Source organism: Spermophilus citellus (assembly GCF_964194105.1).
Source record: "Spermophilus citellus genome assembly, chromosome: 2".
Lineage (NCBI taxonomy): Eukaryota > Metazoa > Chordata > Mammalia > Rodentia > Sciuridae > Spermophilus > Spermophilus citellus.
Window position 1 is genome coordinate 161827185 of NC_138183.1, and position 72089 is coordinate 161899273.

Sequence of the window (72089 nt, forward strand, 5' to 3'; positions counted from 1 at the left end):
TCCCAGCCACTGCGTCCAACACTCCAGACACTGAGACCAAAGCTAAATCTCCTGCAAGCCAAGTCCTCTTTGTAGAGTTTTGTGGAAGAGGGAACCACTAATTTTTTTTCTTTTTCTTTTTATTGATTTAAAAAAAATAAATGACAGCGGAATGCATTACGATTCTTATTACACATATACAGCACAATATTTCATATCTCTGGTTGTATACAAGGTATGTTGACACCAATTCATGTCTTCATGCATGTACTTTGGATAATAATGTCCATCATATTACACCATCATTTCTAACCCCATGCTCTCTCCCTTTCCCTCCCACCCCTCTGCCCTGTCTAGAGTTTGTCTATTTCTCCCATGTTCTCCCTCCCTACCCCACTATGAATCAGCCTTCTTATGTCAGAGAAAACATTCGGCATTTGTTTTTTGGGGATTAGCTAACTTCACTTAACATTATCTTTAATGTCCATTTACCTGCAAATGCCATGATTTTATTCTCTTTCATTGCTGGATAATATTCCATTGTCTTTATATACTACATGTTTTTTTATCCATTCATCTACTGAAGGGCATATAGGTTGGCTCCACAGTTTTGCTATTGTGAATTGTGCTGCCATAAACATTGCTATGGCTGTGTCCCTACAGTATGTTGATTTTAAGTCCTTTGGGTATAGACCAAGGAGTGGGATAGCTGAGTCAAATGGTGGGGAAACCACTAATTTTAAGCTGCAACTTTATATTGTAATATTTCTTAGAAACAAGGAAAGTAGGAGACTGGGGTTTCTTTATTCTATAGGAATAAGTAGCACATCCTGGAAGTGGACAGGGGGCAGGAAGGCAGGGGGGTAGCAGAGGTGATATACATAGAAGGAAACATGACATCCAGAAGTGAGGGGAGAAGAAGAGAAGAGTAAGGAGAAAAAAAGAATGTTTTTGTGAGACATCTCATCACCCCAAACTGAGCTGAGTATTCATTATCTAAAAGGCTTGAAACAAGAAGTATTTCAGATTTGAGGATATTTACATAGGCTTCACCTGTTGGGCATCCCTAATCAGAAAATAGATCTGAAATGTCTCAAATTCAAAACTTAGCATTATGTTGACATTCAGAAAGTTTCAGATTTTGGAGCCTTTTGGATTTGGGGTTTTTGGATTAGGGATGCTCAACCTATATACTTCAATACAATTCTGATGCTACCCATCCATTAGCATCAAACACCATAGGTTTAATGACTCAGTCTTCCACAAGACTGCCCTTATAGCTTCGAGTAAGGTCCCCGGACCACCTACAGTTCTAACCAACTGACTAAAAGTTAAGGGGTTCCAATGACCACCCTCAGGTTTAATGAGTCACTAGAACAACTCAAAACTCAAAAAAGCACTGTACAAATGCTCCTTAACTTACAATGGCACTGTGCCCTACAAAGCCCATTATAAGATGAAAATGCATTTAATACACCTCACCTACTGAACCTCATAGCTAGCAACACAGTGCACTGTAGAGTATCAGTTTCCTCTCATGATCCTGTGGCTGACTGGGGGCTGAGGCTCGCTGCTATTGCCCCATCAGGAGGGAGTATTATAGGGTATATTGCTGACTCAGAAAAATATCAAAATTTAAAGAACAGTTTCCACTGCATGCATATTATGTTTTCATACCATCTTAAAGTTAAAAAACGTGTAAGTTAAACCATCATAAGTTGAAAACCATCTGTACCTAACAATCACAGTTTTATTATAAAGGTAACATATAGGATGGAGCCTGGGTTGGAGCACAGAGCTCCACACACTCTCCTTGGGGAATGAGGACTTCTTACAATTCCAGTACATTAATATCTTTACCAGGAAGTTCCTCTGAGCTTTGACATCCCAATTTGCAGGTTGGAGGAAGGCTCTCATTACATAGGCATGACTGATTAAATCATTGGCCATATGACTGAACTCAATCTCTAGCATCTCTCCTCTTTCTGGAGTGTAGGCTATTCAAAGTCCCAACCCTCTGTAATCATGGACTTGGTGTTTATGCTGACTATCTCCCATTCTGAAGCTATCTAGGGGTCTACCACTTGTATTTATAACAAAGATATTTCTATCACATAGGAAATTCTAAGGGTTTTTGAAGCTCTGTGCTGAGAATCAGAAACAGAGATAAGATATATTCTTTATATGCCATACACCCCTGAGGGCCTGGAAACTGAGGACCTCCTAAGCCACTGAGATCCATGTAAGGGTATTGTAGGACAGGCCCCAAACGGCTATAGTTAGGCTTCCAGCAGGCTGTTTTTAGTATGTAGCCAAGGTCATGAACACAACACCCAGATTCAGTGTAGGTACTCAAAGTCATAAACATTTGCTTGTGAGCGTGCATCCACTTATGTAACTTGTTGGCAATGTGCCTTCTTTGGCCTGCATATAGAAAGGGCCCATACAAATGGCACAATGGAGCTAAATGGAACTGGTTGGAGCTAAATTAAGCTAAAGCTGGAGGCTATAGGCCAACTTTGAATAAACAATATCTACTATCCCAACTGCATCTTGCATCATCTTCTACCTGCTAGCATCCCAAATCTGTTTCTGGGTCTAAGCCTTCCACAGGTACGAAGTTGCAATATTACTCCCAATTTGTAAGGTTTGGGACAAATACCTGAGCCTTTTAGTAAAGATATGCTTTAACCAAATCCCATTTCATGTAGATCAGATCTTGTAGTAGAGGAATCCTTTAAATAGGCAGAGAGTAAGATTCCTTCCGTGGATTCCAAGGATCTATCCCCACTCTAAGAGTTATTATTCACTACTAGTGTACAGCAAGAAGCACCAAGCTTCAGATGACAATGAACATGAAAACTATAACTCTTTCACAACTCACCCATCCACTCTACTTCAGCATCTCCAAAGAGTAAGGAGAACTGTTGCCACTACTTGCATTCCTTGTACCAGTAGCACTGTAGTCATGAAACAGAAAAGGAAGGCACCTGCCACCTAGGTGAGAAAAAAATAAATCTTCCAAGGAAAAATAGTTTGTCCTCTGCTCCATGATTTTATCATTCACCACTGGGGCAATGGGCCAAGTGACTCCCTTATTTGGAACTCTTTGGGCTGGCATGGAGACTTACAAAGGGAAGAATATTACAACAAGGTTCTATTCTTGTTGTCACAATGAAGGTTTTTCTGTTCCTTCAGCTAATAAAACTTATGGGAGACTTTGGATTTAGAGACCTGCGATAGGCCCCACCCAACACACCAAACCCATATAGACAACAGCAGTAACTTGAGTTTCAGCTGGTTTTAGAGGCCCTGCAGCCAACTAACTGAGTTGTAAACAATCAGCTAGGTAAACTATACCCAACTGGCTGACTAGGCGGTTGCCAATTAAGTTGTTGTCTAGGCATCATTTCTGTTTTCCTATAAATGCCATTGGACCACAGTGTTGATTGAAATTTTTGGAATCTGCTTTGGTTCTGGGAACTGCTTGATTCTCCAATGGTCTTTGTTTTGCTCAAATAAACTCCATGAAATGTATTAGTTTAAGGAATTTTCCTTTTAACAGTTTTGGCCTGGTCATCGGGATCCAAATCAAAGTTCCAGTGACCTCCAGCAGCATCAGGTAAGGTTCCCATTGAGCCTGTCATGTTCACTGTTTTCTTGTAGCATCTGGGAATTGTAGGTTACTTCTCTCTGGTTCTAAAGCTCTTTAGATTTGTGTTTGGGGCAAACCTTTTGGGTTTATTGTTTTGTTTGTTTGTTGCAGTGCTGGGGATTAAACCCAGGGGCTCACACATACTAAAAAAAAAAAACAAAAAACAAAAAAAAAAAAAAACACTGAGCTATACCACAGCCTATTGGAGCAAATTTTTTGATCCAGGGTGGATTTGCAAGTGCTGACAGATACAGGAAAGTCTCACCTATATAAATAGTCAGACAAACTGAACTGGGCTCAGTAGGAACAGGCTACAAAGAAACCTCAGAGTAAATGGAGAAAGAAAGATGGATTCTTAAAGGAATAGATGAGTTTGGATGTGGTGAAATCTTTTTGCCTGAGATAAAAATTAATATTCAGAGGATTTATGACAGCTGAATCATTTTGGAAGATTTTTCTTAAAGTAAATGGAGCAGAAGTCAGCCTTGCATTTTTCCTGTTTTTCAAGTGCCTTCAATTTAAAATAATCACTATACAAATGTGGCATGTTTTGATATTTTCCGAACTCCTTCAATGAGTAGTTTGGTTTAACAAGCCAATCAAGCATAGCTGTCAGCTGGACACAGCAGCCTGTAATCCCATTATTTAGCAAGACCTTGTCTCAAAATAAAAGTTTAATAAAAGGTCTGGGACAGTGGTAAAGTAAAGTGCCCCTGGGTTCATTTTCCATTATTAAAGACTATTTTTTTTTTAAAGAACTAGTAGGCAAAATAGCAACCCTCCTAAGAACAAAGTGCCTGATTGAGTGATGTCCTACAGCCCTCTCCTACTAACTCTCCAGTGGATTTTCTCTCCAGCTTCACATCAATATATCACATTGGTGCCTTAAAATTGCCTGTGATGAGGATATTTTAGCATCTGAAATTGTCAAACCCTACAAATTAGGGATTGCATTCTTTTGTTTTTTTGGGAGCAGTTTACTAGGATATCACTGCTAACATTACACAGTTACTCTGTTAAAAATTTGTCCTGCAGAAAAGAGAGAAGCTTATATTGTTCAGAATATTGAGAAAGGAATAAGGGAAATTCTAACAGACTTGGTGTGGACTGTGATCTTGATTTTTATAGATCATTCATTGCTACTATTATTGTGGGTTGCTAAGCCCCCTTTAAGAAAGCAAAAGGGAAATCTTTAATGAAAGTTGTGGGGATAAGGAGGATAGATTTCTATATAAAAAATTAGTGAAAGGTGCTTCTCCCATTCCCCAACCTTCAACCTGCTAAACCTCAACAGGAAGTTGATGCCTGACTAGAGGTTCCTCTGACTTCCTTGGAACACCACACAACTTGTGTCACTGTGTGACATTGTAGTTTATCTACTAAATGAGATATATTCCATAATTATAAAAATGCTCATATTCAGGGGCAGTCTTGTCCATTGTTGGAGTTTGTTCCAGTGCCATGGTGGGAGCAGAAAGAAATGGCATCTAATTATCCTCTCCCTCTACATTACAAATATTTCTCTTCTGTCATACAAATTCATTTTGTTTCCTATTTTTGTCTTTACATGTCTGATACAGAGAAATCCTTGCCTTCAAAATTAGAAAGCAGGAATATTGATGTTATTAGTATACCATAAGTAGTATCATATTTTTTTTTTAAAGAGAGAGTGAGAGAGGAGAGAGAGTGAGAGAGAGAATTTTTAATATTTATTTTTTTTTAGTTCTCGGCGGACACAACATCTTTGTTGGTATGTGGTGCTGAGGATCGAACCCGGGCCGCACGCATGCCAGGCGAGCCCGCTACGGCTTGAGCCACATCCCCAGCCCAGTAGTATCATATTTATGAAAAGAAAAATAAGAGGAAGAGAATGAATGGATAGAGGAACGGAAGGAAGGATTTCTGTGAAACTACACAGAAGTTCCTGATCTCTGTTTCCTGGTGAACACATAAATGAATAAACAGAATAGCTGAAGGTTTTGTGTCTTAAATGATCTGTCTACTTTAAAGAAAGATACTATTTCTTTTGAAGAATTTTTACATGTATTAGAGCAGTAAAAAAAAAAAGATCTGAACCTTTTACATAGAAATTACTGATTCTGCAATGTTAGAACACATAGTATTCAACAGTAACTATTGTTTCTGATGTGTATGTGAAATAATGCAATAAATACTTCATTAAAATATGTAAGGCTTATTTTAAAGTACTACATAAACAAGGTGATAAACCTTAAACATATATAATATTTCATTCTCTAAACTGAAAAACTTGTTCTGAATGTTTTACTTTTGTACTAAATTTATTTTTGTAATTTTAAAGAACAATTTTTTTAATTTTGTAGTTTTTAAAGTTTAATCTTCAAATTGTAAAACATCTAAATTTGTCATGCTAACTACTTTCAAGTGTACTGATCAGAGGTATTAAGTACATTCATGTTATTGTAGTTTTAACAGTTTTTAAATTTTAAACCCAGTTTCTACTAGATTAAAAATTATAGGGGCTCAGGATGTGGCTCAAGTGGTAGTGCGCTAACCTGGCGTGTGTGAGGCAGTGGGTTAGATCCTCAGCACCACATAAAAATAAAATAAAGATATTGTGTCCACCTAAAAAAAAAAAATCTAAAAAATAAATATTTAAAACAATTATAAGTACATGTAATGTTTCCATAACCATATTTTTACATTATTCATGGTTACTCTGTATGACTGTAGCAAAGTAACTACATAAAAGGGAACTAAAGCTCATTTGGCTTATTATGATTATGATAATGTTTTTAAAGAATTCTGGAAGCTCAGTGAGCTACTGAGTTAGCTTTCAGGTGATTTCTTCTGTACAAATGTTTTTATAGGAAAATTTTTCTCCCTAAATGGTCATTTTCTTTACACGTTTTATTAACATGCATAAGCATAGGTGAGAAATAGCAGAACTGGGTAGTCCTGAACAAGATTATTTTACATTACAATAATTCATCACTAATAACACTGCCAAAGTATCAACTCGTAGGTATTTAAGCAAATCAAACTTGCATAACATATGCAGTATTTGTATAACTTAAAGTTATTTGAAAACTCATCTTTTAAAAAAGTCATATTTTCAATTTAAAACTATTTTAGGCTTTGCCAGTTACAGATCTTAAATCTAGAAATAGTAATGGACTGCAGTCATGCGTTACTTTTTTTTTTTTTTTTTTTTTTTTTTGGTGATACTGAGGATTGAACTCAGGGCTGTGTGCATACAAGATAAGCTCTCTACTAACTGAGGTATTCCCTCAGCTGGTGTGTGACTTATTCTTAACCCCACATAAAAACCTGTCAAATCACTAGGATTAATTTTCTTACTTACAAAGAAATTAATTAAATAGATGTTTCCACTGTATTTCTTCAACATCTTTAAAATTCTTCGTTGGAGTGACCAGGCTTTGTAGTATATGGACACCAACTTCATAGACACTTACTTTTGATTTCCCTTCCCAAATCCCTTGCCTCAAAACCCCTAACAATCTAGGTGAGAGCTCCTAACTGGCCTGGGACTCGGAAAGGCAGCGGGTGGAGGAATGACCAGGGATGGGGGTTGGGCCTAGGAGCGGGACTAAAGAGGTAGGCGGGGCCAGACAGAACGGAACTGGATTTGCATCATTTCCTGCTGCTTGGTTGCCACGGAAGCAGAGAATCCGCACTGGGGCTATTGGCCCGTGAGGGGCATGGTGTCCCCTCCTCTCCGTGATTACCACTCCTCTTCCCCTCTCCAAGGTAATTGGATTGCGACTCTCCAGTTTCAGGGCCCTAAAAGGCCCGCCCCCTTGGAGTCTCTGTGATATCATCCCCTTAAGGAGGTTTCTTTCCTTCAACTCCTTCGCGGGAACCTCTTCCAAGACGCGTCTTTTTCCTGCCCTCGGTGAAGTTGAGTCGTCTGGTTGAAAAACCCTCCCTGCCTGCCTTGCGCATCCACAGAGCCGCGCTCCAGGCGCCGACTGCAGAAGAAATATTAACATTTGCTAAACACTTTTTCTGGACTTTTTTTTTTTTTTAATTTAACCCATGAAATACCTTTAGGCCATTTCACAGAAATATTTAGAGATGGAAAAGGAGAAAGGCGTTTTAAAGGAGTAGGTTAGTATAAAGGACCACAGGTAAAAAGGAAAAGTGAAATTTTAGAACTGATGAAGAGCATGAAACATTTGTTTAGTCAAGAGAACAAAATAGGAAGTATAGATTCTGATCCCAGCAAATTTTAAGATTGTTTTACAGCTTTTAAAATAAAGGGCAACTCCAAACATCCTCTGGGCTTTTACTCACGAAGTCTAAAAATAGATCTATTGGCTTCATGATATATTATAATAAAAGTTGTTGACTTGGGATAGTATCTCCTAAGTTGGTAAAGTACTTGGAAAATCTTTAAATACCTCATTTACAATCTTCAGTGATTTTTAAATAAAAAAAAATAGGTCACTATTTGAGTAATGGGTTAATACTACTTTTTTTTTTAAGAGAGAGAATTTTTTAATATTTATTTTTCAGTTTCAGTGGACACAACATCTTTATTTTATTTTATGTGGCGTTGAAGATGAACCCAGTGCCCCGCGCATGCCAGGTGAGCGCGTTGCCGCTTCAGCCACATCCCCAGCCCCACTACTTTTTAACATCTTAAAATTTGTGAAGTATTTTCATACTTGTTACTTTACTTGGAGCCTCACAATAACTGTATGAAATTTCTTTTTTAATGGCTCTTATTTTTTACTTAAGGGCAGCAACTTTCTGTTCTGGACTGTGTCCTCTTACACCTACTCAAAAGAATTTTACCTTAAATTTGTCACTCTTGAACCTTTTATTTCTCCCCCTCTACTGGATCACACATAACAGCATCTTAACTTGTTTTAATATCACCCATATTAAAAAAAAAAAAACAACTCGATTCCATTCCCACCCTTTCCAGCTACCAGCCCATTTATACTTACTGTCTCAACTTTCCCATTTTCTCAACCAACTTCAGTCTTTTTTCCCCTGCTACTTCACTGAAACCATACTAAAAATGATCTCAGGTGACTTTATGTGATCAAATTACTTGTTTATTTTCAATTTACTTGACCCCCCCAGCAACATTTGATGCAAATGAGCATTTTCTTTCTTGAAATATGTGGAACTTCATCCTTCCTCAGTGATGTGACAATTTCTGAGTAATTTTGAATACTGTTATAATGTTGACATATACAACACATTTTTAATCTGCCTTACTAACATTTTTCCACTACCACCACCACTACCACCCCCTTTTTTTAATGCTGGGATTGAATTCAGGGGGCACTGAGCTACATCCCCAGGTCCTCCTTTTTAAAAAAAAAAAAAATTTTTTTTGAAACAGAGTTCTGTAAGTTGCCCAGGCTGACCTTGACATTGCAATCATCCTGTCTCAGCCTCCTGGATAGCTTGAATCACAGGTGTGTACCACTGCACCTGGCTCTCCATATTTAAGTCTAAGCAACCAAGAAAACTACAAATCAAGTACTCATTTGAGACATTTAACAATTTCTATGATATAAATATTCTCCTCCTGGCCCAATTTCAGTATACCACATGGCCTCAGGAATTGAAAAGAGATGGGCAGTATTGCATCATTAAATAGCATTTCTCCCATGTAGATCCAGTACTGGTTCTCAACTGTGGCAATGTCTGGAGACATCTTTGGTTGTCACAACTGTACTACTGGTATATCTGGTGAACTGATACCATACACTGAACAGTCCCAACAAAAGGCAAATTCAGCCCCAAAATATCAATAGTGACACATTAAGAAACCCTGAAGCAGGCATAAATAACCTCAAGGAAAATATTCACAGTAGTAGTAAACTGTAGCAAAATAATTAGTAAGTGGTGAGTTTTTATAGGTTTAATTTATGATTATCATTATTTATGGCTGAGCAATTAATTTGGTTCTTTCCATTTTCTTTTACACCCCTTCAGAGACATTTTTTCTTTCTTTTTCTGATACTGGGAATTGAACCCAGGGGTGCTTTACAACTGAGTTACATCCCAGTTCTTTTATTTGTTTCGAAAGATGGAGGTCTTGTTCAATTGATGAGGCTTACGATCCTCCTGTCTCAGCCTCCTGAGTTGCTGGGAATACAGGCATGTGTTGCTATCATGCCTGGCCAGAATGAAACTTTAAAAATATAAATTAGATTATGTTTTTAGAGTATTGCTTTTGTAAAAGAAAATTACTAGGAAAGGGAAAAAATACCCACAAAGATATGCAAATTTATAAGCCAACTGATCATGTGTTTATATACCACTTTATTGTCAAATTGCTATGAAAGTTTGTAACTACTCTCAATTTCTTTTTTGTTTTTATTAATGTGTTATAGTTGTATGTAATAATGGGATTCATTTTGATATAATTATAAATGCATTTAACATAATTGTTCTATTTCAATCTCCAGTGCTACTTCTTTTCTCTCCCTCCCCCTGATATGCTTCCTCAATTCTACTGGTCTTCCTTCTCTTTTTTTAATTGATATATTATACACAAAAGTGGAATTCATACATTACATAGCATAGTCAATTTCATTCCTCCTCAGGGAATTTTCACCTAGAGATTGAGATAGTAAACATGTTCAGTAAATAATGACATTAATTCTTCCAAAAGGACTTATTAACTTACTGTTTTGGCAAACTCTAAATACTCTGTAGCCTATATTACTGAAGACAGAAGTATGTGCAGAAAGCCTGGATGAAATTATTTAGAACAAAGTGCCCCACATGTAACACAGTAAATTAAAAGGAATTTTTTAAACCCAATGTTAAATTTACCTACAAAATTGGATATGTATTTGGGAAAATGCTCAAGTTTTTTTTCTAAATTAGCACTAATGCTAATAGATGATATCAAATATATGCACATGTGTTGCTTTATGCATCAAAACCAATCACTATGCATTAATGACACAGAAAAATCACATAGTTTAGTTCTTGGAGAGACTATTAGAAGACCCACTGTAATCCTAATGCCCTACTTATGTTTAGATTTTTACTTTTGTAAAATCTAGAATTAAGCAATCCTTTAGAAAATTTTTGGGTATAAATTGGACAAGATTTTTTAACAGAAATTTAGTCAAAATTTTTATTTTTTTAATGAAGTTATATATCTAAACTATATGCACATTGTGGGAAAAGACCAAACAATAAAAAAGTATGCAGAATATAATGTGTTTTATTCCTGAACCCAGATTTAATAATCTGCTGGATCCTCCCCTAATATATCAATCTCAGCAGTTTATTTTAATCCCTTCCACAGAAAGTCAGTGCAAATATGTATGTGCATACCTTTTGTCAAAGCAGTCTGCAAAGCTAACAAAAATAGTTGCATGTGTACACAAGTATACGTATATAGATAATTCATTTTGGAAATGTAACAGAAAAAAACCTGAATGTCCAATAATGGAGGAAAGAATAACATATCCACACCCAGGAATACTATGCAACTACAAAAGAATGAACAAAATCTATACGCATTAACATGGAAAAATTTCCAACACAGATTAAGTTAAAAAAATATGTATAGGGGCTGGGGATGTGGCTCAAGCGGTAACGCGCTCGCCTGGCATGCGTGCGGCCCGGGTTCGATTCTCAGCACCACATACAAAGATGTTGTGTCCGCCAATAACTAAAAAATAAATATTAAAAAAAAACACCAGTCTTTTAAAAAAAATATGTATAGTTTAGGGGCTGGGGCTGTAGCTCAGTGGTAGAGTACCTGCCTAGCATGCATGAGACACAGGGTTTCATCCTCAGCACCACATAAAAATAAACAAAATAAAGGCATTCTGTCCATCTATAACTACAAAAATAATTTTTTAACATGTATAGTTTGATCACATTAATACAAACAAAACTATATGTTTGTGTTCATGTACATATGGCTATATAAGATGTATATAAAAAATATGAATACATACTTGTATATACAGTGTTTTTGAACATACATGTATTTTTTTATTGGTTGTTCACAACATTACAAAGCTCTTGACATATCATATTTCATACATTAGATTGAAGTGGGTTATGAACCCCCAATTTTACCCCAAATGCAGATTGCAGAATCACGTCGGTTACACATCCACAATTTTACATAATGCCCTATTAGTAATTGTTGTATTCTGCTACCTTTCCTATCCCCTACTATCCCCCCTCCCCTCCCCTCACATCTTCTCTCTCTACCCCATCTGCTGTAATTCATTTCTCTCCTTGTTTATTTTCCCATTCCCCTCACAACCTCTTATATGTAATTTTGTATAGCAATGAGGGTCTCCCTTCATTTCCATGCAATTTCCCTTTTCTCTCCCTTTCCCTCCCATCTCATGTCTGTGTTTAATGTTACTCTTTTCTTCCTGCTCTTCCTCCCTGCTCTGTTCATTGTTGCTCTCATTATATCAAAGAAGACATTTGGTATTTGTTTTTTAGGGAATGGCTAGCTTCACTAAGCATAATCTGCTCTAGTGCCATCCATTTCCCTGCATATTCTATGATTTTGTCATTTTTTATTGCTGCATAGTACTCCATTGTGTATAGATGCCACATTTTTTTTTATCCATTCATCTATTGAAGGTCATCTGGGTTGGTTCCACAGTCTAGCTATTGTGAATTGTGTTGCTATGAACATCGATGTGGCAGTATCCCTGTAGCATGCTCTTTTAAGGTCTTCAGGGAATAGTCTGAGAAGGGCAATAGCAGGGTCAAATGGTGGTTCCATTCCCATCTTTCCCAGGAATCTCCAAACTGCTTTCCAAATTGGCCGCACCAATTTGCAGTCCCACCAGCAATGTACAAGTGTACCCTTTTCTCCACATCCTCGCCAGCACTTGTTGTTGTTTGACTTCATAGTGGCTGCCAATCTTACTGGAGTGAGATGGCATCTTAGGGTGGTTTTGATTTGCATTTCTCTGACTGCTAGAGATGGTGAGCATTTTTTCATGTACTTGTTGATTGATTGTATATCCTCCTCTGAGAAGTGTCTGTTCAGGTCCTTGGCCCATTTGTTGATTGGGTTATTTGTTATCTTATTGTCTAATTTTTTGAGTTCTTTGTATACTCTGGATATTAGGGCTCTATCTGAAGTGTGAGGAGTAAAAATTTGTTCCCAGGATGTAGGCTCCCTATTTACCTCTCTTATTGTTTCTCTTGCTGAGAACAAACTTTTAAGTTTAATTAAGTCCCATTTGTTGATTCTTGTTATTAACTCTTGTGCTATGGGTGTCCTATTAAGGAATTTGGAGCCTGACCCCACAATATGTAGATCGGAGCCAACTTTTTCTTCTATCAGATGCCTTGTCTCTGGTTTGATATCAAGCTCCTTGATCCATTTTGAGTTAACTTTTGTGCATGGCGAGAGAAAGGGATTCAGTTTCATTTTGTTGCATATGGATTTCCAGTTTTCCCAACACCATTTGTTGAAGATGCTATCCTTCCTCCATTGCATGCTTTTAGCCCCTTTATTAAATATAAGATAGTTGTAACTTTGTGGATTAGTCTCTGTGTTCTCTATTCTATACCATTGGTCCACCCGCCTGTTTTGGTACCAGTACCATGCTGTTTTTGTCACTATTGCTCTGTAATATAGTTTGAAATCTGGTATCGCTATACCGCCTGATTCATACTTCTGTTTAGAATTGCTTTTGCTATTCTGGGTCTTTTATTTTTCTATATGAATTTCATGATTGCTTTATCTATTTCTACAAGAAATGCCGTTGGGATTTTGATTGGCATTGCATTAAACCTATAGAGAACTTTTGGTAATATCGCCATTTTGATGATGTTAGTTCTGCCTATCCATGAACAGGGTATATTTTTCCATCTTCTAAGATCTTCTTCTACTTCTCTCTTTAGGGTTCTGTAGTTTTCATTGTATAAATCTTTCACCTCTTTTGTTAGGTTGATTCCCAAGTATTTTTTTTTTTTTTTTTTAGGATATTGTGAATGGAGTGTTTTTCCTCATTTCCGTTTCAGAAGTTTTGTCGCTGATATACAGAAATGCCTTTGATTTATGCGTGTTGATTTTATATCCTGCCACTTTGCTGAATTCATTTATTAGTTCTAGTAGTTTCTTTGTAGACCCTTTTGGGTCTTCTAGGTATAGAATCATGTCATCTGCAAATAGTGATAATTTAAGTTCTTCTTTTCCTATTTTTAAGCCTTTAATTTCTTTCGTCTGTCTAATTGCTCTGGCCAGTGTTTCGAGAACTATGTTGAATAGAAGTGGTGATAGAGGACATCCCTGTCTTGTTCCATATTTTAGAGGGAATGCCTTTAACTTTTGTCCATTCAGAATGATGCTAGCCTGAGGCTTAGCATAGATAGCTTTTACAATGTCAAGGTAAGTTCCTGTTATCCCTAGTTTTTCTAATGTTTTGAACATAAAGGGATGCTGTATTTTGTCGAATGCTTTCTCTGAGTCTATCGAGATGATCATATGGTTCTTATCTTTAAGTCTATTGATGTGGTGAATAACATTTATTGATTTCCGTATATTGAACCATCCTTGCATCCCAGGGATGAATCCTACTTGATCATGGTGCACAATTTTTTTGATGTGTTTTTGTATTCGATTCACCAGAATTTTATTGAGGATTTTTGCATCTAGGTTCATTAGAGATATTGGTCTGTAGTTTTCTTTCTTTGAGGTGTCTTTGTCTGGTTTCGGAATCAGGGTGATGTTGGCCTCATAGGATGAATTTGGAAGAGCTCCCTCATTTTCTATTTCCTGAAATAACTTGAAAAGTATTGGTATTAATTCTTCTTTAAAGGTTTTGTAAAACTCCGCTGTATACCCATCCGGTCCTGGGCTTTTCTTGGTTGGTAGTCTTTTGATGGCTTCTTCAATTTCATCCATTGATATTGGTCTGTTCAAATTGTGTGTATCCTCCTGACTCAGGTGGGCAAATCATATGACTTAAGAAATTTATCGATGTCTTCACTATCTTCTATTTTATTGGAATATAGGTTTTCAAAATAATTTCTAATTGTCTTCTGTATTTCTGTAGCATCTGTTGTGATATTGCCTTTTTCATCCCGTATGTTAGTAATTTGAGTTCTCTCTCTTCTTCTCTTCGTTAGCATGGCTAAAGGTCTGTCGATCTTATTTATTTTTTCGAAGAACCAACTTTTAGTTTTGTTAATTTTTTCAATAGTTTCTTTTGTTTCAATTCCATTGATTTCCGCTCTGATTTTAATTATTTCTTGCCTTCTGCTACATTTGCTGTTGTTTTGCTCTTCCTTTTCTAGGGCTTTGAGATGAAGTGTGAGCTCATTTATTTGTTGTTTTTTTCTTTTTTTGAGGAATGACCACCAGGCGATGAATTTTCCTCTTAAAACTGCTTTCATTGTGTCCCATAGATTCCGATATGTTGTGTCTGTATTTTCATTTATCTCTAAGAATTTTTTGATTTCCTCCTTTATGTCTTCTGTAACCCATTGATCATTCAGTAACATATTGTTCATTTTCCATGTAATGTAGGATTTTTCCTTCCTTCTTTTATCATTGATTTCCAGTTTCATTCCATTATGATCAGATAAAATGCAAGGTATTATCTCCACCCCTTTATATTTACTGAGGGTTGCCCTATGGCATAATATATGGTCTATTTTTGAGAAGGATCCATGTGCTGCTGAGAAAAAAGTATATCCATTTGATGATGGTTGATATATTCTATATATGTCAGTTAAGTCTAGGTTATTGATTGTGATATTGAGTTCTATAGTTTCTTTATTCAACTTTTGTTTGAAGGATCTGTCCAATGGTGAGAGAGGTGTGTTGAAGTCACCCATAATTATTGTGTTGTGGTCTATTTGATTCTTGAACTTGAGGAGAATTTGTTCTATGAATGTCGTAGCACCATTATTTGGTGCATAAATATTGATAATTGTTATGTCTTGTTGGTGAATGGTTCCTTTTAACAGTATATAATGTCTTTCTTTATCCCTTTTGATTAACTTAGTCTTGAAGTCAATTTTATTCGATATGAGTATGGCCACCCCTGCTTGCTTACGAGGACCATGTGTATGGTATATTTTTTCCCATCCTTTCACCTTCAGCCTGTGTATGTCTTTTCCAATCAGATGTGTCTCCTGGAGGCAGCATATTGTTGGATTTGTTTTTTTAATCCATGATACCAGCCTATGTCACTTTATTGGAGAGTTTAAGCCATTAACATTCAGAGTTACTATTGATATATGGTTTGTACTTCCATCCATGTTTGATTATTTATCCTTTTTTAAAAAAAATTAGTTTGTTTCTCCATGATTATCTTTCCCCTCGCCCTCTGTCTTTACTGAGGCACTTCCTACTGATGGTTTTGTTTATTGTTTTTCATTTCTTCCTCGTGTAGTGTTTTGCTCAAAATGCTTTGCAATGCTGGTTTTCTGGCTGCAAATTCTTTTAACTTTTGTTTATCATGAAATATTTTTATTTTGTTGTCATACCTGAAGCTTAATTTTGCTGGATACAGAATTCTTGGTTGGCACCCATTGTCTTTCAGTGTTTGAAATACATTGTTCCATGACCTTCTTGCTTTCAGTGTCTGTGATGAAAAATCCATTGTTAACCTTATTGGTTTACCCCTGAAAGTAATCTGTCTCCTTTCTCTTGTAGCTTTTAATATTTTCTCTTTGTTCTGTATATTGGATATCTTCATAACAATGTGTCTTGGCATTGGTCTACTGTGATTTTGTGTGCTCGGTGTCCTGTATGCATCTTCTATTTGTATATCTGTTTCCTTTTTTATGTCTGAAAAGTTTTCTGTAATTATTTCATTCAGCAGGTTACTCATTCCCTTGGTTTGAATCTCTGTACCTTCTTCTATCCCGATGACTCGTAAGTTTGGTTTTTTTATGTTATCCCATAACTCTTGGATGTTTTTCTCGTGATTTTTTACCAGCGTTTCTGAGTTGGCTAGACTCTTTTCAAGATGATATATTTTGTCTTCATTATCTGACGTTCTGGCTTCTACTTGCTCCACTCTCTTAGTGATACTCTCAATTGAGTTTTTAATTTGGTTTATCATTTCCTTCATTTCTAGAATTATTGTTTGATTATTTTTTATAATCTCTATCTCCTGATAAAGATGCTTAATTTCTTCTTTTATCTGTTTATGTAATTCATTCTCAATGTGTTCTTTCGCTGCTTGAATTTGCTGTCTTGTATCCTCTTTAAGGTTCCATTCCATCTGTCTAAGGTGTTCCTTGAGTTCTTTATATGACCATTTTTCTGATGACTCTAGGTCCTCCTGAATATTTAGGCTGTCCTGCATTGTTTGTACTCCTTTTCTTCCTTGCTTTTTAAAGCTGCTCATGTTACTTCTTGTTCTGTTTGACTGATGAGTTACTGTTTACTCCTATAAAATTATTAGATGCTGTAGCTGCAGGTTTCAATGAAGTTATCTCCTCCGCCACAGTCTGATGACGTCAGTTCTCTGCCATGGTGGTATCTCTTGCAAATGGCGACAGTTCGTTTCCCTCCATAGGATGAGAAGAGCTGACCAGCTGTTTCAGCAGGATGGATTAGTGCTGAGTCACAGCTGTTTGTCTGCGGGAAGCAGGCGAACGGGAGCTTGAATTCAGCAGATCTGGGCTACCAGTATCTTGAATGCTACTGTTATTATTCTGTGGTCTTTTGTGTATAAATAAACTGTATTCTGTATTCTTTCATTTTTCCATTGAAAAAGAACCTGGACAAGAAAACTAAGGTGTAATAATGAGGTGAATTCCATGTGTTAAAACTCATTATAATTATCTCTTTGTCTCACATTTTAAATTTGAAATTTTGGGTTTTTTATGATAAATCTAAGATGGCAAAGCTGTCTTCTGTATTGTCTCTTTTAATGATATAGCGACAATATTTTTAAAAATTATGGGGCTGGGTTGTGGCTCAGTGGCAGAGTACTTGCCTTGCACATGTGAGGCACTGGGTTTGATCCAGAGAACCACATAAAAACGAATAAACAAAGATTAAAAAAAATTTTTAAAAATTATTAAAACTACCAGGTGTGGTGGCGCACAGCTGTAATCACAGCAGCTCAGGAGGCTGACAGGAGAATTGTGAGTTCAAAGCCAGCCTCAACAATGGCAAGGTGCTAAAGCAACTCAGTGAGTCCCTGTCTCTAAATAAAATACAAAATAAGGCTGGGATGTGGCTCAGTGGTTGAGTGCCCCTGAGTTCAATCCCTGGTACAAAAAAAAAAAATTACATTGATTTTTTTCCCCCTGAAGTGTTATATAATACATAGATAAATTATATTTCTCTACCTGATGGCTAGAAAGGATATTTTTCAGAAAAGTATTCTTTGATCAAAATTAACAAATCTTTTACCACCCCCCATAGTATTTTTTACTCTCATTTGTTCTAATAGTTATGTGTAAATTTAAAAAAGTAAGTGTGCTTGAAATATTTAGTTACATTGGTGAGGTTTGGGGTTGTGTTTTTATATGGAGGATTGAATCCCCAGGGGAACTTAACCACTGAGCAACACCCCAACCCTTTTAAATTTTTTATTTTGAAATACGGCCTCACTAAGTTGCTGAGGCCCTCCTTAAATCGCTGAGCTGGCTTTGAAGCTTTGAACTCGCAATTTTCCTGTCTCAGTCTCTCAAGTTGCTGGGATTACAGGCACGTGCCACCACACCTGGCTCTAGTTACATTAGTTTTATAAACAAAATAATGCACATGAATATTTATTATTTTGGAAAATAATTTGTATTGTCATAATGGATGTGATTTATTGTGTGGTTTTGGTAGGCCAGAAATCGTACTAAATGCTTCACCTGTATTATCTGATTTAACCTTCACAATTCAATGCTGTGAGTCCTCATGTTTTACAAATAAGGAAACTGAAGTTTGAATAAATTAAGTAACTGTGCAAGATTACACAGCTAAGTAAGAGGTAGAATTTGTTGCTTTAAACCCTGGAGGGGTGGTACAGCCTGTAATCCCAGCACTCAGGAGGCTAAAGCAGGAGAATTGATTAAGCCCAGGAATTTGAGACCAGTGTGGGCAACAGAGAGATCCTAACTCAAAAAGCAAAAAACACTGGTCTGACTTACTTCAAAGACCAAAGACTTAACCTATCTCCTCATGCCTTCTATATTGTAAAGACTCTTTGTACGGAAAGGAAAAAAAGACAAATTACTTCTCATGGAGAACCTTCTTCTTACTCTTAAAAAAAAATTCAATTATAAAAAATTGACAATATACACAGAAAAACATCTTTAGTTTTAAAATCTCAAATAATTTCAAACATCAGAGAGAATAATAGATTAAGAAAATATATAAAGAGGTTTTTCTTTCATTTTTTCTGTAAATGGTATATGTTTAGATATTTTTCTGTTTGATCTCTGCACCTCTAAATACAATGCATATATTAGATGTGTATATGTTTAAATCAGGATTTTGGCACTTGTAAATACATATTATTCATTTTATAAGCAACAGTTCAAAATTTTTAAATTTTAAGCAGAATTTAAAATTCATATGTCTCCCTGTCTTCAGTGCAGCAACCCTTTTTCTTTATATTTGACCATTAGAGTATTGTGCCCTTTATAATGTAAATTCATAAAGTTGTAAAACTGAAATAGCCTTTGGAATTAATTTATTGAATTTACAAATGTTGAAACTGAAGACTAAAGATGTTAAGCTGTTTGTCCAAGGTTACATAAAATAGCAGCATGAACTAAATCTAAACCACATCTTTAGTCTCTAACTTCATCATCATTCCTTCTATGGTTTAGTGTAAGAAAACTACCAAAAGCAATGAGTTACTTGTAAATTTTATGTATACCTCTTCTCAATATATACAGTGAAAATGAGTAAATTTGTACATAATTTATATAACCTACACAAATGAAAATTCTTGCTCTTCTTTCTCTCACTCTTTTGATTACACTGGAGCAATACTGGAATAGTCTTAATTTTTGATCTAACTATTTAATTTTGAAGGAGATGCTTGTTAGGGTAATAAATATTTAAGCAGCACAAATATGAATTTAGCTTACTGACATTTCTTAAGGGAGTTTGTTATACTTTGGATCTAGAATGTTCCCTAAGGTCTCATGTGTTCAGAAGTGGGGCTTTGGGAGAGTGATCATCAGATCATGAGTGCTTTATCCTTGTCAGTGAATTAATCTATTGATGGCTGAATGGACAACAGAGAGGTGGCATCTAGTTGGAGAAAGTAGGCACTGGGGATATACTTTGGAAAGGTTCCTTTCTTCTTCCTCTCTGCTTTCTGACTGGCATGAGCCAAGGAGTTTTCCTCTACCATGTCCTTCTACCACGATGTTCTACCTTGCCTCAGGCCCAAAGAAATGGAGATGGCTGACCATAAACTCAAACCTCTGAAACCATTTGTTAAAATAAATCTTTACACCTCGAAGTTGTTCTTGTCAGGTATTTTGTTCACAGTGATGAAAATATGACTAACACAGTCAAAAACTAGAATATCTTTCTGATTTTTATTATTAATTCTTTATGGTATGAATAAAAATTGTGAATTAGAAATAGTGATTTTGTTTTGTTCCTTAATAGTAAAGCTTCATTTAAAAATAATGTATGATTTATTAAATAGTCAATGTGGTTAAGGGCTATACTGAAAAAGTCTACTATCACCTCTAATTCTAGGTTAGAAGCCTATCCAACTTTGGGAATGTATCTGTTTCTCTGCATATTAAGAGAACTTTATTTCAAGCAAACAAGAAAGTATGTAAAGACCATGGACTTCCACAACAGACTGGAGTTCAGTTCAACACTGGCTTTGTTACTACTTGATCTTAAGCCTTTAGTTCAGTCTTCTCATCTCTACTATAAGCATATTAATAAACTCTGCTATTTAGTGTCCTTGTTGGGATTAGAAATAATAAATTGGAACATATTAGATAATCAATAATAAGTGACTACTTTTTATTTTAAATATTTTTTTTTAAAGAGAGAGAGAGAGAGAGAGAAAGAGAGAACTTTTTAGTATTTATTTTTCAGTTTTCAGTGGACACAATATCTTTATTTTTTTATGTGGTGCTGAGGATCGAATCCAGGGCCCTGAGCATGCCAGGCAAGCGTGTTACCACTTGAGCCACATGCCCAGCCCTATTATAAATATTTTGATACCAAATCTCATTTTCATTTTTTCACTCATACAACTCAATTAAATTTCTGCTGTATTCTAGTGTCAGTTTCATAGTAGAGTATAGAAAATGATTTTAAATAAATCCTTTGTTTTTTTCTTTTAGGACTTTCAAATGCCTTGGAAAAAAGAAATAGAAACTATAAGGAAAGAAAGGGCTGCAGAAGTCATTCAGAGGGCCTGGAAAAAATTTCTTGTGAGTTTATTTAGCATCTTTATTGAGATTATAATTTATATGTCATAAAATTAACCTGTGTAAAGTGTAGAATTCAGTAGTTTTTTTAGTTTTTCAGGTTTTGTGTTTTACTCTTTACTTTAAAAGCAGACTTTAAATTTCAGAAAAACACAATTATTTTGTTAGTTTCACAAATATTAAGTTCCTCAATGGAACTAGGCACTTTGATAATGGCTGCTATCAGTAAAAGTATCACTAATAGGCTTATTTGACCTTCACCTCTAAATGTTTTTTTGACTAGGGAATCAGATTTGTGACATATTTACCCTTGAGGAGCTTGTAGTTTAATAATATATTGCATTTGGATTAAGGTGTTAGTTACTTATTGTACTCCTCCTTGGGCAGAGTGGGTCTCATAGTTGTGAGGAATATTCCAAGTTGGCTTACCTGATTGGGTGAGAGCTAAGAGCTAAAGTGACTTCACTTTTTCTCTCTAATAGCAGCTATACTTGATCTTTCCTGGTGATTCTATGTGAAGTTTTTTGTGGCTCTGTTTCTAGCATGTAAAAACACCTTTGTATCAGTTAATCAAATGTTGTAAAATAGCTTCTATTGTTTACCTCTTTTGTTTCTAGGAAAGCCATAAAACTTAAACTGGGGCATAACTATATTGACTTCCAACACTAAAACAGTAATTTTCTTTTAAAATATTTCTTTGTGTCTGTCAGCAGACTCACAATCTAGGCTTAAGCTTTATCGTTTGCAACTTTTTTCTCCCACACCCAACTGGCCATGTGACTTTGAATAATTATGTAATCCTGTCACTGCCAGGCATTTCACAATACATTCTTGTCTTAAAGGGGCTACAGCAGAGAAACCAAGTATAAAAACAAATAAGTGTGTGTGGATTGATATTCTGAGCACACATTTTTTTTAACCTTCTATGCTTCCACAATCCCATTGCTATGATGTATGTAGAAGGTTAATTCATAACAGATAGAAGGAATTTCATAAGTAGATTAGAAATATTATCTAACTTCTGAAAAACCCAAAATAGAAGGTAGCATGATATTGGAGGAAGCTGGGTAGAAGCACTTGCCGAGATACACTTCAAGGGGGTTCCAGTGAAGGAACGGGTTTGTAATGGAAACCAAATAAGGATATGAATTTAGAGTCAGCAATTCAAATGATGGATTGGAGTCATACTGATATTTTCATGATATCCATATAACATAGATATTACATGATATCCTGTGAACCTGGGATATCTTTTAATTTCTTTCTTTCTTCTAAAATAGTTTTTGGCACACAAGTCTTTTACATCCTTGGTTAAATTTATTCCTAAGTATTTTTGGTAACTATTACAACTGGTATTGTTTTTTGATTTGTTTTTTTTTTGATAGTTTATTGCTAATATTTACACACTACTATTTTTGCATGTTGATTTTTTTTGTATCCTGCAACATTAATAAATTCATTTATTCTAATGCTTTCTGATGGAATCTTTAGAGTTTTCTACATATAAAACCATATCAACTGCAAATAAAGACAATTTAACTTGGTATATTTCCAATTTGGATTTTTAAAAATATTTTTAGTTGTGGATGGACACAATACCTTTATTTATTTATGTGGTGCTGAGAATCAAACTCAGTGCCTCACATGTGCTACGCAAGTGCTCTACCGATGAGCCACAACCCCAGCCCATCCAATTTGGATTTTTTATTTCTCTTGTCTAATTGCTATAGCTAAGATTTTCAGCACTATATTGAATACAAGTGGTGACAATAAGTATCTTTATCTTATTCTTTTCTTAGAGGAGAAACTCTCACCTTTTCAATGTAGAATATAATGCCAGCTGTGGGCTGGTTATTTATATGATTTATAAATGAAGTTAAGAAATATCTCAACAATCAGAAATGGAAACACAACACACTAAAACTTACAGGATACATTAAAATCAGTTCAAAGAGGGAAGTTTGTAGCAATAAATGTCTATGCCAAAAAAAGGCAAAAGATCTCAAACAACCTAACATTCTAGCTCTTATAATTTGTAAGATACTAGGTATAGAAACACAAATAATCCTGAAGTTAGTAGAAGGAGGAAATAGTAAAGGTCAAAGCAGAAATAAATTAAATCAAATAAGACAATAGAAAAGATCGATGAAATAGACTTTTTTAAATATGAACAAAAGTGACAAATGTTTAGATCAAGAAAATAAGATATGTTCATAAATGAAAGAGGAGACAACATGATTTATATTACAGAGGATCACAAGAAACTACTATGAAAAATTATGTCAACAAAATGTATAACCTGGTAGAAATTCCTAGATTCATGTAACCTACTGAGACCGAATCACTAAGAAATAGAAACTATAAACAAACCACTAATGTTAAAGACAGTTGAATCAGGAATATAAAATCTCCTACTTAAGAAAACCCCAGGATCTCATGGCTTCACTGCTTAAATCTACCCCCCATTTAGAAAAAAACTAGCACAAGTTAAACTCTTCCAAAAAATTGAGGAGGGAGAAATACTTCTACACTTACTTTACAAGCCCGGCATTATCCTGATTCCAGAACCAGACAAAGGTTTTATAAGAAAACTACAGGACAATATCACTGATGAACATAAATGCAAAAATTCTTAACAAAATACTAGCAAACCATATCCAACAGTACATGAAAAGAATCATTCACCATGATCAAATGGAATTTATCCCTCAGGTGGAATGGTCATTCAATATATGCAAATCAGTAAATGTAATGGCCCACATTAACAGAATGAAGGACAAAAAAAAAAAGATTTTCTCAATAGATATGTTTTACAACATATCTTGCCAGAAAAACAACTTTATTTTGTACTGATGTAGTCACTTGCTTAATGACTTATATGGTTTCTTGGTTAGTGCTTATCTGGTATCTTTTTCAATTCATTTTCAAGCTTTTTATATCCTATGTTAAGACTATTTTAAACAAAATATATTTGTAACTAATTTTGTTTAATCCTAAATAATTTTGTCTTTCAACTAGTATGTTTAGATCATTAACATTTATTATAATTACTGTACTACTTGGCTACCACCTTGCTGTTTATTTTTCCTGTCTGATGTGTTCTTCCTATGTTCCCCTCCTAATTTTGCCTTTCTTTTTATTAAACATTTTTAATATCCCATTATGTTCTTCTCTATCAACTTTTTAATTGTTTTGGTTGATTAAAAATGTCTATCAGTTGTTTGCTGTTTCTCCTATGGAGAGGTGAACGACAATCTTTTCCAATGAATCTGGATTATTTTAGTGATTTGCTTTATTGCTAAAACCAATAAAAGAGAACACAATGTTCTGGGACCTCTGAGTGGACCTCTTGAGTCTATTTCACAAAAGCATTGCAGTGTTAACGTCTCTGTCCTGAATCTTCAATCTGGATAAAGACGACCATGTAAGATAAACAACTGACCAGAAACTGCCATGCTTGAAGGGAAGCCCAAGCTGTCTCAGAGAAAGGCTGGCTACAGAGATGAATGATTGGCCATTACCAGCTGTATCAACTATTTCAGCTCAGTTATCAGATAAGTGAAAAAAACGTCTTTGATATTCCATCTTTAGCAAATGTAAGTTGGCAAAAAACCAAGAGAAGTACCTTGACAGCTAGAATTGTGGACACCGACCTAGGGCCCCAGTTGAGTCATCCCAGTCATTTTCAGGTGCTTCAGTCATCATAGCTGAAGTCTGTTCCTGTGGAAGTCAGAAAAGACTGTCCTACTGATAGAGGGAACTTACCTCAATATTATAAAGACTGTAAATGGCAACTCCAAAGCTAATATTATACTGAATGGAGAAAATCCGAAAGCAGTTCCTCTAAAATTAGGAACAAGACAAAGATGTCCATTATTATTACTTCTATTCAATATAGTTTTCAAAACTCTAGCTAGAGAAATCAGTGAAAAGAAGGTAATTAAGGGATAAAAATAGTCTGACAACTTATTTTCCCCTTTTGCTGATGATATGATCCTATATCTAGAAGAGCCAAAAAACTCTACCAGAAGACTTCTCGAGCTGATAAATGATTTTAGCAAAGCAGCAGGATATAAGATCAATACTTATCAACCCAGATGATAAGTCAACCCAGATGCCTGTCAGTGGATGAATGGATCAAGAAAATGTAGTATATGTACCCAATGGAGTTTTATTCAACCATAAAGAAGGATTAAATTGGGCTGGGGTTATAGCTCAGTGTTAGAGCACTTGTCTAGCATGTGTGAGGCACTGGGTCGATCCTCAGCACCACATATAAGTAAATAAAATAAAGGCCCATCAACAAGTAAAATTATATATAAAAATGTACATGCATGGAATTGTGGCCTTAGCTGGTAAATGGATGGAAATGGAGAACATAATGCTAAGTGAAATTAGTCAAAAAATCAAAGGTTGAATGTTTTCTCTCATGTGGAAGTAAGAGAAAAATAAGGGAAAGAAGGGGGATCAAATACCATAAAGATATAGGGAAGATCAGTAGAATAGAAGATCAAGAGGGAGGGAAGAAACAGGAATTGAAATCAAATTCCATGCATGTATAATTTTGTCAAAATGAACCCAACCACTATGTATAACTATAATGCTCTTTTAAAAAAAAAAAGAGTCCTGGTACTATGCCCTACCAGTATAACCCATAACCATGGCCCATATTGTGAGTGTAATTAAACGATGGTTGTTTAACACCACCACTAGTTTGCTATACCTTAATAGATCTTTAGAATAGTTACATATTCTTTTAGTGCGTTTCCCTACTATTTGCCCTTGATTAATTAGTGTCTGCCATAAATTAGTACTTTCCAGTTAATATAAAAATCTCAACAAGTTATGCCCTTCCCCTTTGTTCTGTTGTTACATAATTCACTTATATTTTGGTTTGAAACATTAGGAACATATTTTTATTCTTGTTTTAAGTAGTGCTTATTTTTATTTTGCTAAAGTATATATAACATAAAATTTACAATTTTAGCCATTTTAGGCATATAAAATGTATTGATGGTGTTGTACACCCATCCTCACCATCCATATTCAGTACTTTTTTACCATCCCAAACAGAACTTCTTACACCATTAAATAATACTGTCTTACTAACACTGTCTTATTCTCCAGACCTGCCTGGGTAACTTCTATTCTACTTTGTCTTTATTAATTTCCTATTTTAGGTACCTCATATAAGTAAGTTTGGGGTTTTATGTGTTTGGTTTATTTAATCAAGTTTTCAGGGTTCATCCAATTTATAGCATGTATCAGAATTTCATTTGTCTTTAAGGCTGAATAAAATTGCTGGGTGTGCACATAGCATATTTTGTTTATCCATTCATTTGTTAATGGTCATTTGGGCTATTTCTAGTTTTGAGCTACTGTGAATGATGCTGCTATGAAAATTCATATTCAAGTATCTGTTTGAGCACTTTTTTTTGATTGCTCAAGGAAATTTTATTTGTAAGAGCCAAAAAGTACAAAGGAGGAAAATGTCAATGTGATGAAATCCATTTAGTTATAAATTCTGTTTCTTCATATTTAAGACAAAAATTTTAGTAAAATATTTTTACTATAGTAATGATGAAGTATTGGTCTTATTGATTCATTTCAAGGCTGATCTTCTCAATAAACCTTTTTTTTTTTCATTTCAAAGGACACCCTGTTAGTTGCTATATTGTGTCCAAAGTTACAATGATATCAAGGTACAATTATATGTATTTTTAAAATTAATTTCTTTTATTTATATATTACAGTGTAATGCATTATAATTCATATTACACATATAGAGCAAATTACAAATTTTCATATCTCTGGTTGTATACAAAGTATATTCATACCAATTCGTGTCTTTATACATGTACTTTGGATAATGATGTCCATCACATTCCACCATCATTTCTAACCCCATGCCCCCTCCTACCCCTCTGCCCTATCTTTTTTTAAAAAATCCTTTTGGGTATATATCTAAAATTCAAATTTCTGTGTCAAATTATAATACTAAGTTAAACTTTGTGAGGGAACCACCAAACTGCTTTCCATAGTTGCTGTACTATTTTACATTTCTTTCTTTCTTTTTTTTAACCTATGTTCTAGCCAAGTAGCTAGTAACTCTCTTCTGATCCAATTTATTTATTTATTTATTCTTTTTTTGTTTTTTTATTCGTTGTTCAAAACATTACAAAGCTCTTGACATATCATGTTTCATACATTAGATTCAAGTTGGTTATAAACTCCCAATTTTACCCCATATACAGATTGCAGAATCACATCGGTTACACATCCACATTTTTACATAATGCCCTATTAGTAACTGTTGTATTCTGCTACCTTTCCTATCCTCTACTATCCCCCCTCCCCTCCCCTCCCATCTTCTCTCTCTACCCCATCTACTGTAATTCATTTCTCTCCTTGTTTATTTTCCCGTTCCCCTCACAACCTCTTATGTGAAATTTCGTATAACAATGAGGGTCTCCCTCCATTACCATGCAATTTCCCTTTTCTCTCCCTTTCCCTCCCACCTAATGTATCTGTTTAACGTTGATCTTTTCTTCCTGCTCTTCCTCCCTGCTCTGTTCTTAGTTGTTCTCATTTAGTTTCCAATTTCTGTACATCTGCTGTAACCAGCACAGTTAAACTAGCAGTTTTTGGCTACGGGCAATGGGAGATTGGAAGAAATAAGATTCATGAACTCAGATTGTGAAATAAATAGCTGGGATTGTGTAGAATGCTGCTCTCTGATAGAGAAGCAGGTCTGAAGAATTACACCAGCAATCTTTATTATATGTCTCATTAATCAGTTTAAAGACTATGTAAGCATTATTCTTTGTATTCATGAAAGTTACAGAGTTAGCAACATAATGCAGCTTATTCCTCAGTTACATTCTACAGTTGCAAAGTGCAATGTTAGGAGCATATATAGCTCTCAAGAAAGTCCATTATTAAAAGTTACTATTATATGGGCAGGTTCAGCAGCAGGGAGCTGGTGAAACATTGTGGTTGTCTTAGAGAGGGAATTTCTTGATTCCAAGGAGCTGAGTGCCTGAGAGCAAGGCTGAGGCTAATCAGACTCTAGCACAGAGCCTCCCCATGTAGGGCATCCTGCATCTTTGCACAGAAACTTTCCCAGGTACCAAGCATACCACCTCCATGAAGTCATCAGGGACACCAGTCTCAGACACTGGTCTCCCAATCACTGTCACCGCTCTCCACATACATCCTTACCAATACTTTTTATTTTCTGTTTATTATTCTGTTTTATTTTTATAATAGCCATTTTAGTTGATGTTAAGTAGAATCTCAGTGTTGTATTAAAAATCTTTATTTTTATGTGTTGTGCTAAGAATTTGAACCTAGTGCCTCACACATGTGATGCAAGTACTCCACTACTGAGCCACAGCCTCCCAGAGTGGTTTTGATTTGCCTTTCCTGATGACGAGTGATGCCAAGTATTTTTCATGTGTTTATTGGCCATTTGTAACTTCTAAGTAAAGTCAACATTAAAATGATTAAATTTTATAATTTAATTCATAACATGAAGCAACCCTCACATAAGCCAAAACATATTCACCCCCTTCCCAAAAGAAACTTTATCCATTTTGGATCATTTTTCTTCCTGTTTTTGAAGAGCATACTCTTCCTATGGTATCTTATAAATTCAATACTAGATGTAAGGTTAAAGACATATTAATTTCTTATTACTGCTGCAAAAATTGTCACAAACCTAGTGCTTTAAAATACAAAGCTCTCCTAAATCTCAGGAAATAATGCCAAAAATTAAAAAATGGAATGATATCAAATTAAAAAGCTTCTGCACAGCAAATCAAACATGTGAAAAGAGAACCTAAAGAATGGGAGAAAATCATTGCTACCTATTCTTCTGACAGAGGATTAACAGAACTCAAACTTTACACCAACCATCACCCCAATTAACAAACAAGAAAATGAATTAAACAGACACTTCTCAAAAGAAGAAATATACGCAGCCAACAAATATATGAAAAAATGTTTAGCATCCTTATCATTTAGGAAATGCAAATCAAAACTACATTGAGATTTCATCATATTCCAGTCAGAATGGCAGTCATCAAAAATATAAACACTAATAAATGCTGGAGAGGATGTGCAGAAAAGGAATACTTTTACACTGCTGGTGGGATTGTAAATTAATACAACCACTATAGAAATCAGTATGGAGGTTCCTCAAAAGACTAGGCATGGAACCACCGTATGACCAGCTATATTTATCCTGAAGAATTAAAAGTCAGCACACTATAGTGATACATGCATACCCATGTTTATAGTCACACAACTCACAATACCTAGGTGTTCATAGATGGATGAATGGAAAAAGATAATGTTTTCTATGAATGTATAATGGAGTTTTATTCAGTCACAAAGAAAAATGAAATTGTCATTTGCATGAAGATGGATGGAACTAGAGACCATTATGTTGAGTGAAATAAGTCAAATTCAGAAGTTCAAGGGTCATATGTTTTATATGTGGAGGCTAGAGAGGAAAAAGGAAAAGAAAGGTGGGGACGAATCTCATGAAAATCCAATGGATTTAGAGGAAAAGGGACCAAGGGATAGGAGGTGGCAAGGGAGGGAAGAAGTGATATTGGCCAAATTATATCGTCATATTGTATACATGTACAAATATGTAATAACAAATCCCATAATTATCTCAACTACATTGCACCAATAAAAAAGTGGAAAATTTTTTTCTTACATTTCTGGAGGTAAAAAGTCTGAACATTTTAACTGGGCTAAAATCAATACGTCATTAAGACTGTCTGCTTTCTGGAGGCTCTAAGGAAGAAATTGTTTTCTTGCCCTTTACAGCTTCTAATGGTTCTTATATCCTAGCACATGTTCCTCCTCCATCTTCAAATCCAGCAATGACTTTGTCAATTTTTTTTCACATCACTCTGACACTGACTCTTCTTCCTCCCTGCTTTCACTTACACAGACCCTTATGATTAAAGTCTGCCTATCAGTCTAATCTTCCCACATTACAGTCATCTTCAATTTTTTTTAATAGACAGGGTCTCACTTAGTTGCTGAGCCTGGCCTTGAACTTGTGATCCTCCTGTCTCAACCTCTCTAGCCTCTGAGATTACAGGCATGTGCCACCATGCCAGGCACTAATGCAATATTAATTGCTCCTTTTCATATAACTTACTTTCAGATTCCTGGGATTAGGATTGAGCATCTTTGGGGTGAGCATTATTCTGATAACCATACCATCATCATTGGCATACCTTACATTCAGTTGTAAGGAGATGGGCAAGAGAGAAAAGAAAGAAAAAAAATTGGTTAATATTTATATATAAATATAAAAAGGAAATGCTGATAAATATTAGTTTCTGAAAGTGATTATGATATTTTTAACTTTATTCTTCTGCTCACCACTCCATATTTCCTTTTCTTTTAAAAAATATTTAATTTTTAGTTGTAGTTGGACACAATACCTTTATTTTATTTATTTATTTTTATGTGGTGCTGAGGATCAAACCCAGGGCCTCGCACATGCTGGGTGAGCACTCTACCACTGAGCCAAAACCCCAGCCCCCATATTTCCTTTTCTTTAGGAAGTGCCTGAGCTGGTTGTGGCTCCTTATCTGGGAATTGATCCAAACCTTTATTTCTGAAGGCAGTAGGTCATTAGCAATTGTGCTTATATTAAGTTATGCATTAGTAGATAGCTATAATATAGTAATCTACATATTTTTAAGATACTAGTCAGATTTTGAGCCATAATTAAATTTTCTTGTTTACCCATTTTGGCATTTTACTTGGTGGAGCTATGTATTCCTTTCAGAAAGAATACTAATTGTTTGGACATGGGCTTCTCCATTGTCCATAAACAATTGCAATAGGGCTTCATACTGTTATGTTGATACTATGTATTACTTCACTTTAAATTTATTTTATGTAACTTAACATAAACAAATAGGGGAGGCAGGGAGTTTACCAAGAATTGCTAAGGGGTTTTCAGGTGGACAAGATATGAGGGGAGGATTACCCAAGAAATAGTTTTCCAAGATAGAAGAATTACATGGGGTTGGTTGAGTAAATTTGCACAAATGGGAAAAGCAGATGGTTTTGTAAATCAGGGGAATTACTTTGGGAGTAAGGGGGATTCTGTAGTGTTAATAACTTAATGTTTACTGGGCTCTTTCCTGTGCCAGGAACTATTCTAGGTGCTTTACAATATTAACACATTTATTCATCATCATTGCTTTGTGAAATAATCACTTTCATTCCCATTGTATACATGAAGAAACTGAGCACAGTAGATGTTAAGCAGCTTGTCCTGGGTCCTTGTCTTAGTAAGTATAAGAGTTGAATACAGATAATATTATGCTGTATTCAGTTTTCTTAACCAGTCAACTACATTTTGTTTTTCTCTTAGATTACTCTGAAGAGTAAACAGAGGTGACTAACCAAAGTTTTGGCTATTTTATTTACAGCTCATGGTGATGCAATTGTAAATTTAAGGGTAAAACTCTTTATGAGAATAATGCCAACATTACCTGGCTTATCAAAGCTAACCCTGAGTGGATAATATTTCCAAAAATCCAACTTAAGTTCATAAAATCTGTATTTATAGTTTTTATTTTTGCCCTAATTAGGCAAACAGCAAATTACAAATTCTTATGTTTGAACCTTTAGAATGTTGCTGTATTTCAACACTTTAAAAGTCTGATTAATTTAAGAAGACAAGGAGAACCGCATCAGATAGTAAAATATATTAATCCTAAAGAGGTAAGGACATTATTTATTTATTATAACACCTTATCTTTTTCCTTAAAATATATGAATACTTTATCAATTCAGTATGTGCATACTTGTTTTATTAAACCCTTTTATTGAAATATTATGTACATGTAGAAACTTCATAAAGTATATAGTTAAATGAATCATCACCCAGATCAATGTTTTCATACTCCAAATTGCCTCCTTCAGATGCCCTGAAAATTACTGCCAACGCTTCCTTCTAAAAAGTGAGCACTAATCTGACATCACACTTTAGTTTCCCATTTTTGAACTACATATGAATAGAATTTCATAGTACGCTTTGGGGTATGCATTTATTCATTCAACGTTGTTTCAAGATGAAAAGAATTATGAAGATGATGACAGTGATAGCTGTACAACACTATGAATGTATTTAATATCACACTTAAAATGGGTAAGATGGTAAATCTTATGTGTACACAATGAAGTTAGGAGAGAGGGGCAGAATTAGTAAAACTTTGACTTTTTACAATGCCAGTTTTATAATAAATCAAGAGGTAGTTTATGTATTTATTTGTTCCTGAGTTTTCTACTCTGTCCAATTGTTCTATTTTTCTATTCTGGTCTTAACTACAATAGCTTTATAACAAGTCTATTCTATGATAGAGTTCTCCAATCTTATAATTCTTCTTTGAGAAGACTCCTCCAGATTATTCTTAGATGTCTTATATTTTCATGTAAACTTTTTAATTTATCAATCTCTAGCCTCCTACTGTAGTCTATTAGCAGAGTGACAATGATGAAATAGGGACTCTAAGAGCAACTGTCAGAATCAACCTTATCAGAACTCTGAAATCTAAATTTAAATATTTATTTTTTAGTTGTAGTTGGACACAGTACCTTTATTTTATTTATTTATTTTTATGTGGTGCTGAGGATTGAATTAGATTTCAGAACTCTGAAATCAAATAATTTAAAAACTTAAAGGGGGCCTTTTCTGATGAAAGTAAAGGTCACCAAATCTTGTTAAGAAAGCATTCCAGGCTGAGCAGTGGCACATGTCTGTAATCCCAGATACTTGGGAGGCTGAGGCAGAAGGATCACAAGTTTGGGGACAGCCTTCACAACTTAAGGAGCACCCTGTCTCAAAAACAAAAACAAAAACAAACAAACAAAAAAAAAGCACTGGGGATATAGCTCAGAGATAAAGGGTAAAGAACCCCTGGATTCAATCCTCAGTACTAAAAACAAAACAAACAAACAAAAAAAAAGCACTGGGGATATAGCTCAGAGATAAAGGGTAAAGAACCCCTGGATTCAATCCTCAGTACTAAAAACAAAACAAACATTGAGGTGTTTTTTGCTTACCCATCTAAGGTCCCCATTCTCCAACTTGGCAGCAGCCAGGAAAACAAAAGGCCCAAATTTCTGGAGTAGCTTACGAGAACCAGGATTCAAAATACAGAGATGGTTCACAAAAACTGTAGTTGTGATTTATTATCTACCTGGCAGTTCCCGAGGGACCTTCAAGAGTCTTGCCTTTGTTTCAGCATTTTCACACAGTCCCACATCCAGTATTTACTCATATACTACCTGCAACTAAGGGATAACAGACAAAGCAAGAACAGGAAGACTCAAAAGTTGGGAAGGAGTAGGCAAAGGAAAATGATACATGGAGATGTCTGATAAAATAGAGAATATTAATGAAGAGAAAAACTAGTTGTTGCCAGGGCCTGTAAACAAGGAAGAATGGGGAAACAACTGATTAATGGATATAGGGTTTCCTTTTGGAGTGAAGAAAATATTCTGCAAGTCAATAGTGGCTATACAACATTATGAAACAACTAAATGTCACTAATGGTACATTTATGTTATATTTTACCACAGTAAAAGCTGTTAAATACCTATTGCGATTTTAATTGGTATTGTGTTGAATATTTAGATCAATTCGAGGAAAACTGACATCATGACAATATTGAGAGCTTTAATCCATGAACTTTTATGGGAAATGTGAGATGGGCTGCTCAAATCTGTCTTCACAGATGGATTTACTACTCGATTTTGGGTATTATAGACAGCAGACAGCCTCCTGCTGGCTGTGACCATCTTCAGTTTCTCCATTTTCTGCAGAGAACTGCTTTCATGTTAAGTCAACTCTTTCCAGGGCAACCCACATCCAGGGACCAAGCAGAGTGTGGTAGGTGGGCAGAAGGGTATTAAAGGTCTTTGTGATGTGGACAAAATTCATTTTAGAGCTCCCTGCATGATTAGCCCAGGTTTTGTGGGGCTTGCATTGCAGTTCAAATTCTTCCTTTGTCCAGTTCATCATTCTTCTCCTTATTTCATAGATTGTTTGTTGACCCACAGTAAACCTGTGACACCCAAACTTCATATCAGCACTTTCTTCTGGAAAATACATTTGGCCACATTATTTACTTTTTATGTATTTTTCTATCAATAATGTTTTATAGTTTTCTGTATAGAGGTTTTACACATCTTTTGTTAGACTTATACCTTATTCTTTGCTCCTATAAATGGTAATTACAAAATTTTTGATTAATATATAGAAAGATAATCAATTCTTATATATTAGCTTTGTTTCCAGTAATTCTATAATCCTCATTTATTAATTGTCATAATTGGAACATGAATTATTTTGGAGTTTCTATAGAAAAAATATCATGTTCAGATATTTTCCCCTTTCTTAACGTTATGCATCACTTATTTTTCTTTCTGCATTGAGTAGAACCTTAAATAATGATTGATAGAAATGATGACCTTTGTCTCATTTTCAGTATTTTATCATTAAATAGGAATTGTGCTACTGAGTTGTTTTGTAGAAACCTTTTATGTGATTAAAAAGTTTCCTTCTTTGTTAAGCTACAATCATTTTTTTTAATCCAAGAATGATTAAGTTTTCAGAGACATTTTTCTGCTTTAATTGATGTATTATTTTTCTTCTGTTTCTTTTGTTAAGTTTCCTAGAATACACACATTTTGGTCATGTCTTTTTAAGTATCACCAAATACATACAGTTGGCTAATATTTTGTTGAAATTTTTACATGTATGTTCATGTAGAACATGTAATTTACTTTTTTGTACTGTTTTTGTCAAGATTTTTGTGTCAAACTTAGCTGGCCTCAGAATATTCTCTCTGATATGCATACGCTAACTTACAATAAGTGGGAGGTGGGGATAGGAGTTCACTGGGATAGACAAAGGGGAATGAAGGGAAGGGAAGGTGAATGGGAATAGAGAAAAGACAGTAGAATGAATTGGACATAACTTTCCTATGTTCATATATGAATACATGAATGGTATAACTCCACATTTTAACTTGTACAGCCACAAGTATGGGAACTTACACTCCATGTATGTACGATGTCAAAATACATTCTACTGTCATGTATAACTAAAAAGACCAAATAAAAAAATTAAAAAACAAACAAACAAACAAACAAACCTTAGCTGGCCTCCTAAAACAGATAGGAAAATGTGCCTTCTCCACTTATTTTCTAGATTTAGTTTTTACATTAAATGTTATTTTTTTCTTAAAAGAGGATAAGTACTTAGCAGTGAAACCATCTGTGCCAGAAGTTTTCTTTGTGAGATTTTAAATTATAAATCCAATAATAGTTAAAGGTGTATTCTTATTTTGTATTTATTCTTCTGCTAGCTTTGATAGGTTGTATTCTCCTAGGAAGTTGTCCATTTAACCTAAATTTTCAAATTTATTAAGGTTGAAGTTAAAATGGCTCATAATATTCTCTTATGATCTTTCTAATATTTTAGAATCTATAAATTTTTAAAATTTTATTCCTGATAATTTGTCTTTTCTTTTTTGACCAATTTCACTTTTATTAGTCTTTTCAAAGAACCAAATTTCAGCTTTATTTTTCCTTTCTATTGTTTATGCCTTTCTGACTTCATCGTTTTCTAGTTCATCATGTCCTGCTGTTTCTTATTTCCTTCTTTATAATTTCTTTGAATTATATTAACTGTTACTTTTCTAACTTTTTTGAACTGAATGCTGAACTTATAATTTCCCACAGTATTTTGTAGTTGAGCCCATAAATTTTAAGCATGCTTTTAGCTGCAGCTTACATACTTTAAAATTTCTACTTGAATTTCTAAAGTTATTTAGAATTGTACTTTTTTTTTTTCTCTTGGTACTAGAGGCACTTAACCACTAAGCCACATCCCCAGCCCTCTTTATTTTTTATTTTGAGACAGGATCTCGCTAAGTTGCTTAGGGCCTTGCTAAGTTGCCAAAACCAGCTTTGAACTTGAGATCCTCCTGCTTTTTTTTTTTTTTTTTTAATAACTTAAAAGTAGGGCTGGGGATGTGGCTCAAGCGGTAGCGCGCTCGCCTGGCATGCGTGCGGCCCGGGTTCGATCCTCAGCACCACATACAAACTAAGATGTTGTGTCTGCCGAGAACTAAAAAATAAATATTAAAAATTCTCTCTCTCTCTCTCTCTCCTCTCTCACTCTCTCTTTAAAAAAAAAATAACTTAAAAGTAGGTCTATTTTATTTATTTTATTTTTTTATATTTATTTTTCAGTTGTAACTGGACACAATATCTTTATTGTATTTATTTTATTTTTATGTGGTGCTGAGGATCGAACCCAGGGCCTCACACGTGCTAGACAAGCGATCTACCGCTGAGCCACAATCCCAGCGAGATCCTCCTGCTTTAGCTCGAAAGCCTCTAGGATTACAAGCATGCACTATCACACTCAGCTAGAATTGTACTTTTAAAATTGAGGAATTACCAAGTTATCTCTTTATTACTAATATTTATCTTAATTGCATTGTGATTTCAATCTTTTCATGTCTATTTTTGTAAATTTTTATCTAGATGTAATGTATTCTTTAGTTGGGCATAATGTATTGATGTGAATTAAGTCAATTTTTCAATTACATTGATGAAATTATCTGTGTGTTAATTTAGGTAGGTAAGGCATACTGGAGGAGTTGGATGATCACTGGGGGCATGCCCTGGAAGAGTTGATCTTCCCTCCAGCCCCTTCCTCCAGCCCCCTGTCTCTGCTTCTTGGCTGTCATGAATGGAGTACTCTTCTCTTTGCCTTTTCTCCATCATATTCTGCCTATTCTTGAGCCAAAAGAAATAGAGTTAACCCACCATGGACTGAACCTCTGATACCAGGAGCCAAAATAAACCTTTCCTTCTCCAAATCGTTGTTGTTAGGTATTTTGGACCACAATGATGAAAACCTGACTAACATACCTGATAACATATATGGTTGAGCATCTTTTCATATGCTTACTGTATATCACTATTGGTAAGATATCTTTATTGATATCTTTTTGCCCATCTTTAAATCAAGTTTTTCATTTTCTCATTTTGGAATTTTTAGAGTTCTTCACATGTTTTCAATACCAGTCCTTTATTAGATATATGTTTTGAAAATATTTTTTCCCTAGTCTATGGCTCGTCTTTTCATACTATTTGTAATCTTCACAGAGTAGAACTTAATTTTAAATTTTACTAAGGTTCATCTATAATATTTTCTTCCACATGTCATAACTTTGGTGTTGTATCTTAAAAAAAAAATTGTCACCCAACCCGATTTAGATTTCTTCTTAATATTTTATAAGATTTGTATCATATTCCTTTATTCCTCCAGTTGCATTACCACTTCTTAAAATTAAATTATTGATTTATTCTAATTTGTTATACATGATGGTAGAATGCAATTCATTTCATATTACATATATAGAGCACAATTTCTCAAGTCATTGATTGTACACAAAGTATTTTCACACCATTTGAGTTTTCATACATGTATTAGGGTAATGATGTCTAACTCATTCCACCATCATTCCTACCCTTTCGCCCCCTCCTTTCCCCTCCCTCTCCTTTGCCCTATCTGAATTTTCTCCATTCCTCCCATATCTCCCCCACAAGGCCACTATGAGTCAGTATCCTCATATCAAAGAAAACATTCAGCCTTTGTTTTGGGGGGATTGGCTTGCTTCACTTAGCATTATAGTCTCCAATTTCATCCATTTACCTGCAAATGCCATGATTTTATTCTCTTTAATGCTGAGTAATGTTCTATTTGTGTATATATACCAAAGTTTCCCTATCCATTCATCTACTGAAGGGCATCTAGGTTGGTTCCATAATTTAGCTATTGTGAATTGCACCACCATTTATTGAAGACATATTTTCTCCGAGGAATTACTTTTTCTTGTTTTTCAACAATCAGTTGACTGTACTTATGCAGGTCTATTTCTGAGCTTTCTCTTCTGCTCCATTCATGTATTTGTTTATCTTCTCACCAATATCACATTGTCTTGATTGCTTTTGCTTAATAGCAAGTCTTGTGATATTGGGTAGTGTCAGTTCTCTAACTTTGTTATCTTTTACTATTGCTGTGACAGTCCTCCTGCCCCAGCCTCCCAAGTAACTGTTTGTTTGTTTCCTAGCTTTTTTTTAAATTTTTTTTTAGTTGTTGATGGACCTTTATTTTTTAAAAATTTATTTGCATGTCATGCCGAGAATCAAACCCAGTGCCTCATGCATGCTAGTCAAGCGCTCTACCACTGAGCCACAATCCCAGCCCCTTTTTCTAGCTTTTTAAGGTGGAACATTAGATTATTGATTTCAGATCTTTCTTGTTTTCAACATATGAATTCAATGCTATAAATTTTCTTCTAAGCATTGTTTTTGCTATATTTTGAAAATTTTGATAAGTTCTTTTTTTCACTTAGTTCTAAGTACTTTCTAGTTTTTATTATTGTATTGTAGACTTCTCATTGAACATATTTTTTTATTTATAATACCCAGCGTTTGGTATTTTCCTCTTGTCTTTCTATTGCTGATCTTAAACTTATTAAGATATGTTTCATGACTCAGATATGGTCTATCTTGGTATTTCTTCTGTATAAACTTGAAAAGAATATTCTCAGGTATATTCTGCTGTTAGATGAAGTGTTATCAAGTAGATCTAGTCAATTATGGTGCTGCCACAGTCAACTGTGACCCTACTGATTTTCTGCCTACTGATCTGTCATTTATTAGTAGAGGAGTATTGGTATCTCCAGCTATAATAATGGATTCCTCTGTTTTTCTTTGTAGTTCCATCAATTTTTGCCTCATATAAGTTTATGCTCTGTTAGGTTTATACACATCAGGGAGTTTTATGTCTTCTTAGAGAATTAACCACTTTATCATCATGTAATGCTTCTCTTTAACCCCCAAAGTTTTTCTTGCTATTAATTCAATTGTTTTTTAAATTGGTATAGCTGCTCAGCTCTCATTTGATTGGTAGTGTCATATATTGCCACAGCACAATCTCTCAGCCTGGTTGTTAATTCAGGAAAGACCAGCAAGGGGCAATAGGGGATTGAGAAACAAGAGGCACACACACAGAGAAAGCTGGGGCTAGGTGGGACATTACCCTCTGATAGAGGAATAATGACTCAGAGCTAGTACAGCACATTTTTTTTTTAAACATGTGAAACAGCATTCTTGATTGCTTCTTGGTCACATGGAAATGAGTACATTAAAAAGTTCACTGTGGGGCTGGCATTGTGGCTCAGTAGTAGAGTGCTCGCCTAGCATGTTCGAGGCCCTGGGTTCGATGCTCAGCACCACATACAAATAAATAAATAAAATAAGTGTATAGCGTCCAACTACAACTAAAAACTAAATATTTTTTTTAAAAAGTTCATTGTTAGTTTTGTTTTTGAAACACAAAATTCCCTTCACTGCTCACCCAAATCACACAGACACTTTGTCTGTGATGCATCTTTTGTCTTTTCTGTAACCCTTTATTCATATCCCCATCAGCCTCTCTCTCTCTCTTTTCTTTCTTTTCTTATTTGTGATGCTGGGGATTGATTGAACTCAGGGCCTTGTGTGTTCGAGGCAAACACTCTACCAACTGAGCTATATCCCCAGCCCCCCTATCAGCTTTTCTTACCTGTGCTCTTACTTCATTCCAAACTTCCTTTCACCATCTCTTAAGGTCTAGTGCATTTCTATTCCTGAACTAGCTTTTCTTTTTTTAAAAAATTTTTAAAATTTATTCCAATTTGTTATATATGACAGCAGAATTCATTATAATTCATATTCACATATAGAGCTCAATTTTTCATATCTCTGGTTGTACACAAAGTAGAGTCACACCATTCGTGTCTTCATACATGTACTTAGGGTAATGATGTCCATCTTATTTCACAGTCTTTCCTACCCCCATGCCCCTTCCCTTACCCTCCCTCCCATTTGCCTATCTAAAGTTCCTCCATTCCTCCCATGCTCCCTCCCCATCACTATTATGAGTCAGCATTCTTATATCAGAGAAAACATTCAGCATTTGTTTTTTTAGAATTGGCTTACTTCACTTAGCATTATATTCTCCATTTATTTACCTGCAAATGCCCTGATTTTATTCTCTTTTAATGCTGAATAATTTTTCATTGCCTATATATACCACATTTTCTTTATCCATTCCTCTGTTGAAGAGCATCTAAGTTGGTTCCACAGTTTTAACTATTGTGAATTGTGCTGTTATGAACACTGATGTGGCTGTGTCCCTGTAGTATCCTGTTTTTTTTTTTTAATATTTTTTTTAAGAGAGAGTGAGAGAGGAGAGAGAGAGAGAGAGAGAGAATTTTTAATATTTAGTTTTTAGTTCTCGGCGGACACAACATCTTTGTTTGTATGTGGTGCTGAGGATCGAACCCGGGCCACACGCATGCCAGGCGAGCGCGCTACCGCTTGAGCCACATCCCCAGCCCAAGTATCCTGTTTTTAAGTCCTTTGTGTATGGATGGAGGAGTGGGATTGCTGGGTCAAAAGGTGGTTCCATTCCCAGTTTTCCAAGGAATCTCCATACTGTTTTCCATATTGGCTGCACCAATTTGCAGACCTACCAGCAATGTATGAATGTGCCTTTTCCCCCACATCCTCACCAACACTTATTGTTGTTTGTATTCTTAATAGCTGCCATTCTGATTGCAGTGAGATGAAATCTTGGAGTAGTTTTGATTACATTTCTCTAATTGCTAGAGATGTTGAACAAAGCACTACAATGTAGAAAACCTATTATATGTAATACTTACAATTTTTAAACCTGGGTTTTTGATTTAACAAAACTTAATTAGGAAAGATCATCTGGTGTTGAACTTGGGTTGACCAATCATCTTTCTTTTCCTGAATTTATAAAATAATATTTTATATGTAAATCATATGTGACTTAATGATGACTTAATTTTTATGAATAATAAGTTGCTTGACTTTTATATTTGTATGTAGTATAGAAAGGAAATAGTTTGGTACCATTTTTTTTCAGTTGTCATATAAGCTATTTTAGTTACTGGGTCTGTAAGAGATTATGTCTTTAGCTTGAAAAAAAATTTTTAATTTAAAGCTAATTATTTGAGTTCTTTTCACCTGATCTATTTTGTAAGTAATCAATATCCAGCAACTATTTTAAAATAGTAGAATGAGAAGCAGCAAGATGATATATATAGAGCATTGAAGAGTAATGTACTTTCTTATAGGCAGAACTTCTAGATGCTGCTGCTGGCATTCATGTACGATTCAGATTAGGTGGAGTAAGTACACATGAATCTTTAATAATTTTAAAGCACATTTTTGTAAAATTTAAAAGATGTAATTTTTAAAAATGATAATCATGTTTGTAATTGCATTACAATAATACTTTGAACTTTTCCATCTACAGATTAAATTTCCACCTGATATATACTATAAAATTTTTACTCACAGACATATTGAAGATTTGTGTGCTAACAGCCCTAGAGATTACACAAATCTTCCAGCAAACCATACATCACATAATAAAAATGATCATCTTCAAGAAGAGGATCATAGTGGCTGGTATCGTCGTATAGAAAACAATGGCTGGAGGCCTGTTTCTGATAGAGTAAGAAAAGAGAAATATTAGTAATTTTAAATTTTATACATTTGGATACTGTTTTCTCTTTGAACATTTTAAAAAATAATAATTGCTAGTAATTGATAAAATTTGCTTAAACTGTTCTAGGATTAATAATTCTAAGAGTAGCAATTTATCTCTTTTTCTTAACATTTACTTATACTTCTAGTAATCAGCTTTAATATTAGGCCATCTTTAGATATTCTCTGGAATTCAGATTATATATTTGGAATATAGATTATATATATTTTTATATACTAAGTATGAAACATGAAGTATGAATTCATTCAACAGACTTTCTGTCAATTGTGAAAGCATTAGGCATATAGTGGTAAAAAGGTATGATTCTTCCCCTCAAATAGTTTGCCAATTTAATTGGGGAGACAGTTAAGTAAACAGGATATTTCAGTTCAGTGCAACAAGTATGTTCAGTACTTTAATAAGGGCAAATACATGGTGTTGTGGGTGGTAGAGAATTCTGTTACATAGTGTGATTGGGCATGGGAGATAAATTGGATGTGGGAAAGTAGGCAACTAGTTAGGAGAAAGTTTCATTCAGAGGAACCCATAGAGACTTGGGACAAAATAGAGGTATGTATCCTGAGTGTGCCTGGAGGGTTGATTAATCATTGAGGGATAGATTCATCAAAAGCCAACAGCACTAAGTATAGTTCAGATCTGTTCATGTGAGTCGAGAAACACTCTTAGAATATGTCTACTTATTAACTTGCCAAATACAAAGTACTTTAGTCCATAAATACTTTGTTTGTTTTTCTATAGCATGTGCTTCTGAAAGCTCTATGTATTTCTCACCGGTGACTTAATTGGAAATACCTTGAAAAGGTTTATCCTCTCTCCTATTTCTATCTTGGTATATTTTCCTGATGAAGACAAAAAAGTTCTTATCTATAGCAAGAGAAATCCACAATCAGTATGTCAATACTTTATATCTCAATTTTCATTTCTCAATAGTTTTGGATACCAGATGAAAAAGAAGGGATGGAAGGCAAAAAGAAAATCGAATTTCACTTTTCTAAACTGAAGAGAAGGCAAGATTTGGAAAAGAAAAGAAAAATTCGAAAAATAGAATGGATGAGGCATATGTAAGTAAACGAAATAGACCTACTAAAAACCTATATGATACTTTAGGAAATAACAGATTTGGGAAACTTAAACTACTTGATTTGGAGACTTTTAAAGGTATTACAATGGTGGCATTGCAGTATTGGCATAAAAGTAGACATCAATAGAATATAGATTTAAGAAATGGACCCACACATATATTAATTGATTTTTCAATAAAGGTGCTCAGAGAATTTAATTGGGAAAAGATAGCTTTTTTGACAAATTAGATATTGAGATGCAGAAAAATGAAACTTGACTCTAGGTTATGTCTAAAATTAACTCAAGAGAGCATAGATCTAAAGATAAGAGCAAAAGCCATAACATCTACAAGTAATCAAGGAGAAAATTTTAGTGACCTTAGTTCTGGAAAACATTTCTTAAACAGGACACAGAGGCATGAACTATAAAATTAAAAAATATATTTTAAACTGCATTCTTCAAAATTTTTTTTAAGAGAGAGAGAAGTTTTTTAATATTTATTTTTTAGTATCGGCAGACATAACATCTTTGTTTGTATGTGGTGCTGAGGATCGAACCCGGGCCGCATGCATGCCAGGCAAGCGCGCTACCGCTTGAGCCACATCTCCAGCCCTGCATTCTTCACATTTAAAAGCTTTTGTTCTTTGAACAACCTTTTACAAAAATAAAATGTGAGGTAAATAGCAACATTTTACAAAATATTTTTCTGAAAAAGTTCTTGAATCAGAATTTTTTTTTTCATACCAGGGATTGAACCTAGGGGCACTTGGCCACTGAGTTATCCCCAGCCCTACTTTGTATTTTATTTAGAGACAGGGTCTCACTGAGTTGCTTAGCACCTCACCATTGCTGAGGCTGGCTTTGAACTCGTGATCCTCCTGCCTCAGCCTTCTGAGCCACTGGGATTTCAGGTGTGTGCCAACATGCCTGGCTAGAATATATTTTAAATTCTCAAAAGTAATGATAAGAAGACAATCTAATTTTATATGGACAAAAAATTAAACAAATACTTCACTGATGAAGATATATTGATAGCAAATTAGCAACTCATTTAATGACTAACATCATTAGGCATGAGGGAAGTGCAAACTAAAATGATAATGAGTTACCACCATATACACACCAGAATGGATAAAATAGTCTGCCATACCAGTATTTGGCAAGGGATATGGAGCATGTGCAAACTGGTGCAGCTAATTGGAAAACAGTCTGGCAGTTAAAAAAAAAAAAGTTAGTCAACACAGCTATTCTACTCCTAGGTATTTACCCAAGAGAAATCATAACAATGTTCACAAAAAGATTGAATGTGAATGTTCATAGCAGGTTTATTTGTAATAGCCCACAACTGGAAACAGTACAAGTGCTCATGAGTAGGTGAATGGATAAGCAAATGTTACATCCACATGAGTGAATACCACTCAGCAATACAAAGGAACAGACTATTGATACACATAACCACATGGATCAATCTCAAAATTATGATGCTAAATAAAATGATGCTAACAAAAAGAGTACATATTACATGGTTCCATTTACGTAAAATTCTAGATGTCAAGAAACAAATCTAGAGTTACAAAGCATATCAATAAATAGTTTGTTGGAAATGAGCAGGGAGGAAACAGGGAAAGATTACAAAAGGCAACAAGAAAACTTGGGGAGGAGATGATGGATAGATTCAGTTTTTATTGTAGTGATGCATTCCCAAGCTGTATGCATGTCAAAACTGTAAATTGTGTAATTTAAATATGTGGTTCATTGTACATCAGTTATACCTCAGTAAAGTTGTTAAATTAAAAAAAATGTGCAGACAATTAGAAGATCTCCAAAGTGGCTCCAAAGTAGTTTTTATCTCCTGTAGTTGCAGTGTAAGTTAAGGGAAACTCAATTGCAAGGGTCACAGGATTACAGTGACTGAAGTACAACCAAGTGTTCAAAATTTATAGAGTAAAACATTTACAGTAGGCTAAGGTTAATTATTAAAGAAAGACATTTAAAAATAAATTCAGCATAGCCTAAGTGTACTGTGTTTATAATATCTATGTATAGTAAGGTTATAGGGCTTCACATTCACTCAGCATATACTTACCAAGTTCTGTTCATTGTACATGCCCTATACAACTGTTCCATTTTAAATCTTTTCTTTCTCTTTAAAAATTTTTATAGTTGTAGATGGACAGAATACCTTTATTTTATTTGTTTATTTTTATGTGGTGCTGAGGCTCGAACCCAGTGCCTCACATATGCTACGCAAGTGCTCTGCCACTGAGCTCCAGCCCCAGCTCCATTTTAAATTGTTTATAGCATATTTTTACTGTATCTTTTCTATGTTTAGGTCCACAAATACTCACTTTTGTATTTCAGTTGCCTGCAGTAGTGGCTACAGTAACATGTAGTACAGGTTTATAGCCTAGAAGCAATATATTATACTTTATAGTCTTGGTGTGGCTTAAGTTTATGTAAGTACACTCTGCGATGTTTATGTGACAAAATTGACTAATGTCACATTTCTTGTTGTTAAGCAATGCATGACTGTATTTCTTTTTTTTTTTTTTAGAGAGAGAATTTTTAATATTTATTTTTTAGTTCTCGGCAGACACAACATCTTTGTTGGTATGTGGTGCTGAGGATCGAACCCGGGCCGCACGCATTTCAGGCGAGCGCGCTACCGCTTGAGCCACATCCCCAGCCCCATGACTGTATTTCTATATTCTTGTTAAGGACTAATTTATACTTACTTATGTTTGGTAGATATATTAATTCATGTGCTCAAATTAGTGTCAAAAAGAGGCTGGACTTAGAGTCAAGTTTAAATGCTGGCTTTCTACATATTTTCTACCTTCATGATTTTGAAGTCTTTTAACTTATACAAGTCCCACTTTCTTTATCCAAAAAGTAAAATAAATAAATAATAACTGTCACAAATGACTGTCTTTTGAGAGAGAATTAAATAAAAAAGTATATGAAAAGTACCTGGCATGAAGATATTGTTTGTCTTCACTAGATAATCTTCATCCTCTCCATTTCCTTTTTCCCCTTTATTTCCCTCTACCTACCTTTAGATTCATGGCTTTGTAGAAGGTACTCAATTCCTCCAGGGTTTATTACCTCACTGTTAACACAAGCCAGCTAGTTATCTGGTCTCTAACATCCTTTCTACTCTATAATTCTATGACTCAGTGATTAAACAACTTAGTTTTTCTCTGTATCATAAAAAATGCAGCTTATTGGATGATTTTTCATTGACCACACTCTTTGGTTTACTGTGGTCAATGAAATTACTTCTTTCCCCCTCAAAAGATTCTATCATATAGATCTTAGTTTAGATGCATCTGAGTATATAGAGGATCAAAACTGTATTAATGTATACCCAGTTTTAATTTATATATATTGATATGTAACAACAATATATAACAATCATATCTGCTTGTTATGACCTATTGCAATGACTGACCTTTCTCTTCACTTCTTCTGTTTAGGTACTACACAGGGAGCCTCATGGCTAGGGCTACTCATTATGGCACTGTAAGCTTAATTCAAACAGCAACAAAAGGTCTAATGAAAAGTATTGAAGATGGTGGGATAGATTCTGTGATGGAATGGGAAGTAGATGAAGTACTGAAGTGGACCAATACACTCAACTTTGATGAGTAAGTACATATTGCTATTCTTGGAAAAGAAAGGCAGTCATATATTTTTTCTTTCTTTTCTTTTTTACTTTTTTTAGATTTTTTTGTTTTAAATACCTTTATTTTATTTTATTTTTTTCGTGCTGAGGATTGAACCCAAGGTCTCACACTTGCTAGGTGAGTGCTTTACCACTGAGCCACAATCCCAGCCCTATTTTTTCTTTTTAACATTTCCTACTCCCATAGTGAGTCTTAGGGCCACAAACATAATCTTCCAAAAATTAGTATTATTTTTCTAAAGAAAAGCAAGAAAAATGAGGAATGATCCAAGAATTAAAGAAATTAGACTTAAGTGGTTTTTGTTTTGTTTTTATTCACAGACTGCATTCTTATGCTTTAGTATAATTCTGTTTTGTTTGTACTTTGCAGTTTAGAAACAAGGCTAAGAACATGAAATTAATTATAAAAATTATATTGTCAATCTATATTCCCTATTTTTTCTGTGTGAAATATTAATAAGGTATAATTTTTCAGTAAAATGTTCTTTGAAAAACATTTTTAGAATTTTGTATAGTAAAATTTTTGAAATATTTAATGATCACTAGGGACATGCAAATCAGAAGTATCACTTCGTACCTACTAGCATGACTATAAGTAAAACTATAGATAATAACAAGTGTTGGTGAGAGTGTGAGAAAACTGGAACACTTATATGCTGATACTGGAAACATGCAGTGTTGCACCCACTTTGGAAACAATCTGGAAGTTTCTCAGATGATTAAACATAAAGTTGTTATCATGATATAGCAATTTTATTCCAAGAGAAATAAAATATATGTCCATGTAAAAACCTGCACATGAAGTTTCATAGGAACATTATTTTATAATAACCAAAAAGTGGAAACAACTCAAATGTCCATCACCTGATGGATACATGTGATAAATCCATATCATGTACTATTTTGTTAACAATAAAATAAATGAAGAACTGATATATCCTACAATATTGATGAAACTTTTAAGTGAAAGAAGCCAATCACAAAGGATTCCAATTATATGACATTTGCATGACATTAAATAATTCCATTTATATGACATTTCCAGAATAAGCAAACTTTTGAAGAAAGTAGATACTAGTGGTTACATAGGAGTAGGGAACTGGGGAATTGAGAGAAAGTGGTTAGGAATGTGAGGTTTCTTGGGCTGGGGCTATAGCTTAGTTAGTAGAGTGCTTGCCTTGAATGTACAGGCCCTGGGTTCAATCCCTAGAACCACCAAAAAAAGGAATGTGAGGTTTCTTTGGGGGGTTAAAGATAATGTTTGTAAATTGATTATGCAGATGGATGCACTACTCTGTGAATATGTGAAAAGCCACTGAATTGCACACTTTAAATGGGTGAATTGTATGGCATATGAATTACATCTCAAAAAACCTGTTAATGTTCAATATATACTTACCTGCAATAAATAATGTAAATAAATAATGTATAATAAAGACACTATCAATAAAGAAATGTAAGAAAGTAGGAGAAGTTAGAGAGAGATAAGAAAATGGGGTAGGAAAAAAATCAAGGTGTGGAGCACTGGAACATGAAAAAGACCAGAGGAAGCATAGAGGAGAATAATGACCAAAGGAAAGAAAAAAGAATACAGAAGGGAAATAATTACAAAGAAAAAAAGAAAAATAGGAAAGCAAAAGAAAAAAGATATTGATGAGAAAGATATAGTTGTGTGCCATGCAACTACATTTGGATCAATGACCACATATAGGATAGAGGTCCCATAAGATTATAATGGAGCTCAAAAATTCCTATCACTTTGCAATGTCATAGCCATCATAGTGCAGTGCATTACTCACACATTTGTGGTGATGCTCATATTTACAAACTTCTTGTGTTTCTGGAGATATGGCTCAGTGGTTAAGCACCCCTGGGTTCAATCCCTGGAATCAAGGGAAAAAATTAAAGGAAGAATTGATAGGTACTATGGAAAATTTTCTGCAGTTAGATCATTAGAAATGCATACACACCTTGAACACATATTTATTGGTTAAAAAAAAAACAGTTTCTTTTCAAAGACTTTTGTGCTAGCATTTGTTATGACAAATGGATGTTCTCCTGGGATAAAACCCTGTATGTCTTCAGATATAAATTATAACTATCAACTGAGTACATTATTATTTTGAAGGACAGAGCCAACTTTTACTCTTGGATTCAAGGAGCAACCATTAAAAGTACATTCTGCCAAGTATAAGCAGTACTGTCTACTAAGAGATCCCGAAAGGGGTTTATGCTACCTGTTGTTTTCCAGAATGCTTTAAGTGGCCAAGCAGTATCCCATATAAAGCCATAGAATAAAGTTAGTAGAGCAATAAAAGGAAGCAGTAATAAGAAGGAGCCAGCTATTATCTCTTATTATTAATTCAATACTATTGGACAATATATACCTTTCTATAGCAAAAAACTTTAGGAGTCAAAAGTAAAAATAATTCAAATATTTAAATACTTGGAACATCAGAGTGTTTTGTTAGTTATGTGACGATTCTAATCTTCCTCATTTTTTCTGTGCCATCTCCCTTTCAGTACTTGCTTTGGCTAACTTCTTACTGATTTATGGGTAAGACTGGGTGCATTTGAAAGGAAGGAGGCTTAGAAAAGGGGATATAAGGCCTAAGATGAAATAAGTCTCAGGAAATCTGCCTTAGAACTTCTGCTCATCTTCACAGCTCATCATATGTGTTCTTCCTATTTTATCTCTTCTCTGGTTACCATGGTCTCACTATTTCAGCCTCCGTTTAGGGAGCTGAAGAGTTAGCTGCATTTGCTCAACTTGAATATTACCTTTTATATTTTATGGATACTGCAAAGACAGCACTATTGTTTAAATCATAAACAACGTAGTTTAAATTTCCTCTAAAATATCAGAAACAGGTCTGGCAATCCAAAACTAAGGAGAATGTTTCTATTGTTTTCTATTGGCTTTTCCCTCTGAGGGTTTTCTGCTATGCTTCAAATTTAGAAATTATTAGCTACTAACTTAGTACTCACTGAGGATCTTGCAGGAATGAAACAGGATAAAATGAGACAGGAGCTGGGGGGAAGGCAAAAGGATACTACTATGACATATGGTAGGCCCCATTTTTATACCTCCTTCATCCCCTTGTCTTGGTGATTGCCTTAGGTACATGTGAGCTACTAAGATATAGGAAAGTCCTAAGAATGTAACATTGAGACTATTGTTATAATTAATCTAAGCATGTACTAATGAATTAACTTTTTGCTTCCTAATCAATTTCATTTAATGTCCATATAACATGCTTAGGTATATTGCAAACTGGAAGGAAATTGCAACAAGCAACTCTTCAGTTAACTATAAAGGTAGGTGATTTTTAGCAATACTTTTGGGAAATTCTCATGAACTATAATTATACATTTCACATATGTAAACATTTCTAAATATCCAAAATTTCAGTAACCTACACAATATATAGATGTAAAAGAATATAAGGAGTCATTTTTACCTTTATAGGTAAGACTGTTATTTGGGAATAGAATGAAATTTTCTAGTTTGTTTAGGATTGAATAAAGTATGTGTGTGTGTGTCTTTTTAAGTTGTATCTCATGGTTTCAGCAACAATAGTCCTTTTTAAATGTTTTTTAAAAAAATTTTGAGCCAGGCATGGTGGTACACACCTGTAATCCCAGTGGCTCGGGAGGCTGAGGCAGGAAGATCTCAAGTTCAAAGCCAGCCTCAGCAAAAGCAATGTGTTAAGCAACTCAGTGAGATCTTCTGTCTAAATAAAATACAAAATAGGGCTGGGGATGTGGCTTAGTGGTTGAGTGCCCCCGAGTTCAATCCCCAGTAACCCCCCCCCCCCCAAAAAAAATTTGAGATGGGGTCTTGTTAAGTTGCTTAGGGCCTTGCTAAATTGCTAAGGCTGGCCTTGAACTTGTGATCTTCCTGCTTCACCCTCTGGAGGTGCTGGAATTATAGGCATGCACCACTGCTCCCAGCTTCAGCAATGCTTTTTAATGGGGAAACTTTATTTGGCAAAATAAATGTCACAAAATGTTGAAAACACGTTTTAGGATCTATGCCACTATTGTTCTTCCAGTGGTCAAGAATATTGAGAAGCTAAAAGTGATAACCAGCATGTTGAAGTAGATTATCTTCTGTAGGGGTACAGGGGTCTAAGGAGGTCTCTGGAAGTGGAGGAGATCTTTACTTGGACCTTCCAGATTCTTGACTATCACAGAAAAGAATTTAATGACAAAACAGGTTTTAGCAAAGATCTTTATTAGAAAGCAAAAGGTGAAAGTACCTTCTCAGAGCAGAGAGCAGGCAGTCTTAAGAGTGACTCACATTGTCTTGTTCTGGGGTTTTAACATTTATAGTGGAAAAGCAGACAGGACTGAACTAGAGGTAGAGTCAGGGCATGGTTATGAAATTCTGCTCATTGTTGTTGTGGTTGCACATTGCCCTTGCTATTCTAATAATGCTACTTTCTAAATCACGTTTCTTTAGCATTTTAAATTTCCACACTGGGGTGTGAAAAATTTACTATTATAAGGAGGCTAGGGTCATTTCTTATTCACCAAAGTCTTTAATGCACATGCTTCTCAAAGGAGTGTTTTCTCCACCTTGTGGTTATCTTGGGGTTTTGTTGCTTTTTCAGCAGCCCATCGGCAAGCTGCAGGCAAGGACACAGGCACACAAAGGCCGGGTTGCTCAGAGTTGTTTTGCATTTCCATTGTTTATGGGTGTTTTTCTTTTAAGACTCAGTGTTCTCTCTGTATCCCTAAATTCCTATCCTAATATCCCAGAAATACCAATAATTCTAACATAGTCAAATTCTGATTGTGGTTACTGTATGATCTGAGTGCGAGTTCTGCCTTATCTTCTATGAAAAGCAGTAAACCAAGGGGTTAACAAACATGTAGTTTGGGTTTGATTTTTAGCTGTACTGCTTACTGGCTACTGGGCAAGCCAGTAGCTCAATTTTCTTGTCTGTAAAACCAGAATTTTAAAAAAGTACCTAGCTGACAGTTGTGAGATAGCAAGAGTTAATATTTGTAAAGAGTTTAGAATAGTGTCTTGGCACAAAATACTACTCCATAAATATGAGTCATCATTAGCTTTAGCCTATTCACTTATTTCCAACTGGTTGCCTCTACACCGTCCAAGGTACCATCCCCCACAGGCTTCTGCAGTGGCCTCCAAATTGATGCTCCTCCAGTCCATTCCCTGCACAACAGATAGTTTACACATTTAAATCAGCACAACTGGAACTCTTCTATTCACTAACAAACTCTTCTTTAGCAATTGCATTGTAGAAGTGCCATCTTAAAAGTGCTTTATAAAAGTAACTCATTTGGTTTTCAAAATAATCCAACCAAACAGGTTCTATTATTTGCATTTACAGAGAAGCAAACAAGGAGGTGCTATGATTTGTTTGAGGAAACACAATTTGTGTGAGGGCCAGGATTTTAATTGAAGCAGGTTAGCTAAGAATTCATGCTTTTAAACATGACCACACTCTGCTGCCTTACATTGTCTTCTACCACACACACAAAAAAAAGCCTAAACTGATCATGGCCTTGCCTCTGACTGTGGCCTAGCCTTCCACTTGTACATGCTCCCCCTCTTGCTCCTCACTGTTTTCATGCCTGTACCTCAGACGCGTGATACAATTTTCACTTTGGAGGATTAATCCTTGATGGTCTTCTAGAGCTCAGTTTAGGTAACCTTCTTCACTAGAGGGCAGAGTGTTGTCTATTCTCTTTGCAACAGAAATCCCAATGTGTAACTCTTAGTAGGTTCTTACTGGCAGATCAAAGAATATAAAGGAATGGAAGGTACAAAAAGAAACAATATAAATTACTGAGTTATAAAAGATCACCATGAAAGAAAAGACACAGGATGACAGTTAGAAGGAGCACAAGAACAAGAAAAAATTATTTCTCATAGTGGAGATTTGCATCACTGAAGCCAGTGAAGATGATGAATTGAAGATATTGGCATTAGAGAAGAATGTGTGCCACCTCTTCAAGAAGCAGGTCAAATCCAGAACAGATATGGGAACTTCAGCTCTGCAGAAGAAAAAAGGCATATGTTCATTTGTGAATAAAGAACTATTAGCTAATAGTTAATTACAGAGAACTAAATGACAAACACTAGGAAAACTTATTTACACGCACCATCACATTTAATTCCCTCTTTATTAGGATGAGGTAGGTGTTATTATATCCCAACTTTCAGATGGCACTGAGACTTAAAGAACTTTAATAATTACCCCAAATCAAACAGCTAGTTATTAGATCAAACTTCACTCAATCTCAGGTACTGCAGAACAATAATATATGGTGGTGAAAATAGGATGAATTCAGAAATTTGGGGCAGAAATTTATGATTTCAGTTAAACAACATATAAAGAAAGGTATCTACTCTGCGTGGGTTGTGGATCAGTGGTAGAGTGCTTGTCTCACATGTGTGAGGCACTGGATTCAATTGTCAGCACTACATATAAGTAAATGAATAAAATAAAGGTCCATCAACAACTAAAATTGTATATATATATATATATATATATGATATCTATTCTGAGTGGTGAAAAGGGATATGGTATAGATCTTACCTGGCCATAGTATCATATTAAATGAATCTACCTTATCATATTTAGCATCTAATCATTTGTCATTTCTCTTTAGGTTTCAGGTTTGAGCAAGAACAGAAAGATACACGCAATGCTGAAGATAGATCAGAGGTGCACATGGAAGCACCATATGATTATTTATATGGCAATATTTATGAAAACCCAAATTTTACTAGAGTAACACCCGATTCCACTTATGAAATGTAAACATAAAATATATTATTTTATTTTCTGAGGTTATGGTCCTTCAAGCTCTGCATTTACCAGTTACAGTTGAGAGAACTTACTCTGACTGAAGCAGCTTGTATGTCTATTCTCAGCATAGAATCTACCCCAGTTAAGAATCGAAGATTAAACAGAAATAACATTAGACTGCATACAGTAGTCAAGAAAAATACAGAAATCAGTTCCAGAATGATGATAAACCATAATTCTAACAGTCATGCATAAGATACTACATTTAGGTATAAAAAGTAATCAGATTATTTTCCTCCTTTGAAGCCTTCAGGGAAATCATGTAAGGTCATATCTAAATGGCTTTGCTTTTTCCATTCCCTCTCCAACTTTCCCTTATTCTTTTATTTCTTCACTAAATCTTAAAAATTTCACATAATAATTAAACATATTTATGGTATACAGTATATTTCAACATGTGTATATAATATTTACAGACCAAATCAGGGTAACATTTACATATCTTTATAATTTGTTTGGAGGTTTTAGGTTTCTCTTAGTTTTTCATAAAATATATAATAGGTTATTGTGAGCTATAGCTATCCCACTGTGCTGAAGAACACTAGAATGTCTTCACTATCTTTATTTTGGTACCTGTTATTCAGTTCCCTTAAACAATCTACTCCCCACCCTTCCAACCCTCTGCTATCTGATACTCTGTTTAGACTTATTTTTTTTTTTTTACATCCACATGGGAACATCTGGCATTTGTCTTCCTGTATCTGAATTATCTCACTTAAGAGATTCTAGCTCTTTCCATTTTTTCTGCAAATGGCAGGATTTCATTTTTTATGGCTGAATAATATTCCATATGCATATATGCCACATTTTCATTATCCATTCATATGTTGATGGATACCAAGGCTGATTAAATATCTTGGCTCTCATGAAGAGTGCTGCAATAAATGTGGGAGTGCAGGCATTTCTTTGATATACTGAATTCATTTTTTTGGTATGTATACCCAGAAGTGGGATAGCTGGATCACATGATATATCTATTTTTAATCTTTTGAGAAACATCTAAATTGTTCTCCATATGGCCATGCTAATTTGCATTCGAACCAATAGTGTATAAGAGTTTTTTTTCCTCATATCCATGTCAGTACCTATCATTTATTATTTATAATAGTCATTCTAACTGGAGTGAGATGTATCTCATTGTAGTTTCAATTTGCATTTACCTGATGGCTAATGATACTTAACATTTTTTTTCAAGTATTTGAATTTCTTTTGAGAAGTGTCTAGTTGGATCATTTCTCCATTTTGTAATTGGATTGCTGTTTCTTTTTAAGTTTTGTGAGCTTCTTAATATTCTAGATATTAACATTTTGTCAGTGAATAATGGGCAAATATTTTCTTCCATTCTGTAGGCTGTCTTTTCACTGTTTCTTTTGCTGTGCAGAAGCTTTTTAATTTGTTCTAATTCTATTTGTCAATTTTTGCTTTGGCTTCTGTGTTTTTGAGGTCCTATCTAAAAAGTCATTGTCTTTACCTTTGTCTAACACATTTCTTGTTTCTTCTAGTGGTTTCACAATTTCATCTTATATTTCTTTGGTCCACTTTGAGTTGATTTTAGTATAAGGTGAAAGTGGATCAAATTTCGATCTTCTGCATATGAATATAGAGTTTTCCCTGTATTATGGGGAATAATGAAGAAACTGTCTTTTCTCCAATATGTTTTTGGCACATTTATCAAGAACTGGTCAACTGTAGGTGCACAGGTTTGTTTCTGGGATCATGCAGTTTTGGTTATTATAGCTCTGTAGTATATCTTGAAGTTAGTTATTTCAGTTGCTCTAGTTTTGTTCTTTTTGGTCAAGATTGCTTTGGCTATTTAGAGTTTTTTGTGGTTTCATATGAATTTTGTTATTCTGTAAATAATTTCATTAGTATTTTAATAGGGATTACATTGAATCTTTAAAATTATTTTGGGTAGTGTTATGGTTCAGCTCTTGTATATACCCCAAAGGCCTGTGTTAAAGGCATAGTCCCAAGCCCCAGGCACCTTTGGGAAGTGGTGAAATCTTTAAGAGATGGGACCTGATGGAAAGAAATCAGGGATACACTCTTAGAGGGCAAATTAAGACCTCCAGACCCTCCCTCTCTTTTTGCTTCCTGGCCACAAAGTAAGTAGTTTTTCTCTGCCATGGGCTGTTCCACTGTAGGTCCAAAGCAAAGATGCTAAGAAGGCATGCACTGAAACTCTAAGCCAAAGTAAAATTTTCCTCCTTTAAGTTGATTATCTCAGGTATTTTGTCACAGAGACAAAAAAGACCAACACAGAAAAGTTGTTATGGAGAAGTGGGGTCACTGCTATGACTATACTTGACAGTGTGGTTCAGAAACCTTTGGAATTGGTTTGTGGGAACAGTTTGGAGAGGAGGTAGCCAGAGAATGCCTAGAATGATAAGCAGAGCTGAACTGGTAACTTTAATGGGAGTTCAGAAGACCTGAATGCTGGACAGTAAATGCTGTGCTGATGAGGTTTCAGAAAGAGAAATGGGATTCTATTTGAGAATTAGACTAGAGACCAGTCATGTTATACTCTGGCAAAAAATGTGTCTATATTTTGCCCATGCCCTGAGACTTAGTGGGAGTTTAAGTTTAAAGGTGACAGACTGATTTATCTGGCAGAGACAATTTTAAAGCAGCACAGAATTCAGGAAGAGGTATGGGTATTGCTGGCTGCCTTTGGTCAAAATTGTGGTGATAATTAGGAACAAAAAGCAAAGCTGAAATATTTGGGGGAACTTGCATTTGATTCAGAAAAGGAACATGTTTACATTTGTAGCCAAGGAAAGTGCAGATTCCCGGAGAAATAAGTACCATTAAAAAGGAGGTAAGCTGGGCGCAGTGGCACACACCTGTAATCCCAGCAGCTTGGGAGGCTGAGGCAGGAGGATCACGAGTTCAAAGCTAGCCTCAGCAACAGGGAGGCACTAAGCAACTCAGTGAGACCCTGTCTCTAAATAAAATACAAAATAGGGCTGGGGATGTGGCTAAGTGGTGGAGTGCCCCTGAGTTCAATCTCCGGTATACCCCACCCCCCACCAAAAAAAAAAAAAAAGCTAAATACCTTGAACTAGAACAAGAAGAAGCCTTAAGGGGATCTCAGAAATCAACAAGAGTCCACCCATTGCAGGCTTAAGTGGGTAAAAGTGTATACTCATTTCAAAGATTTTATCTTTAAGAGTGAGCCCTGGGGTGCCCTGCTAGCACAGGGCCCCCTAGGAAATCGTTTCCCTTAGCTGTTTCCCTGTGTTTGGCATTCCAGGAACTCAGGGGTGGTGCAGCTATGACCCAAGTGGGCTCAGCTACTGTTCACCTCGGTGGCAGATCTTGGCATTTTCTATTTAAATGCTGTTGTTGCAGGCATGCAGAATGCAAGAGTTGTAGGGTCATGGAGCCTTCACAGATTTAAAATCCGGGAAGCCAGGTAGTATGTGACAGGGTCAAGAGTCCCTGGAAGCAGCCCCTAAAAAGGCAATGTATGAAGCTATGAAAGTGAAGCTGATGATGCAGTGGAGACCCCAGGAAGTTAGAGATGCAAAGAACACGGAATGCTTACCAGACAGTCACAGGCACCGAGCAGAGGCAGCCCAGGAAAGTTGACATGTCTTAAATGCTTGATCCCCAGCTGCTGGTGGTGTTGTGAAGTTTGTGAAGTAGAGAACCTTTAGGAGGTGGGTCTAATAGAATGAGGTCATCAGGGGAATGCTCTTGAACTGGCAATTTGGAACCCCAGAATCTTCCTCTCCCCTTTTGCTTCCTGGCTACCATGAAGTGAGTTTTCCTCTGCCACACACTTCTGCCAACTTGTGTTGCCTCATTACAGGGTCAAGCAATGGGGCCAAACAACTGTGAACTGAAACCTGTCCAACTATGAGCGAAATAAACCTTTTCTCTTTTAAACAGATTATATTGAGTATCTTGTAACAGAGACAAAAAGTTGACTAAAACAAGTAGTACGGACATTTTAACAACATTAATTCTTCCAACCCCTGAATATGGATGGTTAGTCCTGTTTTTTGTTTTCTTCTTTTCATCAATGTTTTGCACTTTTCATGGTAAAAAGTTTTTCACATCCTGTCTTAAATTTATTCCTAGGCATTTTAATTTTTTTTTTAGTAACTCTTTTGAATGGGGCAGCTTCATGATAGTTCCTTAGATTTTTCAATATAAGGGTAATTTGATTTCCTTTCTTATTATTTGTATCCCCTCTATTTGTCTTGCCAGTTGCTCTGGCTAATACTTCCATTACTATATTGAATAGGAGTTGTGGGAATGTACATTCCTATTCCAGGAAATGCTTTCAGATTTTCCCCATTTAATGTGATGTTGGCTGTGGACCTGTAATATATATCCTTTATTACATTTAAAAATGTTCCTTCTATACTTAATTGGTTGAGTTTTTGTTGTGAAGGGATGTTGAACTTTATCAATTATTTTTATTCATCTGTTGAGAATATCATATGATTTTTGTCTTAAACTCTACTTATATGATGAGTTAAATTTATTGATTTGCACATTGAACCATCCTTGCATCCCTGGAATGAAACCAACTTACTCATAATGTACAATTTTCTTAATGTGTTTTTGAGTATGATTTGCTAACATTTCATTGGGGATTTTTGTATATATGTTCATCAAGGATATGGTCTGTAGTTTTCATTCCTTGATGTGTCCTTATCTGGTTTTGGTATCAGGGTAATACTGGCTTCATAGAACGCATTTGGAAGTGTTCATACACGCTCCTTTTTTTATTTCATGGAATAATTTGAGGAGCGGGAGCATTAGTTCTTCTTTAAAGGTCTGATAAAATTCAGCTGGCCCTGGATTTCTTTTTTGGAGGGTCTATGTTTTCTCTTTTTATTACTGTTTCAATCTCATTGCTTGCTACTGGTCTGTTCAGGTTTACCATACCCTCTCAGTTCAATTTTGTTAGGTCATTATGTATCTAGAAACTTGTCCATTTCTTATAGATTTTCCAATTTACTGGAGGATGAACTTTAAAAATAGTCTCTAATGATTCTCTGGATTTCAGTGATATCTGTGATGCCATCTCCCTTTTCATCTCTAATTTTATTAATTTGGGTCTTTCTTTTGGTTAGTCTGGATAAGGTTTTATCAATCTGTTTCTTTTCAAAGAAAACTGTTTTCTTTGCTCTTTTATATTTTTTATTCTCAATTTCATTACTTTTAGCTCTGATCTTAATTATTTCCTGTCTTCTACTGATTTTGCAGTTAGTCTTTAAAAATTCTAATATTCCATGTGTTCAGATTTTGAGTTATGGAGAGGTTCTTCTTTTGGTCTTGTATTTTTGGTGTTCTAAATGCCTCCTGTATTTGTACATCCACCTCATTCCCAAGGCTTGGAAATTTTTCTGTTATTTCACTGAACAGTTAATCAATGCCATTAGCACAAATTTCTATTTCTTCCTTCATAATGATTCTAAGATTGGAATTCTAAATGTCCCAGAATTTTGTATATTCTGATCATAGTTTATTGTTTTTTTTTCTTTAATACTGTCTGAATATGCAAGACTGGCTAATCTGTCCTTAAGCTCTGAGATACTATATTCTACTTGATCTAAGCTATTCAACTGAATATATTACTGTTTTTCATTTCCAAGATTTCCTTGGTTCTTTTTCAGAATCTCTTGAAATATTTTTTCACAGCTTGTATTTTTCCTTTTGTTCATTTTAGATCTTTGTTTAATTCATTAATCATTTGAACAATCAGCTTTCTGAAATTTTTTTGGCCAGAATTTCATTCACTTTAATATTTGTGGATTCAGTTGTTGGGAAGTTATAAACTTTTGGCAGTATCTGCTCTGTTTTCTCAGTATGTTCTTATATTTGTGCATCTATTGGGATGGATTTTTCTTCCTCTTTTATGTGAGGGTCCTTAAGTTGGTAATTATCTCTTTCTAATAACCAAACCAAGTTTCAATAATCAGTGCCACTTTTGAGAGAAGAGACTGACAATTTTAAGAACAATCCATATATCAACATATGCTAAAAAAGTTCTTACTAATGATATCTACTAATCTGTTAACCAAAGAGAAAAGTAGGTGAGAAGTAATATAGAGTGAAAAGATTAAGCATTAATGATAACATACTAAATTGAATTGAAAGAAGGGATAAAAAGCAGAAAAAGAGAGAAAGGAAAAAATGAGGGAGGAAAAGAAATAAAATAAGAAGAGAAAGAAGTAGGAGAATAGGAGAAGGGAATGAAGGAAGAAGAAAGGAGGTGTCAAGAGAGGATTCTATTAATTGACTAATGTGTAAAATTAGAACTAAAATCACAAAATGGGAAGACACTAGAAACCAGTTTACATTGAGCAGGTGAAACAATAACAGTCATGAACAGATTGTTTTCTTCTTGCTGAGGCATTTTAAATGGAAACATTTTGTTCTGGGCTTCCAATTTTAGAATCTTCCTGCTTTGAGGAAGTTTGTGTCACAGAAAAATCATGCCATTTCTTGGTTCTCAGCACTAACCCAAACTGGCCAAACTTGTAGGGGAGTCTGTATGCTGAGTTCCTCTCCCTTTTGCCTTGGCAGCATCTACTGGGGAATGTTGTCCATTTCAGAGCTGGCTTCTGAAATGGCTTTGTTATTGACTGGGGTTGGGTTGCCTGTCAGGATCACTGGCCAGCCCTTTCACTCATGTAGTCTGTGGACTGACCTGGACTGTACCGCACACCTCATATGTGCTGAGCGGAGGTGTGTCAGTCCAGACCTCTGGGTGTTGGGGAGGATGGCATGGGGGTCTGTGGTAGGATGTTGCAGGGTTGCTATTTTCCACCTGATCCATCTCAGTTCTACCCTGTGCTCCCAGTCACTGAGTTCAGACTCTCAATTTTAAGGGAAAGCATCCTTTGTTATTAGATCCCCAAAACAAGTAACAGAGGGGGGAGAGAAAAGGTGAACTGTAGGGATTTATAGACTAATGCTCAGGAAGTCCAAACAAAGTCTTTAAGCTGTCACTAGTTTCCCACTTTCACTAACTTCACTGGAGAGTTCTAGGACTTTCTCCCAAGCCAGTTTACCTCACTGTATCTGAGCTTATGTTCTGCTCAGACTGAATTTGTTGGACCTTGTGGTGCCTGTTTTTCTTAGACTTAGTGGGAAAATTTCCTTGGGCTGGTTAGAAGGGAGCTTTTCTTCCTGTACTGAGCTCCAGTGCACCAAGTACTGCATTTATTTTATTCTATAAACCAGTATTTTTTTGGTTTTCACTTGGTTGCTAGCTCTCAGTTGTCACGGCAGAACTGTTAATTCCATCTTTGGAAGCAGCTAAGATACTGTGGGTTCCCCTAATCCACCACTGTTTCAGCCTCACTGATTATTTTTTGTATTTTTACTCTATTTCATTTAGTTCTGATCTTTGTTATTTCCTTTTTGGTTTTGGTTTCCTTCTTATTTTATAGTTACGTGTGCCTTATTAAAAAACAAATATCAAATTTTATTACAAGCTTTTTCTGTATCAACTGTTTATTTATGTTAATCTTTTAAATAGTAAGCCAACTGGCATTCCTGTAATAATGCCATTTGGACATGAGGTATTATCTTTTTTTTTTTTTTTGAATCATCTCTTTTATAGATCAATAAAATAAATTTGCTAATATTTTGTAAAGGCTTTCGTATTTATGTTCTTGAAGGATATTGGTCTTTTATTTGGTTTCTATGCAAGGTTAATGCTAACCTCATAAAATGGGTTCTTGCAATATTGGGAAGAGTTTTGTAGAATTGGTTTTATTTCTTCCTTAGAATAAAAACATTGATTCATCAAAACTATTTCAGTCCCAGTATACTAAATTTCTATTCCACCCAACATCACCTGTGGCTTTTTGTAAGCAGTCACAGGCCATGAGTATACCTGAGCAACAGCTAGTCTACAGCACTGTAGGCCTTGGTCCTGCCCTAGTGTTATGCAGGTCTTGGAGGCCTCAGGGCATGATATAGCTGAGAGGCATTGGAGGCAATGGGCAGGACATAGAATCTAAAATAATGCAGAAGTAACCATATTTATATCAGATAAAACAGTCTTTAAATCAAAAGCAGGTAAGAACAAGACAACAAAGGTAATTATATAAGGATAAAAAGGGGTCAATTTAGCAAGAGGAAAATTTTCGAAATGTATAAGAACCTAGTATCAGAGCACACAAGTATATAACACACTAACAGACCTAAAGCAGTATGTAGCTCAGCAGTAGAGCACTTGCCTAGCATGCACAAGGCTCCAGCTGGGTTCACTCACTAGCACTGCATAGATAGGAAAAACAACTCTAAAGGGAGAGAGATTGATTCCCATATGTGCATAATTGGGACTTAAATACCCCACTTTGAGCAATGGACAGATCATCTACAAACAGCAGACTAAATATATCTTAGACCAAACAGACTTAAATGGGCATCCTATAGAACACTCCACCCATCAGTTATTGAATATACATTTTTTCACATCAGCACATGGAATAGTCTCCAGAACATATCATGACAGGCTATAAAATACATCTTGACAAATTTTTAAAAGATGAAATCATATCAAGAATCATTTTTTACTACAATGCAATACAACTAGAAATCAATAACAAGAGAAACTTTGGAAATTATACGAACACATGGAAATTAAACTTACCACCAACAAGTAGATCTGGAAAGAAATCAAGAAGGAAATTACTTTTGGAAACAAAAATACAACATATCAAAACCTAATGAAGGGGCTGGGTTGTGGCTCAGCCATAGAGTACTCACCTAGCATGTTTAAGGCCCTGGGTTTGATCCTTGAACCACATAAAAATAAATAAAATAAAGATATTGTGTCCAACTATAAAATAAATTAAAAACAAAAACAAAAAACAAAAATCTTAATGGAGAGCCAGGTGCAGTGGTGCAAGCCTTTAATCCCAGCAGCTGAGGCTCAGGCTGGAGGATCGGGGAGTTCAAAGCCGGCCTCAGCAACAAGTGAGGTGCTGATAAGCAACTCAGTGAGAACTTGTCTCTAAATAAAATACAAAATAGGGCTGGGGATATGGCTCAGTGATTGAGTGCACCTGAGTTCAATCCCCAGTACCAAAAACGAAACAACAAACCTAATGGATATAGCAAAAGCAATGCACTAAGAGGAAAATAAACAACTGAAATAAACAACCTATTACTGCAACTAAAGGACTCAGAAAAAACAGGATCAAACCAAACCTTAAAATAGTAGGAAAGAAATAATAAATAAGCAGAAATAAATATAAGCCAAAAAGATAACATAGAGGATCAACAAATTACTGGTTCTTTGAAAATATAGGCCAAATTGACAAACCCTTATCTGGACTAAGAAAAAGAGAAGACTAAAATAAAATCAGAGATGAAAAGGGAGACATTACAACTGACACCACAGAAATATGAAAGATCACTAGAGATTACTATAAACAACTATATGTGTGGGGAACCACATTGAATGACCACGCCTTCCAGCCCTGATGCCTCAGGCTCTGGCCAATCACTGCATTTGTCAAGGAGGTCTTCTCTGTGGGGAATGCCCCTAGGGTTGAGTAACACTCAACTTACCTTTGTAGTCCTGCCCCTTCTTCCTTTTTTGGATAGAACTTTCTAAGAACAAGAGTCTCCCCAATAAAAGCTGACTTCCAAACGTGTTTCCTCTCTCTCGTCGACCTCTTATGACTTTCTCTTGCTCTCCCTTTTGGGGAAACTGAGGCCGAGAGCCCGGGAAGCCAACCTGAAACTTGTGTAAAGGTAAACTGTGTCTGTGTTTTATTTGGTGTCTCTGCAAATTCACACCAGCGATCTCTTAGTTCAGCTGCCTGGCTGGTCAGGGGAGGCATATATATCAACAAATTTGATAATGCAGAAGTAATGAAAAAGTTCCTAAACATATACACCCTACCAAGACTGAATCATGAAGAGAAAACCCAAACAGACCAGTAACAGATAAACTGACTGGGTCAATAATAAAGTTTCCCATCACAGGACCAGATAGATAGTTTCACTGAAATGTTTAGCAAACATTCAAAGAACTAATACCAATTCTCCTTAACTTATTCCAAAAAATAAAAGAGGAAGAAATTCTTTTAAACACATTCTATGAGGCCAGCACTACTCTTACACATAAAAGTAGATGAGAACTTGACAACAGAAATGCTCCAGGCCGATATCCTTGAGGAACACATGCAAAATCACTCAACAAAATACTAGCAAACCACATCCAACAAACAGAGAATGAAGGACAAAAATCATACTATCAACAGATAAAGATAAGGCATTTGGTAAAATTCAATGACTCTTTCTGATAAAAACTGCAACCAAAGTAGGTGCTTCAATAAAGGCTACTTACGATGAATCAACAGCCATTACATACTGAACAGAGAAGGTTGCCAACTTCCACCACTTTTTTTAAACATAGTGTTGGAAGTCCTAGCCAGAACAATCAGGCAAAAGAAAGAAGGGGCATCTGAACTGGAAAAGAAGTCAAACTGTCACTGTTTGCAACTGAGATGGTCTTATATGTAGAAAATCCCAAAATGTCACCCCTAAACTATTAGAATAAATGAATTCAGCAAAATTGAAGGATACTAAATCAACATATAGAAATTGGTAGAACTACTACAAACCTATAGTAATTATCTGAAATAAAAATCAAGAAAGCAATCTCACTTAATATAGTTATAAAAATACCTACCAATAAATTTATTCAAAGAGGTGAATCATCTCTTCAATGAAGTTTATGAAATACTGGTGAAATAAAGTATAGAGGACACAAGAAGTGCAAAGACATTCCATGTAACAGATTGGAAGAATCGATATTGCTAAAATGTCCATACTATCGCTAAATATTAATATCCATACATATTGCTAAAGTGATTTATATTTAATGCAATTCCCATCAAAATACCAATGACAACACAACTAGAAAAGAACAATCCTAAAATTATGAGCCCCCAAATCCGCAAACAGCCTGTTATCTTGAGCCAAAAAGAATACGTATGACTAATGGAATGGAGAGCCTTGGAGCAGAGCCACACCTATACAGCCAAATTATTTTCAACAAAGGTGCTAAGAAAGGATAGTCTTTTCAATAATATTGCTAAGAAAATCAGATATTCACAGGCAGAAGAATAAAACCAGAGCCCTCTCACCAGTTTAAAAATGGATTAGTCTTAAGTGTAATACCTGAAACTGTGAAACTAGCAGAAGAAAACAAAGGGGGATGTTTTAGAACACTGGAATGGGCAAGGAATTTTTTGGACAAGATCCCCAAAGCAAAAGAAACAAAGGCAAAAATAGACAAACGGGAACAAACAAAAAACTTCTGCAGAGCAAACGAGCACAGAGAGAACCTACAGAACAAGAGAAAATATTAGAAAATCATCTGACAAGGAGGTGGTATTCAGAATATATAAAGAACTCTGAAACTCAGTAGCCAAAATCAACCCAATTAAAGGGAAATAGAGCCTGTAATCCCAGTGGCTTGGAAGGCTGGGGCAGGAGGATAGCAAGTTCAAAGCCAGCCTCATCAACTTAGTGAGCCCTAAGCAGCTTAGTGAAACCCTGCCTCAAAAATGGGCTGGGAGGGCTGGGGATGTGGCTCAAGTGGTAGCGCGCTCGCCTGGCATGCGTGCGGCCCGGGTTCGATCCTTAGCACCACATACCAACAAAGATGTTGTGTCCGCCGAGAACTAAAAAATAAATATTAAAAAATTCTCTCTCTCTCTCTCTCTCTCTCTCACTCTCCTCTCTCACTCTCTCTTTAAAAAAAAAAAAATGGGCTGGGGATATGGCTCAGCGGTAGCACCCTGGGTTCAATGTCTGATACCCCCCTCATCCTGCAAAAAAAAAAAAAAAAAAAAAAAGAAAACAGACCCAAATAGACATTTATCAAAAAAAGACATACAAATATCCAACAGACAGAAGTGCTCAACATGACTAATCATCAGGGAAATGCAAACTGAGATGTCACCTCACTCTAGTAAGAATGTCTATATAAAAAATACTAAAGAAAATACATGCTGGCAAAAATGTGAAGAAAAAGGAATCCTTGCACACCATTGGTAGTGATAACAGTATGGAAAACAGTATGGAGGTTCCTCAAAAAATTAAAAGTAGAACTATCATATGATCCAGCAATCCCACTCCTGGGTATATACCCAAAGGAAATGAAGTCAGTATGTCAAAAAACAAACAAACAAACAAACAAAACAAACCATCTGCTTCCATGTTCACTGCAACACTGTTTACAACAGCCAAGAACTGGAAAACACCTAAGTATCCAGTTGATGAATGAATAAAGAAAATGTGGTACACATAGAGTGGAACACTATTCATTCATAAAAAAAAGAATGAAATCCTACCATTTCGATAACATGGGTGGAACTGAAGATCATTACTGTGCCTGACTAACTTGACTTGTCACATAGTCTTACTCATGTGGAATCTAAAAATGCTGTCTCACAGAAGAAAAGAATGGTGGTTACCAAAGGTTAGGGAGAGCAGTGGAAAAAGGTTCATCAGAAGAGACTATGTTACAATTGGGTAAGAAGTTGTGGTGCTACTGCATAGCAGGGTGACTATATGTAATTGTATGTTTATAATATATAATGTATTATTAATTAAAAGCTGGAAGAAATTTTGAGATTTTTCAAATGTTTGAGAAGAGTCATCTCTCTAACTTGATTTGAACATTTCACAATATATACATATATCAAAACATTACCTGGTATCCCATTAATTTGTATAATTTTTGTTTTTATGTATCAGTTGGAAATATTTTTTAAAAGGTCTGATAAGGCATACATTATATTTCATGTGCTCATTTGGAAGAGGAAAAAAGTTACATGTTATTACAACTGTTTCTTTTTTAATTAATACCAGATTCATGTTACCTATTGTCAATCTCAATAAACTATATGTTATGGGTATTAAATGGAGAGTTTAATAAGCTAAATTAAAAAATAGAATTACTATGATTAAGCAGTTCCAATACTAGAACTATGTAAAATATTCAAAAGAAATATGTAAAAGAGTTCTGAAGAGATATTTCATACACATGTGTTAGCTTTCTGTTGCTATGACAAAAAACCCAAGATAATCAACTCATAAGAAGGAACAATTTAACTTGGCTCCCATTTTCAGAGGGTTTAGTCCATGGTCAGTTGGCTCCACTGTTTTGGGGGCTGTGGTGAGGCAGAACATCATGCTGAGAAGCGTGTGGTTGAAGCAAAGGTACTCACCTCAAGGCAACCAGAAGCAAAGAGAGTCCCCAGTGATCCAGCTTCCTTCCATAAGGCCTCACTTCCTAAGTGTTCCACCTCCCAACAGCACCACAGACTAGTGATCTTACCTGAAATACATGGGACTTTGAGGGACACTCCAATCCAAATTATATTCCATGTTCATAGCATCAACAGTCACATAAGTCAAAAGACAGAGACAATCCAAGTATCCATCAATGGAGGAAAGGATAATTAAAATGTCATATACATACGTGTGTGTATATATACATATATACACACACAGTGGAATAGTCCAGTCTTAAAAAAAGACAGAAAATTGTGACATGCTACAATGTGGATGAATCTTGGGGACGCTGCTAACTGAAGAAAGTCAGTCACAAAAAGACAAATATTATATGATTCCATTTATATGAAGTAACAAAACAGTCAAATTCATAGGGACAGAAAATAAAACGGTGGTTTCCAGGGGGTGCGTAGGAATACAGGAAATGAGTTGTTGAATGCATACACAATTTCAGTTTTGCAAGGTAAAAGGAGTGCTGGAGATTGGTTGAACACTGTAAAAATGATGGAATACTCATGAATTGTATACCTGAAAATGAGTGAGATGTCAAATTTTGTTATGTGTTTGACCACAGTTTAAAATCTGACTTGCCACTAGTAGACTCACACATAGGCTATGAGCAAGATTATGAGCATTTCTTTTCCAAGTACTTCTGTCCTGGTTAAGAGATGCTGACCTTAACCTTCAACACTATGTGTCAGTGTTTCATGTCCTTTGTATCAATGGACCCTTTCAAATCAGTAATGTTAATTGCTAAACTTTAATTCTCACTGGAGAATTTTTTTAATACTGATTTCTCTTGTGATTCAAAATTTGGAAAAACACAAATTTCTCATGAAAATCTGGGAAGGAATTCCCATGTGAAAATATTAATCAAAACATTAGCAAAAAGAATAAAGTAATATACAGAATAAACCAAGAGGGTTTACAAGTGTAAGGATGATTTAATATTAGAAATCAAACAATGTAATTCATTAGACTAACAGATTCAAGGCAAGTAATCGTTCTCAGTAAATTCAAATAAACTGCTAAAACTCACCATTTGTGATAAAACCTCACAGTAACCTAGTAACAGGAAGGAACTCTTTTAATCTGATAAGGGAAATATACACATTTTAAAAACCCTGCAGAAAATTGAAAATTTAATGATGAAACACTGACACTTTCACCTTTAAGATCAGACACAGGATTAGAATGTTTCAGTATTACTACTTCTACTGATATTTGTACTAAAGAGAGGCTGTAACTAATCAGCACAATGAACAAGAGAAAGCAATAAACAATGTAAGATTTGGAAAGAAATCTGAAATTGTTCATAGATGATATGATTACAAACTACAAAATCCAAAACAATCCAGATATGCCTCAAGAAAAAAGAAAAGTTTACTAAAGTTACTGAATAGAAAATCAGTATGCAACAACTTTAATTCTAAATGCTGATAATAATCATTAAAAACCTGTAAAAAATACCCTTTACAAAAAAACAGAAGTTTTCTTATTGTCTAATTTTTTGAGTTCTTTGTATACTCTGGATATTAGGGCTCTATCTGAAGTGTGAGGAGTAAAAATTTGTCCCCAGGATGTAGGCTCCCTATTTACCTCTCTTATTGTTTCTCTTGCTGAGAAAAAACTTTTCAGTTTAATAAAGTCCCATTTGTTGATTCTTGTTATTAACTCTTGTGCTATGGGTGTCCTATTAAGGAATTTTGAGCCCAACCCCACAATATGTAGATCGGAGCCAACTTTTTCTTCTATCAGACGGAGAGTCTCTGATTTGATATCTAGCTCCTTGATCCACTTTGAGTTGACTTTTGTGCATGGCGAGAGGAGGGGATTCAGTTTCATTTTGTTGCATATGGATTTCCAGTTTTCCCAACACCATTTGTTGAAGATGCTATCCTTCCTCCATTGCATGCTTTTAGCCCCTTTATCAAATATAAGATAGTTGTAACTTTGTGGATTAGTCTCTGTGTCCTCTATTGTATACCATTGGTCCACCTGCCTGTTTTGGTACCAGTACCATGCTGTTTTTATTACTATTGCTCTGTAATATAGTTTGAAATCTGGTATCGCTATACCACCTGATTCACACTTCCTGCTTAGAATTGTTTTTGCTATTCTGGGTCTTTTATTTTTCCATATGAATTTCACGATTGCTTTATCTATTTCTACAAGAAATGCCATTGGGATTTTGATTGGCATTGCATTAAACCTATAGAGAACTTTTGGTAATATCGCCATTTTGATGATGTTAGTTCTGCCTATCCATGAACAAGTTATATTTTTCCATCTTCTAAGATCCTCTTCTATTTCTCTCTTTAGGGTTCTGTAGTTTTCATTGTATAGGTCTTTCACCTCTTTTGTTAGGTTGATTCCCAAGTATTTTATTTTTTTTGAGGATATTGTGAATGGAGTGTTTTTCCTCATTTCCATTTCAGAAGTTTTGTCGCTGATATACAGAAATGCCTTTGATTTATGCATGTTGATTTTATATCCTGCCACTTTGATGAATTCATTTATTAGATCAACAAATGGGCCAAGGACATGAACAAACACTTCACAGAGGAGGATATACAATCAATCAACAAGTACATGAAAAAATGCTCACCATCTCTAGCAGTCAAGGAAATGCAAATCAAAACCACCCTAAGATACCACCTCACCCCAGTAAGATTGGCAGCCATGATGAAGTCAAACAACAATGAGTGCTGGCGAGGATGTGGGGAAAAGGGTACTCTTGTACATTGCTGGTGGGACTGCAAACGGGTGCGGCCAATTTGGAAAGCAGTATGGAGATTCCTGGGAAAGCTGGGAATGGAACCACCATTTGACCCAGCTATTGCCCTTCTCGGACTATTTCTTGAAGACCTTAAAAGAGCACACTACAGGGATACTGCCACATCGATGTTCATAGCAGCACAATTCACAATAGCTAGACTGTGGAACCAACCCAGATGCCCTTCAATAGATGAATGGATAAAAAAAATGTGGCATTTATACACCATGGAGTATTATGCAGCACTAAAAAAATGACAAAATCACGGAATTTGCAGGGAAATGGATGGCACTAGAGCAGATTATGCTTAGTGAAGCTAGCCAATCCCTAAAAAACAAATACCAAATGTCTTCTTTGATATAATGAGAGCAACTAAGAACAGAACAGGGAGGAAGAGCAGGAAGAAAAGATTAACATTAAACAGAGACATGAGGTGGGAGGGAAAGGGAGAAAAAAAGGGAAATCACATGGAAATGGAGGGAGACCCTCATTGTTATACAAAATTGCATATAAGAGGTTATGAGGGGAATGGGATAACAAACATGGAGGGAAATGAATTACAGTAGATGGGGGAGAGAGAGGAGATGGGAGGGGAGGGGAGGGGGGATAGTAGAGGATAGGAAAGGTAGCAGAATATAACAGTCACTAATATGGCAGTATGTAAAAATGTGATGTGTAACCGATGTGATTCTGCAATCTGTATTTGGGGTAAAAATGGGAGTTCATAACCCACTTGATTCTAATGTATGAAATATGATTTGTCAAGAGCTTTGTAATGTTGTGAACAACCAATAAAAAAAAAAAGTTAAAAAAAAAACCAGAAGTGCCTACAGATCAGCTACATAAAAGTATGCAAATCTCTACAAGGAAATTTGTAAAACTTCATTAAGAGAAGGTCTAAGAACAGAGGAAAAAGTCTTATGTGACAGATTTAATCATGAATTAAGTAATAAAAAATGTGACCCAGAAAACTAAATTAAGAGAATAAAAAGACAAGACACAGAATGGTAAAATGTTAGCAATGATGTTATGCAACCAATAAAGAACTACTAGAAACATTGGCAAATAAAACACAGAGGCAGTTTATCAAAGAGAAAATCATACTGACCAACAAACATACAAAAAATTTAATCTTCCTAGTCAATTAAAATGAGACATGAAGGCATGTTGCACCCAAGAAAATAGTAAAAATGTTAGTTTGGAAATATCAAGAGGGAGAAGCAAAATCACCCCTGGTTAAGAGCCACTGATTCTAAATAATATACCATGAAACTCTACATTTTTCCATCCTGCTGTACATAAAACTACATGTTTTATTTTAAGGGCAAAGTAAAGAATTTTTCAGGGGATGATTTCATCACATGAAATCTTTACCTTAATCACCAATTCAAAATCTAATAATCCTTGTGAAAACTTTGACTACACTGTATGTAAAATTCATTTTGTAGAAAGAAGATAAAAAGGTTGAAATCCGAAAGAACAGCAAAGGCGCCATAAACATATATTTTTTATTAAAAAAACGTGATTTGGGGCTGGGGTTGTGGCTCAGCGATAGAGCGCTCACCTTGCATGCACGAGGCCCTGGGTTCGATCCTCAGCACCACATAAAAATAAATAAGTGGAAATAAAGATATTGTGTCCAACTATAACGAAAAAATAAATATTAAAAAAAACTGTGATAAGCAGATGGAAGGCAAACTTCACATTTAGGATATTACAATTTTTGTACCTATCATAAATTGATCTTTTAGATTTTAGAAATGTCAACTAGATCACTTTGTAGGCCCAAAGAAAATTTATCTGCCCTTTTTTCATGAGGAAACTAAGAAACACTTCTAGAATATTTAGACTGAGATGCAGCATGTTACACTGGTCTTTGTAGGCTCCCCAGTTCACACTGCAATATTGGTCTGTTGTCTATCTTCTCCAGACTCTGACTTCTACATGTACAGACGTTGCCTGCCTGGCTCACTGTGGTCTTCTTAGAACTAGCCTCATGCCTGTGGTATTGGCATAAAAACAGACATCAAGACCAATGATACAGAATAGAAGACACAGAGACACATCTATCGTCCGCATCCAGTGCAGATGACTAACTGTCCAGTCACTCGGGGGAAATTCTTAGGGAGTTAGAAAGGAACTGAGTTCCTCAACAAGACTGCTAAGGTGCAAGAAGTAAAATCAAGAATCAATAAATGGGATGGACTCAAACTAAAAAGCTTCTTCTCAGTAATGGAAACAATGATGTGATGAGAGCGCCTACAGAATGGGATAAAAATCTTTACCACATGCACATCGAATAGAGTACTGCTTTCCAGGATATATAAAGAGCTCAAAAAACTTAACACCAAAAAACCAAACCAACAGGGATACTGCCACATCGATGTTCATAGCAGCACAATTCACAATAGCTAGACTGTGGAACCAACCCAGATGCCCTTCAATAGATGAATGGATAAAAAAAAAATGTGGCATTTATACACCAAGGAATATTACGCAGCACTAAAAAATGACAAAATCATGGAATTTGCAGGGAAATGAATGGCACTAGAGCAGATTATGCTTAGTGAAGCTAGCCAATCCCTAAAAAACAAATACCAAATGTCTTCTTTGATATAATGAAAGCAACTATGAACAGAGTAGGGAGGAAGAGCAGGAAGAAAAGATTAACTTTAAACAGAGACATGAGATGGGAGGGAAAGAGAGAGAAAAGGGAAATTGCATGG

General features: G+C 35.3%; 1 protein-coding gene across 1 annotated transcript; it reads left to right on the forward strand.

The window, feature by feature from the left end:
* Nucleotides 1-18382: 18382 nt before the first annotated feature.
* Nucleotides 18383-53246, forward strand: LOC308641668 (protein MFI; the record flags this gene model as incomplete). Its single annotated transcript, XM_081280300.1, has 9 exons — nucleotides 18383-18409; nucleotides 20897-20986; nucleotides 31658-31750; nucleotides 41263-41316; nucleotides 41445-41645; nucleotides 42630-42760; nucleotides 46238-46408; nucleotides 49709-49764; nucleotides 53095-53246. The coding sequence occupies 9 exons, from the start codon at nucleotides 18383-18385 to the stop codon at nucleotides 53244-53246; spliced, it is 975 nt and encodes a 324-aa protein (XP_081136426.1).
* Between the last annotated feature and the right edge of the window lie 18843 nt (nucleotides 53247-72089).